The sequence below is a fragment of the Pipistrellus kuhlii genome, unplaced genomic scaffold (assembly GCF_014108245.1).
Source record: "Pipistrellus kuhlii isolate mPipKuh1 unplaced genomic scaffold, mPipKuh1.p scaffold_m20_p_14, whole genome shotgun sequence".
Taxonomy (NCBI): Eukaryota; Metazoa; Chordata; class Mammalia; order Chiroptera; family Vespertilionidae; genus Pipistrellus; species Pipistrellus kuhlii.
Window position 1 is genome coordinate 2058486 of NW_023425449.1, and position 68918 is coordinate 2127403.

Sequence of the window (68918 nt, forward strand, 5' to 3'; positions counted from 1 at the left end):
GAACCGCCGGGGGCCCCGGGCTGAAGTGGGAGCAGCTGGTTGATCCGGGGCCACTGACCGGCCCCATCTGACCCTCCCCCAGGCGCTGCCAGGAGAGTCGTCTGTGGCTGCAGCATCCCCTCGTTTCCCACCTGCCCAGCTGCTTTCCCGGGTGTGATCCTGTTCGATCCCTTCCATCCAGGACACGCCTCTGTGAATCCATCGGGAGCGGAGCGTTGGAGGGAGCATCTACCCTGTGGCAGGCATGAGGCGGAGGCAAAGCTTGAGCCACCCCGTCCACAAAGCTGTCACCCCCAAGGCAGAGCCACCAGGTACGTGACCACGCCCTCTGACAGGGCCAGGCGTGAGGAGGTCCCTGAGGGCGCTGGAGGCAGCGCTGGCATTCCGAGGATGACTGGGAGCGGAGGACGCCATGTGGTGGGGAGAGGCAGGGAGATGCGGCCGGCCGTGGCTGGAGCAGCAGCGGATGCCCCTGCCCCCTCCTCCCACACAGGAACGCATTCTTGGGATGCCAGCTGCAGGAGCACATCTCAGAGAGGGCAAAGCGCGCACAACGCTGCGAGGGAGGTCAGAGGCCCACCCAGCCCTCAGGAACCAAAACAGAAACCAAGGGCCATTAAACACCACTCGCTGAGGGCAGCACCCTGGGCCCAGCCCCAAGCCCCCAGGGTACGTGGCAGGGCTCCTTACAAAACGCTGGGACGCACATGCTTTTTGTTTTATTGTTTGGTCTCCCTCCCCTGGACTCCTGTTCTCTCCGCCCCTTTAAAATCCACCTCTCCTCCACCTCGGTCTCCTCTGAGCTTCCCACTAGCTCTCCTCTGAGCGTCTCTCCTTTTCTCCCCCAAGGCCCAGCCGTGGCCCCCAGCACCTCGTCTCCAGGACTGGGGGTCTCTGGCCCTGGAGAAGTCCGTCATGGGCATAGCTCACTTTATTTTTTTTATTTTAAAAATATATATTTTATTGATTTTTTACAGAGAGGAAGGGAGAGAGATAGAGAGTTAGAAACACGGATGAGAGAGAATCATCCATCAGCTGCCTCCTGCACACGCCCTCCTTGGGATGTGCCCTCAACCAAGGCACATGCCCTTGACCGGAATCAAACCTGGGACCTTTCAGTCCGCAGGCTGACGCTCTTTCCACTGAGCCAAACCGGTTTGGGCGGCATAGCTCACTTTAACTGAGCACTTACTACATGCGATGGGTCGTGTTAAGGGTCTGACACGTATGAATTCGCTTAATCATCACAGCCGCCTTCCGCGATGGTCAGCAGGCCCATGTCCGCAGAGGAGGAGAGTCCAGCAGAGCTGAAGAAGCTGAGGGATTCTGCAGCCAGCCTAGCCCATGGCGGTGAGTGACCGCAGTATTTGAACAAAGAAGTCTGTATAGCCGGAGGGGAAGGGGAGTTCTGTGGAAAAGGGGGAGGGTTTAAGAAGTAAAAATGGGCAGTTACCAAACAGTCATGGGGCTGTCAAGTACAGCACAGGGAATATGCATATACTAAAGTGGTAATATGCAAATTGGCCCTCACGCCCTCGCATCACAAGATGGCCGCCCCCATGTTGTCACGAGATTGGAGGGGATGCAGCCTGGGCTGAGGGACAAACGCCTCCCCCAGTACACGAATTTCATGCACCAGGCTGCTAGTCATCAATAATATTGTAATTATAGTGTCGTGGCTATTAGACTTATCAGGGGATCACTTTATAACTAATATAGATGTCTCTCTTCTACGATGTACACCTGAAACTAATATATTGAATGCCAACTGTAACTGAATAAATATAAATATAAAAAATTTTCAACTTCAAGAAAAACAGAAAGAAGCGCTCAGCTTGTCACCATTTAGTATGATGTTAGCTGTGAGTGTCTGTGTACGGCCTTTACCACGACTGGTTAGGTATGTCTCCTCTAACCCGACTTTTCCAAAGGTTCTTATCGTAACTGGATACTGGGCTCTATCAAATGCTTTTTCTTCATCTATTGACACGGCCACATGATTGTGATCCTTCATTGTGTTGCTGTGGAGTATGACACTTATTAGGAGCTGCTGAACCAACTTTGCGTCATGGAAATAAACTCCACTTGATCCTGGAAAAAGAAAGACACGGAGGCTGACCCAGCGCCCGGGCCCAAAGGCCTCCCCTGGCAGGCACCTCGGGGTGACCGACAGTCTCCGCGGGCTGTAGCAGAAGCCTGACCTCTCCGCCTGACCTCTCTGCTGCAGGAAGCTGGAAGAACCCACTGACCCCGAGGCCAAGCGGCACCTCTGTCCTCTAGCAGTTCTCAGAAAAGTTGCGAAAGAGGTGGAGTCCAGCGAGAGGACTGGACCTGCACAGCCAGAATGCTTTTAATGCCTCTTAAACCCGCGGCCGGCACTTAGCCTCCCACGCGGGCATCCGGCCCCTGGCAGCCGGCCCTCCAGCCAGCCTGCTGCGGCTTCCCCTCCTCCCTGCACCGGAGGGAGGGCACACTCTCCTCTCACTGCCCCACAGGGTCTGGCCCTGGCAGAGGCACCTTGGGGTCCCCTTGCCCTGGACCAGGCTGAAGGCCGACCCTGGGAGGAAGAGAGGCAGGCAGGGGTGTCACCATGGACCAGCTGGGGTGGCACTGGGCCTGCCCAGCGCCCCAGCCCTGCCTCGCTCCTCCCCTTCCCCTCTATCAGTCCCACTCGGTCCCCACTTCCTAGAGCGGGTCGGGGTGACTCTGCACAGCGGCCAGCAGGGGGACCGGCCCCTCCTGGCTACCCCGCACCCCACTGGGGCTCTCCAGGGCGCCGCGCTTCCTCCTGGCGGGCGCCCTGGGCTGACCCCGCGAGGCGCCCCCTCGGGGCCCCCGGACGCCCTGCCCGCGCCTGGCCACCCACCGGCGGCGACCGGAGCTGCACACCCTCCTGGTCCCCGCGCCGCCCGCAGCGCCTCCCGGGCCAGCCGGCCTCTCGGCCCCGCGGGCTGCGGTCCACGTGGCTGCGGAGCCCCAGATCGGCCGTGGGAGCCCCGGGGAGGGGAAGCCTAGCGGAGCGCGCGGAGGAGGCGGGGGCCGGGGAGGCGGCGCGGGCGGAGGAAGGGGAGGGCCCGCGGCCCTGGCGCCCGCCCCTCCCGCTCCGCCCTCCCCCTCCGCCCGGGGGAAGGTGTTCCCGGGGCCGCTCCCAGCCTCCCCCCGCCTCCGGGCCCGGCCTCCCTCCGCCGCGGAGCTCCACGATGCCAGGCAGTTTCGACACTTTGCAAAGACAAAGGCCGGAGGCAGGAGGCCGCGGAGGCCGCGGAGGGAGCGGAGGAGGAGGCGGAGAGCGCGGAGGGAGCGGCGATGTGAGCGGGCGCAGGGGCGCGTGTCCGGGACGCCCGCCCGCCGAAGCCCCCGCGCCCCGGCGCCGCGGGGATCCCCGCGCGTCCCCCGCCCGGTGAGTGCGTGCGCCCGGGGCCGCGGCCGCGGAGTTGGGGCTCCTCGGGCAGGTTCGCCCGGGGCTCTCCGGGGCGATCGCCCCCCGGGGACCGGAGTGGCGGGAGGGGCCTCGGAGGGTGGGACGGTGGGGCTGGGATCCACGACCCCAGGCGCCGGGAGAAGGCGCGCATAGGGCGACCCTGCCCGCGCCCCGGCGCCCCCGGGATCTTGGGGATCGGGTCTTGGGGGATCTCCAGCTTTCCCCGGGAGCGCCCGCGGCGGAGCTCGTGCCAGGTCCCGGGGAGAGCGGTCCCCGGGGCGGCCCCGTGACACCGCGGGGCGCCGGGCTGGAATCTCCCCGTTGCGGCTGCGGGGGGAGCGCCGGGCGGCCGGCGGGCGCGGGCGGGAGGACTCCCCGCCGGCCGGGGGCACCGGGCGCTTTGCAGGCGAGCTGGGCGGGCCGCGGGGGCCGGCGGCCGCGGGACGGTCTCGGGGTCCAGCCCCCGATCCGCTGCTGGTGGCTGGCGCAGCCCCGGGAGGCGGCCGGGCCCTCGCGGAGGGGGACTCGGGGGACCGGTGTTCTGGGGTTCGGTGGTGGAGAAGTTGGGGTCGGGGCCGGGCAGCTGGACGTGGCTTTTGGGGGGCAGTGAGGGCCTGGGGTGGGCGGCAGTGAGCTCGGCAGGGGTGGCGCTGGTGCAGCGGGAAACTCCGAGCCGCCCTCCTCGGCCCGTTAGGCGCCGCCGCGGCCGCGAAAAAACCGAAAGAACCAGACAAAAGTGAGCCACTTGTGCGAGTCTCCGGGGCGACCCGCAGCTCCTGGCAGCGCCCCCGGGGCGGGAGCCCTGACCCCGGGGCAGGCCGGTCGCCCGGATGGGGTTACTGTGAGATTCCGAACCGGGACGGTGGCGGTGGCGCAACTTTTGCCCAGCGGGGGTGCCTGTGAGCTTGACCTTGAGAGAGTAAACTCTGCCGCGGCCGCCAGACGGGGGGTGGGTGGGCGTTGAGGCTGCGCCGGGCTTGGCACCCGTGTCCCCCAGCCAGCGGGCCTCAGCCTACGGCCGCCCGGGGCCTGGTCTCCCGGAGGGGGGGGGGCGGGTCGTCTCGGTTCAGCTTCTTGTCCGGAGCCCTCGGGTCTCGCCTCCTTCCTGCTAGAGAGGCCCTGCCCGGAGCCACCACGCGGCAGGCAGGCTTGGGGGGGCGCTCTGGCCCGGGACATGTGCGCCCAGAAGCGCAGGAGTGGCGGCTGGGGCTGGGGGGTGGGGAGTCCCTGTCCCCTTGGCTCTGGGTGTCCAGCAGAGGGAGGCAGTGCTGACCCTGAGGGCAGTGGCCTCTTCGGAGGTCTGGGCATCTGACACCCCTCTGGCTGCCACCTCCGGGGACCCCCGGCCCTTCTGTCCCATCCTGGATTGTCTGCAGGCGCCGGAGGGCACCGGGCGTCTGACCGGACGGGGACCCGGTCTGGAGTTCTGGCCAGGAGCGGATTCAGAGGCGAGACGCCAACTGGGAGAGCACTTACTTAGGGAACCACAGAGGGGCAGTAATTTGGGAGGAAATAAATGGGCGGAGGATACAAGCTGCAGAGGCAAAGGAAGGGGCCTAGGCGTTTGGGATGGGAGTGGGGTGCGTGGTGGGGATGTGCCTGGGGGTGTGGGGGGATGGGAACTAACGGGGAGGGAACGGGCCCCAGAGGAGGGGATGACCTAGGAGCGGAGTCCTCCGTCCCGAGGGCCATAAGGATGGAGGTTTTAGGAGCCGTCCCAGGGGGCCGTGGTCCACACACCGCGGCTCCAGAGCCACAGGCGGCTCTTTGGCCCCTTGAGTGTGGCTCTTCCACCAAACACCACGGCCTGGGCGAGTCTGTGTCGAAGAAGTGGCGTTAGAAGAAGTTTAGGTTTAAAAAATGTGGCTCTCAGAAGGAATTTCAATCGTTGTGCTGTTGCTATTTGGCTCTGCTGACCACCGAATGAGCTTGCCGACCACTGGGATGGACTGCTCAGCGGTTTCCAGGTGTGCCCTTCAGGGTCTGGGTCCCGCTGGTGGACTGTGCGCCCCAGGGCAGGCTGCCTCTCCCCTGCAGCTGGTCCTGACGTCAGCCCCGGGGCCACTGGTCTGGCCGGGCTGCTTGTCTGGGCCTGGAGCTGAAATGCTAACATGGAGGCCTGGATGTTATCTCGGCATGGCCAGCAATAGGCTAGGGGGAAAGGTCACCCTGGGGGTCAGGTTTCATCCTACTGTCTTCGCCAGGCACCTGGGGTTGGGGGGCCGGGGTGCTTTCTGCCCTGGCCCATCCGCCCTGCTCTGCCCCTGTGTGTCTTTCCACCCACCGTACTTTCGGGCCGCTATGCCCATGGACTTGTGCCATGATACGTAGTAAGTGCAAAGGCTGTTCCCAAGGCCTCTAGGTTGGCAGGCGCTGGCAGGGGCCTGGGCACCCCTTTCTCTGCCCCATTTGAGCTGTCGGGCACACCTGAATTTACCTGGGCAAGCCCTTTTGGCTTCTCATGTGCCGTGAGCACCTACTGCATGTGGCTCTCAACCGCCCGTTCCTAGAAGCCGCTGGCAGAGCCTCCCGGTTGGTTTCCTTTCCCCGGAGCTGCAGGAGAGAGAGGCTCCGAAAGACAAGGTGCGCTGCCCCCTGATGGCCGCTGTGGGAACTGGCGCTTGGCGCTGAGGTGGGGAAGGGGTGCTAGCAGCAGGGTGCCTGAGGTCCTCCAGGGGCCTCCTGTCACCTTCTCTCCTGCCCCCCAACACCAGGCATGGCCCCACTATTTGCTGAAACCCGTGGTTGGCTAAAAAACGGATCCTGGTCCGCCATTCCATGCCCCAGACCTGGGTGTACAGTTCCAGGCTCACCTCGCCTCCCACTCTCTGTCTCTGACTTTGAGCTTGAGGCTTGTTAACATAAAACAACAACAAAAAACAAAACAAAACAACAACAACAACAACAAAAACACATTGAAACCTGTAAGGAATTTTAGTGAGCTTATTCGAGCCAAACTGTCGACATATGACCTCAACGGATTGAGATAATGCTCCGGAGAATGGCGGGTCACATCTGTGTTTATACATCGCCATCAGAGGAGGGACATCGGTGGGTCTCATTGGTGACGGATTAAGGAGGCCTGGAGTTGAGGGGGGCGGGGAAGAACATTAGTTTCGAATTGTTTGGCAGAATGAAGAGAGGACTTTGGGAAGGTTCATGTTTGGTGGATAAGGAAATACTTTCTCTGAATTTCCCCAGATGCCTGTAGGAAAACCCGGCCCAACTAGCCAGCATTGTACTAGATTTTGCTACATGGAAGGCAGGAAGGAGGGAAGGAAGGAAGGAAGGAAACCCATTTGGGTCCACACTGAAGGAGCAGGAAAGAAAGAAAGAAAGAAAAAAAGAAAGAAAGAAAAAAAGAAAGGAAGAAGGAAACCCATTTGGGTCCACACTGAAGGAGCAGCGGAACTGGCTAAAAACCCCCTTCATGTGTGTTTACTTAGCCAAGGGCTCTTGAGAAAAACCCGCCAGAAAAAACGGAACCAAAGCAGACCTGGCTGCTGCTCTCCTCTCCCGGCGGGTGGACCGGCTCCAAAGAGCCCGTCACGCTCAGAGCCTCAAACAGTGCCGCAGGAGAGACGGAACTCCATCTGATTCAGGGCATTTACCTTTCAGAAATGAAAGGCTCAGCGGCAAGAAAAGAAAAGGACACACACACACACACACACACACACCCCTCTTCTCTGGAAGGCTCCGCCGGAGCCCAGAATAAACGCCCTGACATGGCCGGGCCAGGCTGAGCAGACCTGCCGTCTCTCCCTCCTGCCGTGGACCCCGCAGCAAGGACTGCAGAGAACTCCCCGCGGTCGGCGAGCTGAGACTCCTCTGGAACGGGGCCCTCTGCGTTCCCGCAGCCCTGGCCACCGCAGCCTGCTCCTCCTCAGCCCTCAGGCCCGTTCGTTCCCAGCGACCTGGGAGCAGGCTCCTCCTGGTGGTGCAGGTGAAGGGACTCAGCCAAGGTCACCCCGCCTCTCCCTCCCCCCCGGATCCTCCGTGTGCCACCGCTCCTCCGCGGCTCCTTTTCCCGAGACTCCGAGCTCAGCCACGTGCCCACGGTCACCACACTGCGGAGTGGCAGAGCCACGCGATTCCTAACTGCGCCTTTTGTGCCCAAAGCCTGAGACCTCAGGCCCCACGCTGTGTAGCTCCCAGGATCATCCTGTGTCTAGACCTGGGGAGTGGGGGCGGGAGGGGGTGAGGGAGGAGCCTGAAGGGCGGGGCAGCCCCCCTCAGAATTGCAGATGTGAAACGGGGCACAGTGGGCGTCGCCCAGCCCAGCCCAGCCCAGGACGTGCGCCAACCCCTCCCATGGGCACAGCACACGGACCCAGGTCCTGGACCAGCCCTGTGGGGAGGAGGTCCTGCTTCCTCTGCACACACACTGTTTCCCGGGTGCTGTGCCAGCAGCTCATCCCCCGGGCCCCGAGTCCTCCCACCCCAGCCTTTCCCCCCACTCACCATGGGGACCCCGTTGGGTGGTTTATTTAACCCGCCATCCCCTGCTGGGTTGCCAGAAGCCCACGTCCTGCCTTGCGTGGCTGATGGCAAGTGCTGGTTTCTTGGCCTCCATGGAGTGGGGACAGCCCCAAGGTGCCCGGGGTTCAGGCGGGACTGGGAGTCTGCCAGGGGGTCGGAGGCAGCCCTGCACAGCAAGGTGGCCATGGGAGGTGAACACCGAGGGCGCCCCTGGGGCACCTGCACCAAGAAGGACCAGGGCGTCCCTTTCAATACTGAGCATCTTCCCGCCGAGAGGGAGATCGTTGTTGCTCTCGCCCGGGAAACGCTGTTCGTCCTCCCCCCGAGGGGAGTCGGTGAGTCAGGACCATCGCTGGGGAAACATCAGCTGCCACAGCGAGAACGCCTTTTCGGAGAGCATTCCGGGTGGGTCCAGGGCACCGTCTTCACGTTGGGCGTCAGGCGTGGGGCAGAGGAAGGGGAGTCACAGCCACAGGAGCGGTGAGGAGGCAGCGGTGGCATGCTCCCACCGCACAGAAAAGCCGAGTGCAGGCCACGCCTTGCTCAGTGGCGGGAAGAGCCGGCTCCGAGATGAGGCCTCCGGTCACTGTGCCGTCTCCGCCGACGGCGGGAGCAGAGGGCGAGGCCAGCACGCTCCGTGAGCTGCAGGACGTGATCCGTTATCCGCTGTGCGTGCGAGGACCGGCCTCCGGACGGGCAGGAGCGAGGGGCTGGCCCCTGGGCGGCTATGGATATGGGAACTCTTTGGATATGGGAAATCTTCCGCAGGCCCGGGACCCGCCCCTGGGACGGAGAAAGGCCGGTCTCCCACCCTGGGCCACGGCGTCATCCCTAAGCCGTCCCCGTTCCTGGAAGGGCGGGAGGGAGGCCTGTGAGAGTCGATTGGATAACAAACCGCCGAGGCTGCACACTCCGGAGAGCGGAGACAGGAAGGGACCGGGCGGCGCCCGTGTGTGCCGGGGGCTCGGTGGCGCCCGTGTCCGGCCTGCGCCACACCAGGGCCTCAGTGGTTCGCCCGTTGACTCACTCTGTAAAGGCAGTGGCGCTGCTGCTTCCTGCCGTGTGGCCTGGAGGGAGTGACTCGGCCTCTCTGTGCCTCCATTTCCTCGGAGCAAGTTCCGGTTGGTTTTTGTGGATTCTGGCATCTCTGTGTCCTTTCTTTTTTTCCTTTTTAATCTCTCCTGAGCCCTGGCTGGTGTGGCTCAGTGGATAGAGTGTCAGCCTGTGGACTGAAGGTCCCGGGTCCATTCAGGTCAGGGGCACGTGCCCGGGTTTTTGGGCTCCATCCCCAGTGCGGGGTGTGCGGGAGGCAGCCGATCCGTGGTTCTCTCTCATCCTTGGTGTTTTTATCTCTCTCCCTCTTCCTTCCTCTGTGAAACCAATAAAAATTAAATATTCAACCAATCAATCATCAATCAATCTCTGCTGAGTTTCTGCCCAGGAAATACCCCGAATGGGTCATTCTGGACCCATTTATTGACCTCCTAAAGGCTCTCGGGCGGCACGGTTAGAGGTGTTTGGACAGGAAAGTGCACCGAGGCTCATTGAAGTTGGCCTCTTGACTAAGGTCACCTGGGTTGGGAGAGGCCGAGTGGGGGAGCTGGGGCGCACCCCCTCCCTCCACGTCCCCACATGCCCCTCTGACACACCCACAGGCTGAGGCACACCCACAGGGCAAAGGTTTCGGGCTCCCCGAGGCTTTAACCGGACCTTGCCCGCCGCCCTCGCATTTCTTGCGCTTTGTTCTGAGCCAGAGGAGCGGCCGGAGAACAAAGCCTCTCCTGAGCCAAAGGGCCCGGTGTCAGGCGATCCACAGGACCGCCGGCCCGGTCACCGGCCCAGGTCACCGCCGGCCAGGACCGACTGCGGGACACCAGCCCCCTCTGGGCCAGGCTCTCCGTGGTTAGTAGAGGTTTCCCCCTCCCTCCCTCCCTCCCTCTCTCCCTCTCTCCCTCTCTCCCTCCCCTTCCTCTGTCTCCTTCCTTCCCTTCCCCCCTTCTTTCTTTCCTCTGATCTTTCTTTAAAAGCACAGTGATGCCTCCCTAACGAGAGGAGGTTGCGATTGCCTAGAAAACACACACATTTCACAATCCCCCCCCAATCCCAGAACGGAGCGGGTTCTGGGTGGACACGGAGCAAATTGCTGTCAGGCCCCCCTGAGGAGTTCGAACCAGCATTCCCTCCTCCCCTCTCCTCCTTCTTCCCTCCTTCCTCCTTCTTCCCTCCTTCCTCCTCCCTCCTCCCTCTTCCCTCCTTCCTCCTCCCTCCCCCCCTCTCCCCTCCTCCCTCCTTGGAGAGCCAGCCCAGCCTGGCCAGCAGGGAGGCCGGCCCGGCCCTGGGGCGCCTCCTGTCGGGGCTTGGGGCAGGGGCCCTCGGGGGCCAGAGCCAGAGCCAGAGGGAGAGCAGGGGATCCGATGAGCAGTGGGGCTGGGGCACAAGCCTGTCCATCCTCCCAGGTGGGAGTTGGAGCTCAGTGATGGGGGAGAGGGTGGGGACACCCCGGGCCCAGCTGGGGGCTGGACAGGACCTGCTTACAGCAGCTGACGGGGGGGAGAGCCGGTGCCGGGGATGCGTCCCCTGGAGGAGCCCGCAGACCCAGTCGCGGATGTGACAGAGGAAGGAGTGAGAGGAAAAGATCGAGGGGGGGGCCCTTCTCAGTGGGTCCTACGTGACCTGCGTTCTTTCAGGAATGAGGCGTGATCCCGGGTTTTTCCTGGGAGAGGGAAGAGACTGAGTGAGACCCACGTTTTAGGAAAACCCGCCGCCCGCCGTCCCATAGGCAGGGCCCGGGTGGGACCGGTGGGGCGTCAGGAGCGTTGGCTCCAGTGAAAGAACTGGTGGCCTCGGCTCCGTGTGGTGGGACGGATTGTATTTGGGGACCGAGAAGCTGGAGATTGGAAACCAGTTGGAGATGTCCGTCCTGGGCCCGGTGGGCACTGGGGAGCCACGGCTGGCCACAGGGAGCCCGGGCATGGAGGTCCCCTCCCGTCAGGAACCTGTGGGATTGAGGGGGCAGGACCACCTTCCGGAGCCCAGCCCGTCTGGGCGTTGACGAGAAAACCTGGGTTCGACATGGCCCCGGCTTTGCCGATGTCTAACTGTGTGGCCCGGGGCAAGTGACAGTATCTGTAGAGCCTCAGTCTCCACATCTGTGAAATGGGACTGCCACCTTCCAGGCCTGCTGTGAAGGGGGAATGAAGCCGTGCACCCGAAATGCCGAGCAGGGCGCTGGCCTCATTGTCTGAGCTGTTGTTAATGTCCGCGGTGGCTGTTGTTAATGATAATACCGCCCCTAGCCAGGCAGCCAGGCCCTAGCAGGATGCACACCAGAGAACAGCTGTGCGGCCTGACAAACACCCACTTCCTGCCCAGGCTCCGCCCGGCAGGCTGGCTTCCTCAGCCTGGGCCCCGAGGCCGGGGCACGGCCCCCCCCCCCGGGAGGGGGGGGGACACCATCGCAGCGGTTCCCCTCTCCTTTCGCCCTCGGCGCCAGCATTCCCTGCGGTGGGCGGCCCTGCCACACCAGGCTCTTCCATCTGCTTCTCACCCGCCCTGTCCCCTCTGGTCCCCGTCCCCTGGGCAGGCTGGTCGGCCTGGCAGTCTGGGTCTTGATCTCATTCTCCACCATCGTTGTGTCTGGACAGGAGCTGGGGCTCCGAGACCACCCACCTGCTCATGTCTCACCTCCCTCGGGGTCCAGGGAGGCCTGGTTCTTTGCTTGTGTTTCCTCCCCACCCAGGGGGCAGCTCGGGGGCAAGCCCAGGAGTGAACTGCTGTGTGTGTGTCTCTCTCTGTCCCCCCTCTCCCCCCGGGGCAGGCTGGCCCAAGGCGGGAGGGCTGGGGACATGCGGATGTTACCCCCGCTGACAGTGGAGCCCACCCCTCGGGCACCCCTCTGCCCTGTGACCTTGAGCGAGTTCCTTACTCTCTGCAAGCCTCCATTCAGGCTCCTGCAAAGGATGCAGATGCTGACACACCCCACAGGCCGCCGAGCCGGGCAGCTGGAGTTTTGAGTACAAACAGTTAGAAACCGCGTCTGCCACTACTCCGTGCCTCTGCTGCTAGTTTGGCCTGATGGTGATTATTGTATTAAGTGATCACGTGTCGCTTTTCTATTCACTTTGTACTCCGATCAGCCTCGCCGAGTATTCAAGCAGCTACGGCTTCTGTTTCACCAGCGCGCGGACGGACCCTCAGAGAGGCTGTCCCCACACGCACACAGCCAGACACGGCGGCCACGCAGTCAGGGAACTGCCCGCGGGCCCCGGAGGAGAGACGCCTGTGGTGTAAGGTGCAGCATGTTATTCAGCCGGCCCCGGGCACGATTATTCAGATGATCGTTCTGGCTCGGAGGGAGGGAAAGGCGGTGATTTATGAAGCAGCCTGGCGGGCGTGAGGGAGAGCTTTATTGCTAGACCGTGCTCCGTCCCGGGAATAAACGAGGTCGGGAAGGAACTCTCTCGTGAGAGGGACTGCGTTACATTGCAGGCAGCAGCGGGCGTGCATGGCACGAGGGGCCGGGCATGGGGGGGGGGCTCGGGCAGGGGCAGAGAAGGAGTGACTACAGATGTGGAACAGGAGACGGAGAGAGGACTGGTGTGTGTGTGTGTGTGTGTGTGTTTTACTGGAATTTGTCCTAATCTTCTGTGCACCAGCTGGACGGTTCCCTTCCTCTGAGTCTCCGGGTGGCAGAGTCACGGGGCCCTTCAGGGCTTCCCTGGAAGCGGGGTTATGTCTGATCCGTCTTCCTCGGAGGGCTGTGTGTGTAAACATGCTCCCTCGGTTGTGAAGAGTTTAGATCTGATTGGAAGTCCTGGTGCAAGGGTCGGGACATGGGGGAAATAAAAGCCGGGACGTGGCAGGGTGTGGCAGGACTTGGGCCCTTGAGATAAAGCAAAGGGCGGGGAGAGTCCTAAGTAGCTGAGGAGACTGCTCCTGGGACCGGCAGGGGAGGTGACCTTCCCTGTGAGCTGTGAGGGGAGCTGAGAGACTGAGGCCGGGATGGGGGCGCACTTGAGTGCACCCTATCTTTAAGAGTCCCAGCAAGTTTGCCAGTTGGGGTGATGCAATTGCCAACTCTGATACAAATATATGATAGTATTTGTACCGATTTCAGAGAGCCAGGGAGAGGGAAAGAGAGAGAGAAACACCAGTGAGGAGAGAGAATCACTGACGGGCTGCCTCCCGCACACCCCACACTGGAGATGGAGCCAGCAGCCCAGGCCTGTGCCCTGACCTGGAATCGAACCGTGACCTCCTGGATCACAGGCTGATGCACAAACCCTGAGCCATGCCGGCCGGGAGCAAGGACATTTCTAAAAGCCGGGATGACTAATGGCAGGATTGCTCCAGGTGTGTGTGTTGCTCCAAGATGAGTCTGAGGCTCTAACCAAAGGTCACAGGTGGCCCCGAGGGGCGCCAGGCTGTGGAGCCAGGTACCGGAGGCTCCGCCGGGAGGGGCGGGGCTCCGAGTGTGATGTAACTGACAGGTTTCCCGAGGCCTGATGTGGGTATCGGGGGCTTCCTCTTATGGTTATCAGCAGTGATCTGTTTTCGTTATTCGTGAGATGTGGCGCCTGGAGTACGCAGCCACAGGCTCCTGCTGGTGGGAAATCAGCCACAGCCTAGTGAGCTTCATTCATTCATTCATTCATTCATTCAATCAATCAGTCAGTCACTCACTCGCTCATTTGTCATTGTCTCCCCTACCCACGCGGGGTTTGGGGTGGGGAAATCCAGTGACAAGGAGAACACTGCTCCGCCCACACTCAGGCCAGTCTGTCCAGTAGGAGTAAGAGCTGAAAGGACTGAGGTGATGTCTGACACCTAGTAAGTTCCTGGTAAATGACAGAATGAAGGAATGGACAGGGGAGATAAGGAAATGAATAAAGGAAGTGACACATGCCCCAGGTGGCCAGGTCCTTAACCCCGCTTGGGGCGTGGAGCCTGGGGCGGGTCTCAGAGAAGTCCTCCGAGGGCTGGCATGTGGATTCTTTCGTTGCCTTGGGCCCCGACCCCGCAGAGGTGAGTCTCTGTGCCTGAGGGCCAGCGCAGTGCCGAGGGGCGGACCCAGGCCCCAGCCTTGTGCTCCTCGAGGAAAGTTTTACCTCATTCGGTTCCATTTAGCAGAGAGGTGGGCTCCCCTCTCAGTGCTGAACCTCTCCCAGAAGAGCCGAGGGGGCCCCCAAAAGCCAAGTCCACGGAGTCTGCGGCCTCTCAGTGGTTATGCATCGGCCTAGGAGCCAGGAGGTCACGGCTTGACGCACGGTCAGGGCACAGGCCCGGGCTGCGGGCTCCATCCCCAGTGTGGGGTGTGCGGGAGGCAGCCCGTCAGTGATTCTCTCTCCTCACTGGTGTTTCTATCTCTCTTTCCCTCTTCCTTGCTCTCTGAAATCAATATAAAAAATAATATATATGCAACACACACACGCACGCGCGCACACACACACACACACACACACACACAGTTGGCAATTGCATCACCCGAACTGGCAAACTTACAACCCTGGGACTTTCAAAGAACAGTCACGGACTCCCCCCACCGCCCGTGGCTGGAGGTGCGTGGCGTGGTGGGCTGTGGTGAGGGACACGCTCCAGCCCCCTGGGGACGGATGCTCTACAGGGACACGGGGGACCCGGGGACCGTGCGGGGCCAGGCCTCGCCCTGTGGGAGGGGTCAGCAGAGCTGTCCCCCGGGAGTGCCATGGATGCTGGAATCACAGACGGAGCAGCAGGCACAGGGCCAGGGCACGGGGTGAGCTATGAAGGGAGAGGAGGTCTGGGTGATGGTCGATGAGGAGCCTCTGGCTGCTGCTCGGAGCCGGGGCCGGAGCTGGGGCTGGCAGGGGAGGAGGCAGCAGTGGCGAGCCAGGTTAGCGAGCCCCCACCTTTATTCTTCTCTCAAACAGCAGAGGCAGAAAAGAGACCCCCTCCCCCAGCTCTCCTTCCCCGGACACGCAGCCCTGACTGCTCTGACCCCGCCTGCCGCCGCCTGTATCTTCTATATAAACACCCACCCCCACCACGGAGCCCGAAATAGAATCTGTTTATAGTGAGCACCAGTTGCCTTGAGAGGAATCTGGGCTCAGTCTGCAGCTAAGTCCTGTTGATGTTACTCCTGAAATAGCTCCGAGTCTCTCACTCCCCCGTGTGCCCGCAGCCCTGCCTGCATTCCGGTCCACATCAGCTCCTGACCACTGTCCACACGGGCTGACCTATCTAACATGCCAGCACCCTGCAGGCAACGTGGGGGTTGTATCAGCTAGCTTCCTCTGTGTACGTAACAAAGAGCCCCAGACCTTGGTGCCTTACACAACGAACCTTTGAGTCTGTGGGCTGACTGGGCATTTCTTCATTTCCTTCAGACCACCGTGGGGGCTCGGCTGGGGTGCCGGGGCCTCTGTCTGTGTAATTTTTTTTTTTTAAATATATTTTATTAATTTTTACAGAGAGGAAGAGAGAGGGACAGAGAGAAACATCGATGAGAGAAAATCATCGATCAGCTGCCTCTTGCACACCTCCTACTGGGGATGTGCCCGCAACCAAGGTACATGCCTTTGACCGGAATCAAACCCGGGACCTTTCAGTCCGCAGGCCGACGCTCTATCCACTGAGCCAAACCGGTGTTGGCTGTCTGTGTGATTTCTCACCCTCCCGGGGTGGGGGGCGGGGCTGGCTCAGCTGTGTTCATGTGGCAGAAGCGTGGTTCGTGCCCAGCAGCCAGACGGAGGACGTACGGAGCCCGAGCACTGTTTAAGCCTTTATTGGGGTGGCGTTCGTTACTGGCCCAGAGTCAGCGGGTGGAGAAATCAGCTCGGCCGCATGGGGAGTGCGTGGGAGGTGTGGTGAGCACGGCGGGGTCTCCGTGGCTGAGGTGAGGACTCGGGCCCGCAGGAGCAATGGGGTGCCCCGTTGGGGTGGCCCCGGACACCTGACTGCCTTGGTCGTGCTGGGCGGGTAGACTCGCCACAGCTGCCTGTTCGTCACTGGGCAGGATCAGTGTGACCGGGGCTGGTTTCCTGAGGGTCGGATGGGAGATCGTGGGGGGGCGGGGTCGTGAGGGGGGGGGGGCGTGCCCTGCACAAGTCTCGGGGTTTCCGGCCGCCATCAGAGCTCAGGTGGGAGTCCGTTGTATCCCAGAGTCCGGCTTCCAAAGCCGCTTCCTGCCTGGCCTCGGTCGTATCAGTGCTTTCACACTTTTCACATCTTTTTTTCTCCCTCTGACATTTTAAATGTATTTTTTATTGACTCCAGAGAGGAAGGGAGATAGAAGCATCCATGTTGAGAGAATCACTGATCGGCTGCCTCCTGCACGCCCCGCACTGGGAACGGAGCCCACAACACGGGCCTGTGCCCCGACCAGGAATCGAACCGTGACCTCCGGGTTCCTAGGTCGATGCTCAGCCACGGAGCCACACCAGCTGGGCCTTCTCACCTTCCGTTAGCTCCGTGGAGACTCTCTCCCAGCCTTTCCTCTTCGCCAGACAGCGTCTCCCCGCTGCTCCGATGGAGGAGCAGGTGGAACACTAACTCCTGTTCAGATTCCGCTTGGACCGAGTCGTGTTTTTTTCTCCAGTTCTCCCGCATGGCACTCCCAGCCCCGGGACCAGTGGCCCCCAGTCTACTTGCCTGTTTTCTTTTTGCTATTAGTTTCAGAGAGAGGAAGGGAGGACCATGGATCGGCTGCCTCCTGCACGCCCAGCACTGGGGAATGAGCCCATAACCTGGGCGTGTGCCCTGACCGGGCATTGAACCGTGGCCTCCTGGTTCATGAGTTCATGCTCAACCCCTGAGCCGGTCTGTTTCCTTCCCCGGGGCTGAGCCCTCGGAGGGCCTCAGTTATGATTCACGCCCCGTTCTGCCTCCAGCCCTGGGTCCGTGCATGGGACAGAGCAGGTGTTTACGGAAGCAGAGCCTGAGGCCTGAGGTGCTGGGCAGGCGGGGAGTGGGTGAAGGCCGTGGGCCCCCGGGGCGTCCGTGCTCACTTGCACTTTCTCTCTCTCTGTCCAGCGGGTCCCATCCTCAGACTCGGCATCTCTGACCTGGAAATGCCAGCAGGACTCGTCGGCATCGCCAGGGGCGCTGGTGGCCGGACGCTCTGAGCCTCGTGGCCAGGACCGTTGCGTTGGAGGACCGAGATGGACAGCCCCTCCACTGACTGAGGTACGTGTCCACACGAGAGACGGTGAGTCCCCAGAGAATGCTTTGAGCCAAGCTGAGGACTCTTGCCCAGAAGCAGAACCTCCCGGCTTGCTCGAAGGCTCGGGAAAGCGGCAGCTCTGGGCCTGCTCTCTGCGTTACAGTCGAAGGAGAAGATGGGTGTGGGTGACGCGGACTCCGCTGGGGACAGGTTAGGGAGGCGGGAGGAAGCAGAGGGGGGAGCTTCTGGGATTGGGCAAACAGTGAAATGATGGGCACATCCATCGTTTTCCCAGGGGGTGTGGGAGGCTGACAGTCAGCAGTGGCGTGGCAGCAGTAACAGTGAGGGGGCGTGTGGTCTCCAGAGAGCAGAGCCCGTGCTTTGAGGGGTCTGGAAAAGGGACATTTCTTTGTCTTGGCAAAGGCATGTGATCGGGTGTGTTATCCTACAGGCAAGAGGAATGACCCCAAACAGGCCCTGTTAAGGTGAAGATGGGCCTTTGGTAGGGCAAATACTGCTCCAGGCCTGTGGTCGGCAAACTGAGGCTCGAGAGCCACATGCGTCTCTTTGGCCCCTTGCGTGTGGCTCTTCCACCAAACACCACGGCCTGGGCGAGTCTGTCTTGAAGAAGTGGCGTTAGAAGGAGTTTACGTTTAAAACATGCGGCTCTCCGAAGCGATTTCAGTCCTTGTGCTGTTGGTATTTGGCTCTGTTGGCTCATGAGTTTGCCGGCCACGGCCCTAGGACATGCCTGCCCGCCGTACGCCACTTTTAGTGAGAAAGTTCACATTTCAGACCATCCTACACGGCTCCTGCAGCCTCTGAGTTTGCAAGGCCGCCGCGCAGGCCTCCCCGGAGCTTGTCAGGTGGGGAGGTGGGGTATGCGGCCTCTTTTCCTGCGTAAATGGCTCAGGAGCCGGTGGGGCAGGGACGTGGCCCCTTTGCTGGTCTCTTTGTAACGTGGCCTGTTCTCTGGGACAGTCCCCGAGGAGGGGATTCCCTTTGCGGGGGTCAGGGGTAGGGGGGAGGCGGGGGCGGGGGGAGTGCAGGCCTCTCCTTTTCCTAAAGGGAAGTGCGCTCATGAAAACTGGCGAGCTCTGTCCTGCCAGAGCTGGGGGGGGGGGGGGGGGGAGGCGCGGGGAGATAGACAGTTTAGGTGTGATGGCCCTGGGGGTGTTCCTGGGACTCAGGCCAGTGCTGAAAAGAGATAAACAGTGAGGGGGAAAGGGGTTGGAGGGGGGAGGTATGGGAGAGGGGGATTGCTGCTCAAAGGACAGATAGGATATCTGGCCCCCTGGGGTGTCTGGCCCCCTTGGGGTGTCTGGCCCCCCTGGGGTGTCTGGCCCCCTTGGGGTGTCTGGGCCCCCTGGGGCGTCTGGCCCCCTGGGGCGTCTGGCCCCCTCTGGGGTGTCTGGCCCCCTCTGGGGTGTCTGGCCCCCTGGGGTGTCTGGCCCCCTCTGGGGTGTCTGGCCTCCTCTGGGGCGTCTGGCCCCCTGGGGGGTCTGGGCCCCTCTGGGGTGTCTGGCCACCTCTGGGGTGTCTGGCCCCCTGGGGCGTCTGGGCCCCTGGGGTGTCTGGGCCCCTCTGGGGTGTCTGGCCCCCTCTGGGGTGTCTGGCCTCCTCTGGGGTGTCTGGGCCCCTCTGGGGTGTGTCTGGCCCCCTGGGGTGTCTGGGCCCCTCTGGGGTGTCTGGCCCCCCCTGGGGTGTCTGGCCCCCTCTGGGGTGTCTGGCCCCCTCTGGGGTGTCTGGGCCCCTCTGGGGTGTCTGGGCCCCTCTGGGGTGTCTGGCCCCCTCTGGGGCGTCTGGGCCCCTCTGGGGCGTCTGGGCCCCTCTGGGGTGTCTGGCCCCCTGGGGTGTCTGGCCCCCTGGGGCGTCTGGGCCCCTCTGGGGCGTCTGGGCCCCTCTGCCTGGTGACCAGGCCTGCCCTGGCTGTTTTGTCCCAAACATCCTGTGGGGCTAGAACACTCGCCCTAACGCCAGGGCGTTCCCTCCCCTCCCCTCCCCTCCCCGGTGCCTGCTATCTGCTCCGCCCCGAAGCAGACGGGCATTCCGTTGAGATAAGAGGAGGCTGACAGTCAGATAGAGGGGCCCCTGGGAGCCGGTGTAATGTCTGCAGCTTACAGCCTTTCTGAGAAGGGCTGCAGCCGGGAGCTGATCCTTCCCTGGAAGAGAGGAGACGGGGAGATGGCAGTTCAGGCTCTTCTTCCTTCTTTCCCACTAGCTCGCTCGCTCACCCACTCACTCACTCATTCATTCACTCACTCACTCACTCACCCACCCACTCACTCACTTACCCACTCATTCACTCACTCACTCACTCACTCACCCACCCACTCACTCACCCACTCATTCACTCACTCACTCACTCATTCATTCACTCACTCACTCACTCACTCACCCACCCACTCACTCACCCACTCATTCACTCACTCATTCACTCACTCACTCACTCATTCACTCACTCACTCATTCACTCACTCATTTATTCACTCACTCACTCATTCACTCACTCACTCACTCATTCACTCACTCATTCACTCACTCATTCATTCACTCACTCACTCACTCACTCACTCATTCACTCACTCATTCACTCACTCACTCATTCACTCACTCACTCATTCACTCACTCACTCATTCACTCACTCATTCACTCATTCATTCACTCACTCACTCACTCACCCACTCACTCAGCAAACACTCCCGGCCCCTGGCACCAGGCCACACACTGAGGTGACACAAGATGCTCATCACCCAGCGGGCGAGGCAGACAGGACGCACAGTGTATGCACAGATGCGGTGCTGGGTTCGGTGCGGGCTGTAACTGATGCCCACTTCGTTCTCGTGATACATTGGGGCCGGTCCCACCCACTAGGGGAGGTGGACCCTCCCCCTTTCTCCCCCCATTGTCGAGGGTTCTAGAGCGTGGGCCCGGAGTGAGCCAGCCTGGCGGGCACCGGTGGCTGTGTGCCTGGCGCCCCCGTCTGGGAGGAAGGAGGCGATCCCGGCACCCACCTGCTCCGGTCCGTCAGGACTGAATGAGACGATGACTCAGAGCGCTGGGCATGGTGCCTGGTGCATAGTAACTGCTCACTAAACATAGACGTGGCACCACCAGTGGTATTTATAGCTCAGCCGCACTCGGGTGGGACTGGGGTGGGCTGTGCGAGGGTGGGACTAGGGCGCCCCCCGCTGCTAGATCAGGGAATGTGTCTGCCTGCCGCAGTGGATTTCAACCTTTTACATCTCATGGCACACGTAGACTAATGACTAAAATTCTGCCCCCCCCCCCACATACAACTAGTTAATTAACTAATCTAAAATTTTATAAAAAGGAATTTAAAAAATTCTGCCACACGTAAAGACGTATTCTATTTTTGCCTATGTGACCAAGAAAAAAAAAAAAAAGTATGGTTTTGGTTTATTTGCACTGATGGCTATTGCTGTTGGCTGCAGTCATTTCTTTACTTGACAACCCAAGAGGAAAGCTCAGGGCCCCTGACTCAGTGGGCACCGTGTGGGAAGTCGCTGGCCTTCAGGGTCGGGGGGAGGTCACGGTTCTCGGGCGGCCGGACCCAGAGGCCTTGGCAGTGCCAGTGTCCCGGGCACGGGGGGCGGCCAGGGGCTGGAGATTTCCCAGGTGCCTCTGGAAGCCAAACGTAGAGACTGAGTCATCTTCAAGGCGCTGGTTCTTATCTGGTCGTGCCTGGCGGGTGGACAGCTGGTTTTGAGCAGCGACCTTGGCTCCCCAAGGGCGTCCAGCTGCGTCCGCCTTTCAGGGTTACGTCACCTGTGGCGGGGCCAGAGTCACATTCCATAGCAGGAGGAACCGGGCTAGCCGTGACCTGGGCCTCGCCAAGGTCCCCCCTCCCCACCTCCCACCCCCGAGTCCCTCATCTGCGAACCCAGAGTAATTTTAAGAGTCATTTTACAAGCCTGGACTCGGAAGGCAGATGGCCCAAGTTCAAGTCCCTCCTGGGCGAGCCGCCTAAGCTGTCTTCATCTGCGAAATGGACACAAGCACCAGCCTCATAGGATTAGCCTATTAATATACGTAGGGATGCAAGGACCCTGCTAGACAGGAACAGCCCCGACGGTGGGTGTTTTACCTGCAGCGTCCTGCTGGGGGCCCGCCACTCACCGGGGCCTGGCCCGGCCTGATGATGGACACAGCCTCCCCGCTCCGACGTTCCCCGCCGGGGTCCGCGTGGGGGCCGGACCAGCCCTGTGGTTCTTACTGAGATTGTAGCTGCACCTCAGAAATCACCCCCCCGCCCCCAACACACACACACACAAACCAAGGCTTATTCCTCACAGATCCTGGAGGGGTGCGGAGAACTTCCCGGGTGAAGAGAGAGAGAAGGGAGAGAGAGAGAGAGGCTGACACTCCGGGCTGGGGTTCTGCCCTTTTCGGGGTGGAGGTGGGGTGCCTGGTTCCCTTCCCTGGTGAATCTGAAACATACGAGGGACACGGGGCGGGCAAAGCGGACTCACTCTGACTTCGCTTGGCCAGGGCTGTCTGAGGGGACCGGGCTGGTGGCGGCCCGGCTGTGTCCAGCTGTGCAGCGGCAGTGTTCCCCCAGGCAGTGTTGTCGGGCGGCTGCCTGGCACTCAGAGGCTCGCACCCTCCCTGCCCGTCCCTGGTGCTCAGCACGGTGCCTGGCATTCACCCATCAGATTCCTGCAGGACATGCTACATCATGGGACACGCGTAGTTCCGTAGGACATGTTACATTCCACAAGACATGCTACATTCCATGGGACACGCTCAATTCCAGAGGACACGCTTATTTCCATGCGCTATGCTCAATTCCACAGGACACGCTCAATTTCATAGGACATGCTACATTCCACGAGTCATGCTGCATTCCCGGGGGCATGCTCAATCGCATGGGACACGCTTAATCCCACGGGCAGAGGCTGGGTCCCCTTGGCCATGGCAGCCTGTACTCCACCTGTGTGCTGGCTGCCTTGTCCTGTCAGGATGAGGACCCCCCACACGAGATGGCTTGCCCCAGAAGCCTTTGCTGCCTGGCCGCCCAGTGCTCCCTGGGGGCGCCCGGCCGCCCACGTGCCCTCGGCCTGCACGGTGCCCCCAGTACGAGCTTACAGGCTCCTTTCCGGGGACGGCTGTCTGAGCCCTAGTGCCCGTCCTGCTCTCCACCAGCATGTCCTGTGCTGCTCTTAGGATCTCAGCTCCCGGCCACCGCGCAGTGCCCCTGGAGGCTCTGCCTGGGGAGCTGCCAGTCTAGAGCCTGGCAGCGGACGTTGTTAGTGTTTTCCGGTGTGATCCTGTTCCCATGGAGTTCAGGGCCCGGCTCCACCCCTGGCACGGGGTGGGCAGCCAGGACGTGGGGGTGACTCAGGGAGCCTCTGAGCCTCGTGACCTGGGCAAGGCCCTGCCGCTTCCCTGCCAGCACCCCGGGCTGGGCTCGGGCGGGGTGGGCTCTCTGGGGTCCCCAGGCAGTAAACCCAACCCCCTCCTCCAGGGGCACCATTTCCGGGCACCGTCGGGATTCGAATCCGGCACCCGGACACCGGGGCCTCGGTTCGTGACCCAGTGCCCGGCGGACATGCGTCACATGGGACTCTGAGCTGGAGGGAATCGGGGAGGGTCACGCTCCTCCGCTCCACCCCTTCCCCCGCTGACAGTGTTGCCCAGAGAGACTAAGTCCTTTGTGCGGGATCACACAGCATTCGGAGGAGAGGAGGGGGGAAGCGGGGTGCTTCCGTTCCTAATCCGGGGCTTCCTCCCCAAGCCCTCACCCCCCTTTGGCTTGGGGTCTGGAGAAGGACAGGCAGGGTCCCAGCCCACCGGCTTGAAACAGCCTCCCTCTCGCTGACAGCAGCCCTTGGCCAGGAGGGGACAGTGTGTGGGTGGTTGTCCAGGGCCTGGCATTGGCCTGATCGGGGTCCAGGAGCCAGGACTCGGGTGCACTTGAGCGGGTCTCCCCTCTCCCGTCCTCGGCTTTCTCTCCGGGCCCCGGGGCTGCCGATGGTTCCGCTGACGTGTTCCGAGAACTGAGCCCAGCCCTCCCCTTGCCCTGCGCCGCCAGCCAGCGTGGGCTCTGTCCCCGCTTCCTCATTCACTCCCCCTCGCCCTGCCCGCTCTGCCCCGAGCCTGGGTGCACTCACCCCTCCTCTCCGCTGCCGGCTGCCTGTGCTTCCTCCTGGGCGGGCGGCCTCGCTCACATCCTGCGGGTGTTGCAAGCCCCGGAAACGTGCTGGGCTGCCTGCTGCACCCCGGCCCTGCAATCGCAGGCTTCCTGGAAGTCCCAGAGCGCTCTCTGTTTCTCTGCATGTGGTTGGTACCTCAGGAGCCCATGCGGGGGCCGTGCTGTCCGGGTGTAAAGGAAGGTGTGAGCTGGTTGAAGACTCTGCACATTAGTCTAAGCATGCCGGAACCTGCCGGCAACGAACAGTACCTGATTGAGGGGGTGAGGATGAGAAAAAAGAAAGACAAGAAAAGATGGGCTCGGGAGGACTGAGACTGAAGTCTGCAGTCCCGAGTTTATTTCTTAGCTCGTTTTTATACAGCAAAAGCGGGGAGGTACAAGGTACAGGTCAGCAGATAAATATCTGCTGACCTTTATAAGTGTTTACCCAGCACCACATCTTTGTTTCTGCACGTAAGCAGAGAATTGTTTCCTAATCTATAGGCAAGCAGCAGGTTAAACAGTATATGTTGTTCTTTACAAAGGTCAGTAGTATTTTTACGTTAACAAGCTGCTAAACGAGCTGACAGCACATTCTCATGAGAGCCATGACTTTCGTCCTACCAGAGCTGTGTCCACCAAGAGACCCCTGCTTTCAGGGCAGCTCCAAGGAAAAAGTCCCCTGTTTTCAGGGCAGCTCCCCACATAAGCAGTGTTTCCCAAAGTGTGGTACGCGTACCCCCAGGGGTACGGGAAGAGTTTGGTGGGGGTACCCGTTGCACCGGAGTTTGGTGGGGATATGCACTGCACCGTGCTTAGCTGCGCCTAATTCTACTGCTTTCTCATGAGTACGAGGGGCGCTCAGCGTTACGAAAATTATAGAAGGGGTACCCACATGCCGAAAGTTTGGGAAACACTGGTCTAAGGTGACCAGACATCCCGCTTTTGGCGGGACAGTTTCGATTTTTTAAAAAAAGGAACGCTGCTGCGGGACGCGGGGCAAATTGTTAAAAACCGGGACTGTCCCGCCAAACTCGGGACGTCTGGTCACCTTACATCAGTTGGGCCCTTGAAGGAGGCCTCCACGTGGACTTGGGGAGCTGTCCCTGCCCTTCGTCAGCGCTTTCCGTCCTCCCGGAGCCCCTGGGATGAGGACAGTCTGCCGGAGCCCAGGCCTTGGGCGAGGGTGTGGTGTCAGGAGACCCCAGAGCCGGGCGGGCGGTCCCGTCTGTAACGTGGGGGCGTGTCATCGGCTTGGCACAGGGGTGGGTGGTGCCTGCTGGTGCCAGCTCTGGCCTGGAGGATGCTGCCCAGGCCTGGGTCCCGGCTCGGCCACTCCTAGGCTGGGAGGGGGGGCCCGGGGCCGCGGTCTCCCCCTCTCTGTGCTTCGGGCTTTCCTCTGGGAAACGGGCTGGGAAGAAATCATTCAGTCCTCGGTAGGAACAAACAGCCCGGCTGGCGTGCCCAGTGGTTAGGCGCCCACCTGCTCGCTGGAGGCCTGTGGGTTCTCTTCCTGGTCCAGGGCATGTCCCTGGGTTGCAGGTTCGGTCCCTACCCGCTGTCGGGATGTGTGTGGCAGGCAGCCGATCCCTGAGTCTCTCTCCCTTCGATGTTTCTCTCTCTCCCTCCCTCCCACTCTCACTGAAAATCAATGGGAAATCCTTGGTAAGGACTAAAAACAAACAGACCAACAAAAATACCCCCAAAACAAGTGTGTGTTGAGGGTCATGAGCGACGCCGGGGAGAGGGGTCCCCGCCTCAGGGGGTCCCCTGTGCCTCTGACACGACACTTCCAGAAGCTTTACATACGCTTCCAACCCTCTGCACACGTCGCTTTGAGGGCCGTGCTGGTTTTGGTGCCAAAGAGCGCCGGAACCATGTGGCTCAGTGGATGGAGCGTCGGCCTGCGGACTGAAAGGTCCCAGGTTCGATTCCCGTCAAGGGCATGTACCTTGGTTGCGGGCATGTCCCAGTGGGGAGTGTGTGGGAGGCAGCTGATCGATGATTCTCTCTCATCGATGTTTCTAACTCTCTCTCTCCCTTCCTCTCTATAAAAGATCAATATAATAAATAAAAAAATAAAAAAAAAAGAGGAGGGGGGAGGCACAGAGAGGAGAGGAGGTCATGGCCCTTACAGAGGAGGGGGAGGGGGGGAGAAGGGGGAGACTTATTGGGGGGAGGGGCCAGCAACGATTGGGCAGTGCGGGACTCAGACTTGGTCACCGTGGCTTCGAGGCCACGAGCTGAACCACGGGGCCGGCCGTCTCTTGACGTGGAGGCCCAGCGGCGTGCGTGTGGCTGTTTGGACGTGACATGGGCTGTGGCGGAGGCGTGCCTCAGGGCGGGCCTGGGCTGCCTGGATTCTGGCGAGTGGAATGCCACATGGACCTCCCATCTGGGCCTCTGTGGTGTGTGAGGGACTGAGCCACCTCCCACCGGCCCCCAGGAGGCCTTGCAGCTTCCCTTTAGCCCACCCCCCGCTCATACCCCCCCTCAGGAGGCCCCCGCTGCTCGCTGGGCCCCTGCAGCAGGCGGGGAGCCCGGGGCTGGGTGGGGGCAGGACTCAGAGCCGTCTGCTTGGAATTAGGCGCGAACTCAGCTCAGTTGGCCAGAAACCAGCTCTGTTAAGCCAGAAAGCAGCTTGGAGACGGGCCGACGGATGTCTAAGCACAGCCGACTGTCCTCTGAGTGTTCGCCCTGGCCTCTCTGTCCAGCTCCCCTCCCAGCACCCCCCAGCGGGCCGGGGACAGAGCGGGAGGCCTCTCCCTGGGAGGAGGAGGAGGAGGAGGAGGAGGAGGAGGAGGAGGAGGACGAGGAGGAGGACGCCCACGAGGAGGAGGAGGAGGAGGAGGAGGTAGAGGAGGTAAAGGAGGAGGAGGAGGAGGAAGAGGAGGTAAAGGAGGAGGAGGAGAAGGAGGTAGAGGAGAAGGAGAAGGAGGAGGAGGTAGAGGAAGAGGAGGAGGAGGTAGAGGAGGAGGAGGAGGAAGAGGTGGAGGAGGAGGAGGAGGAGGAAGAGGTAGAGGAGGAGGAGGAGGAGGACGAGGAGGACGAGGAGGAGGAGGACGAGGACGAGGAGGAGGAGGACGAGGACGAGGAGGAGGAGGAGAGTGCATTGCAGTCACATCCCGGACCAGAGTAGGTGGTTCCTCCAGGAGAGTGAGGGGACCGCCAGCAGCCGTAACGGTCTCGCTCCTGAGCGAACGGGGGCCCGGGCTTGCCGAGCTCCCCCTGGGCCAGGGCGAGGGCTGGCTCCAGTTTACCGACGGGACCTGGGCTCCGGGGGGTGCCGAGCGAGACCTCCCCGTGTCACGCCCGAACAGCTACACACAGAACCTGGTTCTGTTTTATTTCCGACACTTCCTATCGAGGCCTCAGAAGACGCTCCAAGCGCCCGGATATCTCCCTTCCATTTCCCTGGAAGCTGGGCGAGCAGCAGGGCGGGGAGACAGAGCACCGGGCACAGGGGGCCGCTGGCCAGCGTGCCTCGTGGGGTGTGTGCGAAACGCGGGCCTGGCCGAGGTGGCCAGTGAGCTGGCCGGTCTGCAGAACCCGCGACACCCGGCGTCATGGGGCCTGGGACGTTGTGCCAGGCTGAAGGGTGTCGAGCGATGTCTCACCCTGTGTGCGTATTCTTTCCCTCTCTCTCTCTCTCTCTCTCTCTCTCTCTCTCTCTCTCTCTCTCTCTCCCTCTCTCTCTTTTATTAACATATTTTATTGATTTTTCTATAAAGAGGAAGAGAGAGGGATAGAGATTTAGAAACCTCGATGAGAGTTAGAATCATCCATCAGCTGCCTCCAGCACACCTCCTACTGGGGATGTGCCCGCATCCAAGGTGCATGCCCTTGACCGGAATCGAACCTGGGACCTTTCAGTCCACAGGCCGACGCTCTGTCCACTGAGCCAAACCGGTTTCGGCTCCTTTTTATTTTTATTTTTTTCCTCTTCTTTTTTTGCATTTCTCTGATTTCTAGTGAGGCCCCAGACCTCCGTGTGTCCCCCAGCCTCAGCCTGGCCCCTCGCCCACCCAGGGTTCACTCCTGCTCGCCTTCCTCTGCCCCCTCCCCCGCCCCCTCCCACTCCCTCCCAGCTGCCCAGCAGGCTCAGGTCTCCTTTGCAAACCCAGATGTGGAGCCGCACACCCCTGGGGTCCAGGCCTGCTCTAGCACCTCTGGCTGCTGCGCCCTCCACGAGGGGCCCTCGTCTTTCCGAGCCTGGAGCACCCCCCCCCCCCAGTACATCGGGGTGAAACGTGGGAGTTAGTGAGGTCCTTTCTGGGCATGCAGTAGGGCTCAGTGGGGGTGTCTGTCCGGAGGCAGGGCCCTGCCGTCTGCGCTGTCACCGCCTCTCTGCCTGACCGGCTGGCTGCCGCGGCCTGGGAGGCCGCCAGCGTGGCTCCAGGGAGGGGTGCAGCCGCCCTGCTTCTATTTTCGGCTCCCGCAGAGCCGGGCAGACAGCGGGAACTTGCACGGCGGGTGTCGGCCTCGCTGGAGGAGGGTCAATGTCAGACGATGCATTGGCCAAACCTGAAATTCTAGCGTCAGGAAATTGCCCAGGAGAGCGTGCTCCGGGCAGGGCCTCCCTAAGGTTTCTAAACGGGGCTTTGTTACACGGCGGGTGATTACAGAGGCCTCAGCCTCCGAGCTCGGCCTGCGGGGGGCACCGCGGAGGCTCTTCGCTTTCGCTGACCGGGGCTCGGGGCCCTGGCAGAGGCAGGCCTCTCCCCTCCGCGGGGCGGCCGGAGCAGCCCTGGAGGCTCAGCCTCAGGCTGGGGCCCTCTGCTGTCTACCCCGGGGGGTGGGGGGCAGGACAGCACCCAGTGGCATGTCATAGCCAGAGGAGATCTTTAGAGCACCCTGGGCAGGGTCCCACCGGGAGATGCCAGTGGATAAGGCAGTCTGGGTGAGGTCATAGGGAGCGGTGGGGCCTGGGGCACACTGGACAGCTGGCGAGCTTCTGACCGAAGGAAGTGACTGCTGAGCAGCCTCCACCGATGGGGAATGCGAGCCCAGGGTTGCTGGACCTTCCCTTCCTTTGAGAAGCGAAGCCAGAGTCCAGATTATTTTTTTTTGTGTGTGTGTGTGTGTGTGTGTGTGAGATTTTTCTGATTTTTAAAAGTTACAGCTGGCCGAAACCTGTTTGGCTCAGTGGCTAGAGCGTCTGCTTGTGGACTGAAAGGTCCCGGCTTCAATTCTGGTCAAGGGCGTGTACCTTGGTTGCGGGCACATCCCCAGTAGGCGGTGTGCAGGAGGCAGCTGATCGATGATTCTCTCTCTCATTGATGTTTCTAACTCTCTATCCCTCTCTCTTCCTCTCTGTAAAAAGTCAATTATATATACATTATACATTTACCATTCTAGGCTCCTTTAAGTAAACAATATAGGATTTATACACTGTTTCATGTGATCTGAACTCTAATTAAGGATTTCCTGGATCGTAGATACCTTTTATAAACTAACAACAGACTTGGAGAAGTGTTTTATACATGTTCTATGCGAGTTCTCATCTATTTACTGTTATTTTCCCAGAATTACTGATGTTTTCTCATAGTTTCTAACATTAGGCCTTCTGGTCCAAGTATAAGCATTGGGAACATGGACAAACAACTACCTAAACACTGTTATGAACCTGTTATATATATATATATATATATATATATATATATATAAAAGTCACAGCTGACGGAACGTTCCGTCCACGGCTGTGTGCTGCAGACGAAACATCCCAGGAGGCAGCCGTTGGTCCTGATTCGGTGCCGCTCTGGACAGGTTAGCACACGGAGGCTCGGACCTTGGGGACCTGGCGAAAGTCCCCACGAGGGAGGGGACAGCTCCCAGGGAAACAGAGAAATCACGGCCCGGGTCAGGCTGGGGCTTTGGGGCCCTCCTCTCTGGGGCTGTCCTGGACTGGAATGAACCGGGTAGGCCGACGCTCTACCCACTGAGCAACACGGCCGGGGTGGGAGCCACCTTCTCACCCACGCTCGTGCCCCTCCTTTCTGGAGGAGGAGACGGAGGCCCCAAACGCTCTCAGCATCCGTCTCCCGCTGCCCAGTGAGGACGTGTCAGCACCCAGGACGGCTGGGCGCCCCTCCGAAAGCCCCTGTCACGGCAGGTGCCCCCACGCTCCCCGCAGCCCAGGGTGCGTGGACGGGAGACGGGGTGCAGGGCCGTGACGTCGCTGCTCGCCCACAGCTGACGGGCCCCTTCCCCGGAGGCCCCGAGAAGCATGTGGGGGCAGAGCTGTGTTCTGGGGGCCACCCATGGGTTTCTCCGGAGGCGTATCCTCTGGCACCGAAAGGGGGCGTCGGCCGGGGAGCTCCCCTGCCCACAGGGGTGCAGCTGCTTCCCTAGGGGCCGAGCCAGCCCCGGGGGATGTGGCTAGAGGGGGCCTGGAGAGCAGCCTCGCCCTCTGCCCACCTATTGGGTGGCACGCTCTGTCCTGGTGTCACCTCGCTGACCTCACCCCGTAACGCGATCCAGTGACTCGGCGGCGTTCAGGCTCCTGTGGCTGCCGGCAGCTGAGTGCCCGCTCCTGCCGCCGGGCCCGTGGTTCCCCGCCCCCGTGCCCTGGCCCGCGCCCGGCCCGGCTGTCCTCGCCCGGCTGTCCTCGCCCGGCTGTCCTCGCCCGGCTGTCCTCGCCCGGCTGGCTCCCTGCCGCCCGCTGCCCTGCGGAACATCACTGCTCTGTGTGACGGGACGTGTGAGCTTCGAGGAGAGAGGGACTTGGCCTTGGTCCGCGGTGTGGCACCAGCATCCGGTTAGGAGCCTTGGCTAAAGGGCCGATGGCTTCTGGCTGCGCGTGCGGAGGCCCCCAGAGGCTGTGGAAGGGCCTCTTGTCCGCATACACGTTCTCTGGGCGCCTCCCCGCGCCCCGCACAGGCCCCGCCCCGACACACGGTCCCCTGGGGCCTGACCCCGGGTGGCCTCCTCAGGCCGGCAGGAAGCTGAGCTGCAGCGGGGTGAGCCGGGCCCGGGGCGGGAGGGGCCTCGGGGTTAAAACACACCCCTCCCGCCCACCCAGGGCAGGAAGTGGTCCGAGAGGCCTCGTGCTCCAGCGCTGTCATGAACGGCGCGGCACTCGAACCCGGCGCTCGGTCCCTGGGCTCCCAGGTGCAGGTGCCTGCTGTCGCCTCCCGGCGGAGGGCGGAGGGCGGAGGGCGGAGGGCGAGGGCGAGGGTGTCTGTGAGCCTGAGCCATGCACGCTGCAGGCTGCTCTCCCCCGTGAGGCCTGCCCGCCTTCTCCCTGCGGTACCTCTGAGCTTTTTATTTTTTCCTTCTGTTTTTCAGATGCAGAAGCTGAGGCTCAGAGAGGTTAAGGAACGCCCCCGAGGTCACACAGCTGGTAAGTGGCGGAGCTGGGATTTGAACCCAGCTCTCTCCGGCTCCAGAGCCAATTGCCTCGCTGTGTCTGCCTGAAACTGTGTGGAAACGACCGTCCCCCTGTCTCCCCCCCGCCCACGTGTGGGCCCCGTGACGTGGTGTTTGTGGGTGTCTCCCTGCGCCTCCCCCGCAGTGGCTCTCGGGCCCTGGGAAGTCCTGTTTGAGCCACGCGGCCGGGCTGTGCTCGGGGAATGGGGTCCACTGGATCCTTAGAAAGTCCTGGTGACCAGGGCCCTCTGGCTGCGCTCAGAGTCACCTGGGACCGGGCCGGACCGGTGAGAATGGCGCCCAGCCGCCATGACGGGGTGTGGGCGGCAGCTCCAGGCTGGTCCGAGGAGGGCGGCTCTTTGTGGTTGAGAAAGCGGGGGAGGTAGGAAGGGGAGCAGGACGGGCGGTGGAGGCGGGGTCCAGCGCCGGGGGGGGGGGGGGGGGGGGGGGGGGGGCCATGTGTCGCTGTCCCTGCCGCCCACGGCCCCTCGCCCGTCACCGTCACCGGGAGGGCCGCGGGCCCGTCTTGAGACCCGCTTTTCTCTCTGGGAAATTTCTTAGAAGCCGTTTCTGAGAAGCCTTCGAGGGGGAGCGGGCCCCGTGGCGGGTGGCGGGTGGATGTGAATGAACGGCCTGCTGGTCTCTGCAGACTTCGGGGGGCCCTCGTGGGCGGGAGGCTCGGAGTGGGCGTGGCGTTCCGGGGCCGCCCGCGGGGGCTGTGGGAAGAAGGGGTCTGGTGAGGGGGGAGCCCCACAGCGGGGCTCGGGGTCCCCAGCTCTGCCTCGCCCGGAAAAGCTCGGCCTCGGTGGCTGGCTTCTCCGGGAGGGTTCCAGAGCAGGGAAACCCGCTGCCGAATGGCAGCTGTCCCCCAGAAACGTGGCGAGCAGGTCTGGCTTTGCCAGGCCACGCGGTGTGGACTGCGCTGGCCCCTGCCCTTCCCCAGGCCTCGGTTTGCCCATCCGCACAGCGGGCTGAGAGCAGGTACAGCTGCGGCCGCCAGCCCCTGCTGATGCTCCTGCAGACCATGCAGCTTAGGAGGCAGAGCCCCTGCAGAAGGGAGGTGGGAGGCGGGAGGTGTGACATTTGAGAAAAACAACCCCGTCCGTCCTGGTGTCCCGGTCAGGACCCACACAGAGCCTCCCGCACCCCCGGGTTCGAGAACGAGCCGGCAGGCGTTTCAGCGTCCCGGGGAGGGCTCTCGGGGCTCCAGGCTGCCTGGGAACCGGACTGGGAGGGCGGGAGGGCCCCCCCTCCTGCGCTGGGGGCCCCACATCCTGCCCGGCCCCGGGGGAGCCAGCGGCAGGCGCACCCCTGCTCGCTGCCTCCTGGGTGGCGGCGCAGATGCGCGGTGCGGTTTGCAGTATTTTTAGTTTGTTGTTTTTGCAGAAGCCACGGGAAGTGTGTCACAGGCGTCCACGCCGCTCAGCTCAGTGGGGGCGCGCAGGGGTCAGGCGGGGCAGGGTGGAGCACCCTCCCAACACAGGCTCCGAGGGCAGAGGGTGGGGCCGGCCCCCGGGCAGGGCTGGTGTGAGATGTTGCTGGAATCGTCCCATTTCCCACATGAGGACCCTGAGGCCCGGCTCGGACCCAGGCCCCCACCTTCCACTGTGCACAGCCCAGCGGGAGCCTCCGCCCTGTGCTGGGAGCACCGGGCTCTCCGCCTTCAGTGCACACGGAGGCTCACAGTTCGTGTGGGTAACAGGAGAACAATAATGATAATAATAATAATGATGATGATGATGCAAGAATAACTGTTTTTGCATGCTCCCAGCTGTACACCTCCTGCTCCTGCCCCCTCTGTTGGTATCCGTGCCTGTCTGCCCCCAGGCGGGGCGTGCTGGGGGTGAGGTGGATGGGCTTTGGGAGTTAAGATCCCAGGTTCTAGTCTTGGTGCCACTGGAGATGCCTTGGCCACCTCGGCAGGTCCATCTCCTCCCGAGCCTGGGTTTCCCCCAGGGCCAAAGGCCCTCCTGCGTCCCTCTGTGACACCGAGATGCCCGGCCCTGTGCCTCCCTGCGGCCCCGCCCTCCCCCCTCTCCCTGACCTGGGACCCGTGGCTGCGGGCCAGGAGCCTCTCTCTCCGCGGGGCCCAGAAGGCGTCGGTACGTCTTCCATGAGCGGAACCTCATTCCGCTGGAAAAGGAACAGCCGGAGAGCAGGTTCGCCTGGTTCCGGGCCAGAGAGCGCCTGGAAGTTTCCCAGGAGGAGCGCTCACGGGGCTCCTGCCTGCCTGCCCGCCTCCTCCCCACAGCACAGGCGGCCGCTCTTCCGCCAGCACCGCCCGGTCGCCCACCTGTCCGTGTGCCCAGGAAGCAGCCCCTGGGAGGGGCCGGGCTGTGGGCACAGCGCCAGGGATGCCGAACTGAAGCAGACAGACACCGTCTGTGCCCTCTGTGGCGGGGAGCGCCCCGTCCGGCCGCCTTGCCCTCCATTTGGCCGAATTCCAGAGAGTTCTTGCCGATCGCCCTCCAGCCATAAAAACGCAAATGTCGAGACACTCTCACCTCCCTCTGTTTTCTGTTCTCCCCGAGGCCCGCCCCCAAAGCACTGGGTTAATATGTTCTGTGTTTACTAACCAGCGCTAATGGCTCTGTTAAAATCAAATCAGGTTTCCCTCCTGCCCAGGTCACAGGACAGGTCGGAGTCCCCTATGAATTCTGGGAAGTGGGAGGGGGGCGGGGGAAGCTCCGGGGACGGGAGGCTCACCCGGTGGAACAGGAAGGTCACTCCATCAGCGAGGACCTTGTATCGATGTGACTTCCTTCTGTCCGGGGACACACGACAGAAAAGGGGTTCCGCCTGGATTCACGTTTTTCTCCCTTGAGAAGCCTGATGGGCAGTGGTTCTGGGCGTTGGCAGGAGACGGGACTCCCGGGTCAGGGACCGGGGACGTGGTCACTCAGGCGCAGCCGCAGCATGAGCTCCAGGTGTGTGCCGGCTCCCCCTCCACCCAGCGCCCTCCAGGACCAGCCACAGGTCCCGGCCGACGCCGGCACACGGGATGGGTTGCAGCACAGACCAGGGACCCCGCGCTGGGCGAGTCCACCGTGTGCAGCGAATCGAAAGCACCGAGCCTCCTGTGCCTGCCAACGACGGAGGTGGGAGGCGGCTGAGGGGGGTCTATGGTTGTCATGGTTTCTGCACCCCCACACCGGGGCCATCCCCCCTTCCTGTCCCCCCGGGGCAGCTGTCGGCCTGGGCGCGCCAGCACGGGCCTCCCCGGATTCCTCCGCATTTCACGCTCCGGGTGCTGCCGGCGTCTGAGTGCGGCGCCCTCGGGCCTCCCAGAGGCGGTCGGAGGATTTAAATTCCTGTGTGCGGCTCCGAGCATGAGCAGGCCCCGGCTCCGTGCCATAGGACCCCGATCCCCGCTCATCGTGTCTCCGAGGGGCGCTCCTCCCGGCGCCTGGCCCAGACCGCGGGACTTCTTGCTGCAAACATGATGCTGAACAGGGACCCCGATGAAGAGCAGTCGGGGTGCAGCCGAGAGCGGGAATGGATGGGACACCTGGGGGGTGAGCTGCAGGGACCTTTCTTTCTGCAGCTCCTCCCGCAGGAGCCAGCGGGAGGCGTGCGTGAGGGAAGGATTTGCACCCCGAGACAGGCCCTCCCAGGCTGCCGGCAGGTGTGGGGACACTGCGGCCCCCAAAGGAGACGAGCTCCCACTCCAGGGGTGTCTGTGCACCCCTGCCGGTCCAGCCTTCGTGCCATCACCTCTGCTGCTCACGGACTCTCTGTGGCTCCCCGTTGCCTTCACCCCCACGTGCCCATTGCTGCAGACGTTCGTGACCTGCCCCCGCCCTCCGCAGCCGCTCTGCAGGGCGCCTTCCTCGTCTTGGCTGTGCCAGGCGCCCCCATCACCTGCACCGCCGCCCGGTTCACCCCATTCTCTCTGCTCTCTCCATCACCGGCAAAGGCCCGGCTCCACGGCGCCCCCGCTGGGCCTTCTCTCCCTGCAGTTGCCACCGCTGTATCTCCAGGGCCCTTGGTGCTCCGTCTGGAGCTGGTCCCTGGGGAACAGGGAGTGACCCCTGTGAACTGCCCCCTCTCCCGGCTCCCTCCCCCCGGTGGCTTCTCTGTGACGCTGTGGCTTCTCTCCGATGCTGTTTTCCGGAGGGTCCCGTGTGGCTGCAGCTGCGGCTGGTCCTTCCCAAGCCGGGAGGACGGAGGTAGAGCCCGTCCGTCCATCCGGGTCTGAGCGGCAGGAGCACAGAGACCCGCTCGGGGGTGACTCAGTGGGGCTCGGGGTGACTCAGCGGGTGGGGCTCAGCAGGGCCACACACAAACCCCGTCTGCACGTGGGGATGGTTCCCGTCCCTCTCCCGCCCCTCAGCGGCCAGGCTCAGGGCAGGCAGGAGCCCCAGGGGACACGCCTCGCTGGGCCCCGCCTGGGCTGGCGCTCCGGCTCCTGGCAGCTCTCTGGCTGCCCGGGGCCTCGGAGGCCGCCTCTGGAAGGTGGAGATACAACCCAACTCCGGACGGCGATTGTCCTGAGCCCAGGCGGGGTGACCCAGAACAATGGCTGGCAGAGGGAAAGCCTTGTGAGCGGCGTCTGTCCTTCCTGGTAACAGACGCTGAGCTGAAGCCCGCTCTGCTCGGCCGCCTCGGAGGCAGGGACGGCGATTAGCCTCCATTGTCCGGATGAGGGACGGGACATCCCGGAGGTCACGGCCTCTCAGTTTCCCTGCAGGCCCCGCCCTGGCTGTCTCCCCTCCCCTCTCCCCCGTCCCCAGCTCTGCCTGCCCCTGCTTTTCCCAGTTCCCTCTCAGCCCACGTCCCGCCTGCTCCTTCCCGGGGAGGGCCAGACACCAGACACCAGACACCGGCCACCGCAGCTCCTCCTTCTGGAGTCCGGGGCCGGCTCTCCCCTCAGCTCCCACCCCCCTCTCGCTGTGCGTCCTTGGCAAAATAGCTCCCTCTTTCTGAGCTCAGCCTCCACCTCCCTCAATCAAGGGGGCAGAAAGGGTGGGGCGGGGTGTTCGTTGTCACTCAGAACGGAAAGACAGAAACCGCTAGGGGTTCGGTGAGGAAACCCCACATTCAGGGGCACCTGTGACGGGCCAGGCCGCTCGGTGCTCCCCCTGCCGGACCGGGTCGGACGGAAACCAGCCCTTCTCAGCTCAGCGCGGGGAAATCGGGGCCCGCTTCCGGAGGAAGAAGCGGAGGCCGGTCTTGGGCGGGGTCACCAGGCGGGGAGTCGGACACCGCAGGTAAAGGCCGCGGTCAGGACGGCCAGCTAGGCCAGCCGACACCCAGGACCGGAGCACCCCCCCGCGCGGAGAGACGGGGAGGAACTCGGCGTGCTGCACCTCGTTTTTCTCTGGAGGCGTCTGCCAGGGCGTAAGGTGCTTGGACCCCGAGCCCGAGGGCCGAGCCAAAAACAGCCGCCGCGAGGCTCCGGGACCAGACGGAGCTGTTGGCCTCTCCGCCCAGGGCGGCAGGGAGATAAGGAACTGGAGGTTACAGCGGGCACAGAAGCCAGGCTCCGAGAAGGCTGTGCCCCATCGGTGGGCACAACCCCGAAATGCCCGGCCATCCCAGGGGACTGAGGAGCCGGCCCCATCACCCTGCCCACCAAGGGGACCCAGGGCACGTGCCCCTGCCCTCCCTGCCCACCAGGCGGAAACAGCTTCCTCCCGGAACGAGGACCGCCGCAGCCAGGGCCTCTGCGCGTTTGCCCTACACCGTGTCCGCACCTGCCACGCATGTACCACACATGTACCACGCATGTACCAGGCCAAGGCCGGAACCACACGGCCAAAGGGCGAAAACAGACGGCAGAAGCAGACCCGCACGTTACCCCGATGTCGCAGGCACAGACGCCAGCTGTAAAATGCCCGCGGCCATTGCTGCAGGGAGATGGATGACAGGATGGGGAATTTCACCGGAAACCACCACGCAGACAGAAAGTGCTCCGGTGGAAATGCCAGAACCGGGAACTACAAGAACCGGCAGGGATGGGGTAGGTGACTCCAGCACACCGGACACGGCAGAGAGAGGAGGCCCACGGCAGGATCCACCTGAAGAGGCTGGGCAGACAACGGGTTTCCGGCCCAAAAAGAAACGTCCAGAAAACGGGGACAACGAGAGCAGGTCTTGGTGGAGTGGGAGGACTCTCTGTGGCCGCATAGAGACCCGGGAGGAGGCGGAGGCGTGGCTCTGCGCGCGGGCTTGGCCTCCGCTTCCCTGTGTGACCGTGAACAAGCTGCCTGCGGGCTCTGGGTCTCCGTTTCCCATTTCAGGGAGATGGGCCTGAGCGGATGTGAGGATGACAGGGCGGGCAGCGGTGACTGCCCGGCATTCGAAGTGCTCACGTCACCGCCCGTCGGCAGCGTTGGCTCAGTCATCTCACCGGCGCCTGTAGTGCAGGGGGCTCCACGCAGAGCTGGGAGGGTGGCCCGGCCTCATGACAGAGGCTGCCCAGTCCAGCAGGCGGCTGCTCCGCATTCAAAAGCCCACACTGTCCATTCCGTGGGTTTTCCAAGTATCTGAAACAATTCTCTTAAAAATAAAATAAAAACATACACACACACACACACACACACTCACACACACACACACACTCACACACACTCACACACACTCACACACACTCACACACACACACTCACACACACTCACACACACTCACACACACTCACACACACACACACACACTCACACACACACACACACACTCACACACACTCACACACACACACTCACACACACACACACTCACACACACACACACACTCACACACACTCACACACTCACACACACACACTCACACACACACACACTCACACACACACACACTCACACACACTCACACACACTCACACACACACACACACACTGAGTGGCCACATTATGATGATCTCTGAATGCAGGCCCGGTGCATGAATTCAGGTATGGGTGCGTCTGGCCAGCCTGGCCAGGGGTAGGGGACAGGGTGGATGGCCGGCCTGCCTGCTGGTCCAGCTCCTGGTTGAGGGGACAATTTGCATATTAGCTTGTTATTATATAGGATATACACTGAGTGGCCAGATTATTATGTGTTCAGAGACCATCATCATCTGGCCACTCCGTGTGTGTATATGTATTTATTGATTTCAGAAAGAGGGAGGGGGAGGGAGAGAGAGAAACACCAATGATGAGAGAGGATCATGGATCCACTGTTTCCTGCACGCCTCCCACCAGGGATGGAGCCCTGTCCGGGAATCGAACCGTGACCTCCTGGTTCCAGGGTGGACGTTCAGCCACGGAGCCATGCCTGTTGCACAGGTCATTCGTGGCAGGCCATTGCCGCCCTCTATCGCCATTGATCCACTGCTGCAGACAGGACAGGGAGAGCGTGTGTCCTCCCCCCCTCCCCCTTTGCTTGCTGAGATGAGGCACACTTGGCAGCAGAGATCTTGGCCCGTGAGTCTTGACCCAGGTTCCGTGCCAGGGCTGGCGCTCCCTGTGTGTGCCGGGCTGCCCCACCTAACAGAGAACAGGGAAGTCATGCTCGCCTCCTTCCTTTTCCGAGCCGGGGCGGGGCGGGTGTGTTCCTGCTTTTCCACCATAATTCTTTATAGGGCCATTGAAAGCCTCATTGTTACCAGCTCCCGCGCCTCTGCCGGGGGTGGGAGCCCATGGGCACCCCGGCCGGGAGGTGGTGCCACTGGGTTGTGCCCGATGGAGAGGGGAGGGTGTCCCCGTGTCCCTCTAAGTCGCCCCCTCCCTTCCTCTCCCCCCCATTCTGCAGCTCAGCCTCACTCACCCTCCGGCCCCTTCCACCCCAGTGCCTACTGCGGGCATCTGGATCCCACAGGCAGCCAGGAGATGGTGGGTGACCGGCCCATCTTCCCATCCCAGGCCCATCCCTCCGTGTGGCTCACAGGCATCTGTGTACGTGAATTCGTCTCGGGCCTGGTGTTGGGACACAGGGCCCCGCCCATCACCACAGCCAACACAGGGAGACCCTGTCCCTCCCTGCTCAGCTCAGACCCTGCAGTGGGCTCCGTCCCGCAGAGACAGCCTGGTCTCGGGAACGGCTTCCCTCCCGCAAATACGTACCTGCTCCCCCTCCTCTTTACCGCCCCCCACTGGCCAGGCCCACCAGCCTCCTTCCTCCCACGGCGCTGGGCCTCCCAGGTGCCCCGGGAGCTCCCACCTTAGAGTCATCTCTGCTGGATCTCGGCCTCCTAGCCCCCCGCGGGGCCCAGCACCTATGCTGTGAGTGGCTGCGTGATTGACAGCCCCGAGAGTGGGCAGCATCTCTCTTCTCGGCCCCTTTTCGGGTTCAAGGGATGGCCCAGAGAGGTCCGGTCGCTTCTTCCAGCCACACAGCACACCGGCGGTGCAGCCCGGTGGGGCCGGGCATCCTCGGATGTAGTCCGCACTTTCTGGCTCAGAGAAACCTGTGAGGTGCCAGCGCTGGCCTTTCCCTCATCCACGCCTGCCTGCCTTGTTGCCACGGGTGTGCCAGGGGTCGGGCCCACGGAGCGTGAGGCTGAGTCTCTGTCTTCTCGGAGCCCGCCGGGAGGGGGGAGGCAGATGCGGAAACAGAGCAGGCCCCCGGGAGCCGAGGCGCTGCGGACGCCAGGAGTGGGCAGGCCTCTCCCCCCCGGAGTCGGCGCCAGCTCAGGCCTGAAGAATGAGCGGGACCCGAGGAGGGTGGGTGGCTGTTCTGGACAGCGGGGCCAGCGGGGCCAGCGGGGCCAGGAGCCCGGAGGCAGGAGCAAGTGTGATCTGAGGCGCCGTTGTGTTGCTTCAAGTTGCACATAATCTGCTTTACACCATAAAGGAGACTTATTGTCTCACGTGCCTGAAAGGTCAGCGCGTGGGGGGAGTGGGCTGCAGGTGCGGCTCCGCCAGGGACTCAGTGCCCCCTGCTGGTCCTGCCTGGCCGCCCGCCCTGCGCGGATCCCCCACAATGGCCAGCGGGACCCCGACTTCCTCGTGCCAGCCCCAGGCAGACTGGAGCAAAGGCGCCTGCCTTCCCTGCCTGTGAAAGTCGGGAGTTTACCAAGTCCTATGGTAAGAGGGGTGGGGGCGCCCCCTGCTGGCCAGGGGAAAGCAGCGTGAGCCGCTCTTGGAAGGTTAATCTGGCTCAGGTGGACAAGCTGCTGTGTGTTTTTTTGTTTGTTTTTAAATATATCTTTATTGATTTCAGAGAGGAAGGGCTTGGGAGAGAATAGAATCATCAGCGATGAGAGAGAATCACTGATCGGCTGCCTCCTGCACGCCCTCCACTGCGGTCCGAGCCCGCAACCCCGGGCAGGTGCCCTGACAGGGAATTGAACCTGGGACCCTTCAGGCCCCAGGCTGATGCTCTGTCCACTGAGCCACACCAGCCAGGGTGTCATAACAGGTACTAGAACCTCATCCTGTGTTGCTTCCTCCTCCTCTGTGCAGATGACAGACAGCCCTCGGTGCCTTCGCCACGCCCACCGCCCGTGGCCACGACCCTGGTGGCCGCGGGGTCAGACTGAGCTCTGACGGCATCAGCACACACGGCGCACACAGACAGCCATCCCGGACGGACGGACGGACGGACGGAGGACGGCGGCAAGGCGGCTCCTGGCCCCGCACCGTGACCCTGCCTCCCAGGCCCTCCCCCGGCGGGACTGGCGCGTCCCAGAGCCACTGCCCCTCCGCCCCTCTGGCTGGGAAAGGCGATCTCGGGTCTCACGTCGGATTATCGCTCTCCGGGGAGAGACAGGACTGGCTGGTCGGGGATTGCGGATGCGGCGGGCTCCTTTATCTTCTGCAAGAGACAGACTCGCTGCCAGAAGAGGCATCCCGCCCCCCGAGTGACCCCTTGGCCTCCGAGGGTCACAGGGTGATGTCCGGTGCCCGAGGGTGACTGGTGACCATCCGCCGGGCGGAAGTGAAGTTGACCCTAGCCAGCCTCAAGGGCCCCCCCGCCCCCCGCCCCCCGCCCTCCTTGGACACCCACGCCTCGCCTTGTCCAGGATTTTCCTTCCACGTCCCTCCCAAGCGGGGCGTGACCTCCTGCAGCTCCTCGCCGGGGAGCCCCGTGGGGGAAGCAGCAGCCATGGTGACCCTGAGGAGGCGGACCCTCAAGGTGCTCACCCTCCTCGTCCTCTTCGCCTTCCTCACCTCCTTCCTCCTGAGCTACTCGCACACGGTGGCCACCACGGCCTGGCTGCCCCGGCAGCTGGTCCTGGAGCTCTCCGACAGCTTCCGGCGGCTGGTGGCCTTCCCGCGCCGGCCCTGCACCTGCGCCCGCTGCGTCGGCCAGCGGCGGGTCTCCGCCTGGTTCGACCAGAGGTTCAACCAGTCCATGCAGCCGCTGCTGACCGCGCAGAACGCGTTCCTGTACGAAGACACCTACCCGTGGTGGCTGGTGAGTGCGCCGGCCGAGGGGGGGGAGGGGGTGGGGAGTGGGGGCCCCTGGCACCTGAGTACACGCCTGGGGCCCTGCCAGGTGCTCTGCAGGAGTTGCAATGTTGGCCATTCATTCATTCACTCACTCATGCAAAAACGATTGCCCTGGCCGGTTTGGCTCAGTGGATAGAGCGTCGGCGTGTGGACTGAAGGGTCCCGGGTTTGAGTCCGGTCAAGGGAGCGTGGCTGGGTTGCAGGCTCGGATTCCTCGGTCTTGGCAGAGAGGCCACCAATCAATGTGTCTCTCTCACATCGATGTTCCTCTCTGTCTCTCCCCCTTCTCTCCACTCTCTCTAAAAAGCATGGGAAAATCCTCAGGTGGGGATTAACGCACACACACGCACGCACACGCACGCACACCACCTGCTTGTTGAGGATGTGCTATGTATATAGACGAGAACGGAGGGTTCTGTGTAGACACTGGTCCTGGACACCTGGAAGTGTTGGGGCGCACAGGGGCCCCTCCCGGGGGGATCTCGGAGGGAGTCCTGCAGGCGAGCTTGGCTGCGGCCACTCCCCCAGGGGTTTCAGGGAGTAAGCCCACGGCGGCAGCGGCAGCCCTGTGCCCGGGAGCCGGTCAGACAGCAGGATGTGGGCCCCACCCCGCCCTGCCCGGCCGGGCCAGGACGAGCACAGTCGCCAGGTCCCGGGTTCCCTCTGATGGTGAGGAACTAATACTCCTCCTCAGGGCCATGTATCCGTGCACAGCTCAGAGGCATTGCATGCATCCCGTGTCACGTGACCATCACCCCTCCTGCACCCAGCATTTTCCCAGCATCCCCCCGACACTCTGCCTAACCCCCTTCATTGGCCGCAGCCCCCTACACCCTGGCAACCCGTTCCCCTCTCTGCCCATGAGTTTCACTCCTCGGACCCTCACGTAGTGAGAGGGACCGCGGTGTTTGTCCTCTGTCTCGGCATCTTTTCGGGGTCCATTTGCTCCTGCTGCAGGTGTGTCCGCATGTCCTCCTCCTGTGGCTGAGTGATATTTCATTGTACGCGTGCTCTGCCTTTTTTATTTTATTTTATTTTATTTTATTTTATTTTATTTTATTTATTTTATTTTATTTTTAAAGTGTGTTTTTATTGGTTTCAGAGAGGAAGGGAAAGGGAGAGAGGGGGAGAGAGAGAGAAACATCAATGATAGAGAATCATCGATGGGCTGCCTTCTGCACGCCCCGCACTGGGGATCCAGCCTGCAACCCTGGGCAAGGAGTCGAACCATGACCTCCTGGTTCATCAGCTGACACCCAACCACTGAGCCACATGGCCGGGCTGCGTGCTCTACCTTTCCAAATCTATCGTCTGTCACGGGACATGGGCAGAGCCCCGGCCCCCGCCCCGCCCCCCGTCCCGCGTCCCCCCGGAGGCCGTGCGGCCGCCCGCCCACCGCCCACCTTTCTCTGTCCTCGGCCGCAGAGGCTGCAGGGGGAGAAGCAGCCCCAGGACCTGAACGCCACCTTCAGGGAGCTGTTCGAGGTGGTGCCGGGCGGCGTGGACCCGCTGCTGGAGAAGAAGGCCGTGGGCTGCCGGCGCTGCGCCGTCGTGGGCAACTCCGGCAACCTGCGGGCGTCCTGGTACGGCCCGCACATCGACAGCCACGACTTCGTGCTGAGGTGAGCCCCTGGGCACAGACCTTCGGGGCCTCGGTGTCCCCATCCGCCCTGCCGGGTGGAGACACACACACGGCCCTCTCTGGACGCAGCGGGCGCAGCTTGGCACCGAGAGCCCTGGAGGGACGGCCAGGCTCACTCCCAGACTCCTCTGGTCTGTACCATCCATCCCGTTCTGCGACCTGCATGCTGCTCCAGTGAAATCTGTTTTCCTGTCGCCATGCGGGCAGGGGTTCCAGGAAGATGCTCCAGGCCTCTCTGGGCTCCTTGTCACCTCCGGTCCCCATGCAGCCCGGAGCGGGAAACAGCAGCAGCGAGGGGGTGGGGGAAGGGGCTGGTGAGCGCCAGGTGCCTTCTAGAAGCTTCCGTCCCCGTGATCTCTGGGTTTACGTCCTTAAGACCCGTGGTCGGCACACCGCGGCTCGCGAGCCACATGCGGCTCTTTGGCCCCTTGAGGGCGGCTCTTCCACAAAACACCTGGGCGAGAGTCTATGTTGAAGACGTGGCGTTAGAAGAAGTTTAGGTTTAAAAAAATTGGGCTCTCCAAAGAAATTTCAGTCGTTGTCCTGTTGGCATTGGGCTCTGCTGGCTGATGAGTTTGCCGACCAGAGCTTTAGACCCCTCAGCTGGCCTCCCGGAGCCTCCGCGTACGCCTGGTTCAGTGGGGCCGTCCGTGGTAAGGGCACAGTCAGGTTCAGGGTCAGGCAGACCCGAGTCCGGGCTGCCGGGTGGCTCTGTGTCCACCCTCTGTGCTCAGATTTCTTCGGCCGTGAAATACCCGCTGGCCAGGCCGTCGCTGCGGTTTCCCCAGCTGGCCCCTCCGCCGCGGAGGGCCCCGGGCTCAGACTCCTGCACTGGAGCTCCTAAAAGGAAGAGCCCGCAGGTCCCGGAGCCGCCTGGCATGCTCGCTGTGCCCCCTGCACAGACGAGGCGGCCGCGGAGTTAGCGCCGGCCCTGGTCTCAGCGGCCCTGGGACCTGGGGCCATGTGAGCCAGGCGTGTGCGTCTCCCCCTCTCCCCCAGGATGAACAAGGCCCCCACCGCCGGGTTCGAGGCTGACGTGGGGAGCAAGACGACCCACCACTTCGTGTACCCCGAGAGCTTCCGGGAGCTGGCGGACAACGTCAGCATGGTGCTGGTCCCCTTCAAGACGCTGGACCTGCAGTGGGTGGTCAGCGCCACCACCACGGGCACCATCTCCCAGTAGGTCCCCCGGGGCGCTGGGCGGAGGGCGGAGGGTGGAGGAGGGCCAGGCAGCTCCCCTTTGCCCTGCGGCGTCTCCTGGCCGCCCACCGTGCTGTTCCCTGCTGTTCCCTGCCATACGTGCGGCCCTCCCCGTGCTTCCTCCCGGGATCCACCCGCTGCCCAGCCCACAGGCCACGTCCGCCTCCCCCCTCCCTGGCCCCGCACCGCCCATCCCTCTGACACCCCGGACTTCCGCCTGTTCCTCCCCTTGACCCCCAAGCAGGCCACACGCTGTGCTGCCCCGAAACCCGGCAACTCCCGGGGACAGGGCCGCTGGGAAGGGCTCGGTGCATCTTAGCTCCAGCCCCTCCCTCTGTGCTCCTCCGGACAGCCGACTGCCCCACTAAGCGGCGCTGGTGGGCGGGCGCAGGTGGAGGATGGGTGCCGAGCGTGTCGGCTGGGGAATGGGTCGTCCTTCGTGAGCACACGTCTTCCCGACCACACACGCGGGCATGTGGCGTCTAACCACATGGTCACAGTTGTGGGGTTCATGCCCTCGTCCCGGCAGGGAGGGCGTGAGGCTTGGCCATAGCGTGCTGGAGGCGGGCCTCTGCCCGAGCCAGGCTCGCCCCCGGTCCCCCTTCCCAAGTCCCTGCTGCTCCGGAGAGAAGTGCTCCCATGTCCAGGGGCCGAGCCCGTGGGAGGCCCGTGTGGACGGTGCAGGATGGGGAGGGGGAATGGCGGGTGCTGTGCTCCCAGGAGAAAGGAGGGCGGGCGGGAGAGAGGCAGGCGCTGGGGCAGGGAATCCCACCGGGTCTTGCGTGCCGGAGCATAAGCTGTGCAGGAGTCAGAGCCAGAGTGAGCCCCCAAGATGCAGGCCTGACCCTCCGATGAAAGGCAGGCAGTGTGGCCCCTTCAGCCAGCAACCCTGACATGGGGGTGGGGGTGGATGCCCTGGCCTCCCTGGCTCTCTAGGCTGTGTGTGTGTGTGGCTGTGTGTGTGTGTGTGTGTGTGTGTGTGTGTGGTGGGGGGGGGGGGGGGGCGGAGGGAGTGGACTTGGAGCAGGTCCCCTTAACCTTTCTGGGAGAAGGCCCATACATAGCAGAAGGCCCTGGAATGAGCCAAGATCGCCCTCTGGTGTCTGTAATGGGCCACTGCATGGCTGTGGCAGGGGCCAGTGGCTGGTGCGGGTGGGGGGCAGGCTGTGTTGTGGTGGGGGGCTGTGGGGGGGCTGTGGAGGGGCTGTGGGGGGCTGTGGCTGGGGGAGGGGAGGCTGTGCTGTGGCAGGGGTCTGTGGCAGGGCAGTTGTCTGCCTACTCAGCCTGGCCCTGCTTCCCTCTCAGTCCCCCCTCCCCAGCTGCCCGCAGCAGCCCAGCCCTCCCACGCTGACCCTCTGCTCTTGCCCCCCAGCACCTACATCCCTGTCCCTGCGAAGATCAAAGTGAAGAAGGAGCAGGTGAGTGGCGCTCCGCTCCCCCTGAGATGCTCTGCCCGGTGGGACGTGGTGGGGAGGGTGCCCTCCCCGCTACCAGCATCTGGCCTCATAGCTACTGGTCAGACGGTCTCTTAGCTTTTTATATATATATAGAGAGATATTTTTATGGATTTCAGAGAGTGAGGGAGAGGGAGAGGGAGAGGGAGAGGGAGAGGGAGAGGGAGAGGGAGAGGGAGAGGGGGAGAGGGAGAGAGAGAGAAATAACAGTGATGAGAGAGAATCACTGGTCGGCTGCCTCCTGCGCACCCCATACTGGTGGTCGAGCCCAGAGCCCAGGCAAGTGCCCTGACGGAATTGAACCTGACCTCCTGGTTCATAGGTTGACACTCAACCACTGCACCATGCCAGCCAGACCTGCATGCTCTTATTTAAATGAGTAGATTGGGGTCAGAGAGGTCAGGCAACGAGCCCGGGACCCACAGCTGGTTTGGGGTCACACAGAACTGGGGTCCTCAGGGAGGCAGTGGCAAACCACTAGGCTGCAGGCGGAAGGGGTCACCCGCGGCGAGCACAGGGTCCCCTCCAGAGCTCTTGGGGTGCGGGGAGGGGTTGCATTAGGCTTCCTGCACATGCCTGCCCTCTGCTGCCGGCAAGTCCCCTCAAAGCTGCCATGAGTAGCGGCACCAAGGCATTGCCTGGTACCAGGACGCCCCCACTCGGCCACCGCTGGCTGTGTGGCCCTGAGCGCATTGCTAAGGCTCCCAGAGCCTCAGTTTCCTCCTCTGCAGCAGAAGGGGGAAGCTAGCACAGGGGGTCCTTTTAGGGACGGGGGACCCTTTGGGCCCAGACCAGGTGGGTGGTGGTTTGTGCATGAGTTTTCCTGCAGCCGCATCCTCTCGCTCAGCCCGGCCTCGTGTGGCTGAGACATCCCTGCTCAGCGAGCCTTCTCCCTCTCCCCTCTCCCCGCCCCAGGGTTTCCCTGCCTCCCTGGCCCCGAGTTCTTTCCCAGCATCTTCTGGCGCTTCACAGCGAGGCTCCTGTCTGCCTTTCCCGCTAGCATGCAGCCCTCCGGGTGCTGGGGCCTTGTTCCCGTCATGTGTGTCCCCGTGGCCACAGCGTGTGGCCCTGGGAGGCGGTGTGTCTGTCCCCGGCCGTCTGTCTGAGGGAGGGCTGTGTGCTCCCCGCAGATCCTCGTCTACCACCCGGCCTTCATCAAGTACGTCTTCGACAGCTGGCTGCAGGGCCACGGCCGCTACCCGTCCACCGGCATCCTCTCCGTCATCTTCTCCCTGCACGTCTGCGACGAGGTACGCCCTCCCCCGGGCCCCGCCGGCCCAGCCGGGCACCAGGGCCCCTCCGTCGCTGTTCCCGAGAGGCCATGCGAGCGTCTGTGGTCCGGCTGACCTTGACCCTGACCCCAACCCCTGTGAGAGCATCTGTGGTCCGGCTGACCTTGACCCTGACCCCAGCCCCTATGAGAGCATCTGTGCTGGGGCTGACCTTGACCCTGACCCCAGCCCCTATGAGAACATCTGGGGTCCGGCTGACCTTGACACTGACCCCAGCCCCTATGAGAGCATCTGGGGTCCGGCTGACCTTGACCCTGACCCCAGCCCCTATGAGAGCATCTGTGCTGGGGCTGACCTTGACCCTGACCCCAGCCCCTATGAGAACATCTGTGGTCCAGCTGACCTTGATCCTGACCCCAGCCCCTATGAGAGCATCTGTGCTGGGGCTGACCTTGACCCTGACCCCAGCCCCTGTGAGAGCATCTGGGGTCCGGCTGACCTTGACCCTGACCCCAGCCCCTATGAGAGCATCTGTGCTGGGGCTGACCTTGACTCCAGCCGCTGGGGTCTGGCAGGCCTCTCTCAGGTGCTTTAAGGAGGAGCAGTGGTTTCCAAGCACCTTCCCAGGAGCACATTCTGCTCATTCTGTGTGAGCTCCCTAGGCTCCCAGGACCAATGGGGGGAAGCGCCAATTTGGGGGGCAAAACAAAGGAGCTGTTGGCATGGGAGACCTGGGTGAGGCTGCGGCTCCCACCTCAGAGCTAGAGCCCAGCTCTCAGGCCACCCTGCCCACTCCCGCCAGCATCTCTGAGCCTGAGAGCCAGGCACCCAGGGCTCCCACTGCCCCTGCAGATGGACTGCCGGGAGCTTGGGAAGTGTGTTCCCTTCCTGGGCCTCCTTCGACAGCCACCAGGGGGCGCCGGATTTCCGCCGGTGATGTAGGCCAGGGGTGGGGAATGTCCGGCCCCGAGGCCATATGAGGCCCAAGAAATCATGGAGTCTGACCCTGCCAAGGCATTAGTGGCGAGTTAATGAGATGTTTGACCAAACAGAGCGGGCTAATTAAAAAAATATATATATTTTATTGATTTTTTACAGAGAGGAAGGGATAGAGAGTCAGAAACGTTGATGAGAGAGAAACAGATCAGCTGCCTCCTGCACACCCCCCACTGGGGATGTGCCTGTAACCAAGCTACATGCCCTTGACCGGAATCGAACCTGGGACCTTTCAGTCCAAAGGGCAACGCTCTATCCGGTTTCGGCCGGGCTAATTTTTAAGTTGATGCTTTTGTATGGCCCACAAATGACGACGTTATAAGCATCCAAAGGCCCTTGGCAGGGCAAAGGTTCCCACCCTGGTCAGTCCCGGCTGTTCCCTGCCTCCGGGCCAGAGGAGCAGGAGGAGGACTCGGCAAACCGGCCACGTAACAATGGCCCCGACCGCTGGCCAGGCCGGGGGCCCGGCAGATGGAGCTCAGCCTGAGGGACGAAAGGACCCTGGCCTCCCCGTGGATGCCACTCTTGGCCCCATTTTCCAGATGAGGAGAGTGAGGCCCAGAGAAGGGATGCAGCATGGGCAGGGTCCTCCAGGGGGGTGGCAGGGCTGGGGTGCTCCTTTTCCCCGGCACCCTGGTCCTTGGAGAGGAGGTGGGACTGCCCCAGAGGCGAGAACTCGCCCCGTGCAGTCCCCTCCCAGGAGCCTTCCGACACGAACTTGAACTTGACTTTTACTCATCCCCACACCCCGGGGAGTCCCGGGAGGCTAGAGAGGGGTCTGTGCTCCCCGGAAAGGGGTGTGCAGGTGTGGGGTGCCTGCCGGCTTCCTCTCCTGCCGGCTCTGCCCACCGCCCGGCCGCCCGCCTGACCTCTGCTTGGCCCTGCCCTCTGCTTGGCCCGCAGGTGGACCTGTACGGCTTCGGGGCAGACAGCAGGGGGAACTGGCACCATTACTGGGAGAACAACCCGTCGGCGGGCGCCTTCCGCAAGACCGGGGTGCACGACGGGGACTTTGAGTCCAACGTGACCAGCGCCCTGGCGTCCATCCACAAAGTCCGGATCTTCAAGGGGAGATGACGCGGCGAAGGGGCGCGGGCGACGGCCACACCAGCGCAGCCTCTCACGGCGGCCCCCCGCTCCTCGCTGCCGCCGGGGCTGTCCCTTCCGCCCCGGGGGCTCCCGGGGCCAGCCTCTCGCACCCCGACATTGGACAGCATCTGCTCGGCCATGTCACGGGGCCGCAGGGCAAGTCTGAGAGCCGGCGGGGCGGCCCTCAGGGCTCTCCCCGCGCCCGGAAAAGGCGGAGACGCGGGGGAAGTCCATCCTCCGGCTTCGGCTGCGGAAGACGGGGTGGGGGTCGGGGGGCAGAGACTGAAGGCCCCCCTGTTTTAAAAGAAAGGACATTTCCCAGGCAGGACGGGCAGAGACTCCTTTGCTGGGGCGCCCAGGGCTGACGCCCACACTATGATTCTCGCCGGATGTCTCCCAGCGGGGGCGCCTCCGGACAGCCACGCACTGGGGGCCAGGCGACACCCCACGCCCTTTGTTTCCCGAACTCGTCCTGGTGGCAGGAGAGGCCCCCCGAAGGCCTTCAGGCTCGGGCAGGCGTGACTGAGTCCAGCAGAGATGCCTCCTTCTCCCCGAGACGCTGTTCTCGAGAGGAACACCCGGGGGTGACAGCGATGGCCCAGGGCAGGGCCGGCCACGCCGTGTGCCTTCCTGCCGCCCCCGGGAGAGAGGCACCGGCTGGCTGGCTGACCGAGGCCGGCACAGCCAGGAAAGGAGACCCTCAGCGCCCCTCGCTCTCAGCTGGGGGCTCCCCAGGTTCCTGAGCCGCCCTGAGGTGGGGCAGAGCTCAGGTGTCCCCCCCTCTCGGACACTCTCTGACGTTCACAGACTGTCAGGCTCTGTGCCCGTAACCGGCCAGGCCCCCGCCCGGAGCGGGTCCCACCAGCCAGCGTCTCCCCCCAGGGCCACGCTCGGGCCCAGGTCCTGCTGTCCACCTGTGTGAGGTCCCGGGGCGAGGCGTGGCGGGGCCGGGCATCCTGGGGGCCATCGGAGGAGCAGTCATACCTCATTCGCGCTCTGCCCTCCTCGTTGCCCTCCTGATTATTTATTGGTTCGTGGTTGCATCCAGCCGGCCTTGTGTGCACTTTTGGCTCTCGCTGGCCTGGGTTCCAGCTCCCTTTCTCCTGCTCCACTGGCAGCTGCGTGGTGGGCGGCTTCCAGCAAGCTCGGGGCGGGGGGGCGGGGGGGGGGTTCGGGTGCCAGGGGTTTGGGGCTCGCTGGTGGGCACATCCTGGGGTATCAGGTCGGTCGGTGGGTGTGATGTCCTGTGCCGCCTCCTCTCCCAGCCCGGCTTCCTTGCGAATGTGGGTTCAGCCTCCGGCTGGGCCCCTCCCAGCCCAAGGGGCCGGGCGAGACGTGAGGTCCAGGCCTAGGAGGACTGGAACCGTCGGCTCCATCACTGACGTGCCATCAGGAAAGCCGTTCTTCCCGTAGACAGCATTTCCCCAAAGGCCCGCTGCTCCCAATGGCAATGGCGGGGCACGCCAGGGGCCTGCTCTCCTGGCCTCGGTTTCTTCCTCTGCACACGGGGAGGGAGGGATTGTGGGCGCTCAGGGGCCAGGGGTGGTGTCGAGCACCTTGTAAGAAAGAGTCCATGGAAGCCATAGTTTCTGTTGAGTCCATCAGGGGACTTACAGCCCCCCGAGATGCGGGATCCAGGCAGCCGTGAGAGACCCTGCACACCGGTTCCAGCTTTAACATCCGCCCGAACGTCACCCTCTCCCGGTGGTGCAGGCTCGGAATCCCTGTGAGGCCGAACCCTCCCGGGCTGGAGGTCATGGCCACCCTCGATGGGAGCCAGGAAGACCTCAGCCAGTGTCTGGCGGCCCATCAGTCCCAGGGACAGGCCTCCAGGAAGATGGTCACTGGACGGAGCAGTGGACGGCGCCCCCGCTCTCACCTCCTGCGAGCTGAGGACGTCTGGGTGTCACAGAACAGCTACAGGCTGAGGCTGGGATTGAACCCCCCGATGGGCCTAGGCCAGCGGGACCCCCACGGTGAGTGAGTGGCTGAGAACCAGACCCGTGTTTCTCACGAGGCGTATGGGGGTGCTGTGGGCAGGAGGACGAGGATCAGCCACCAGGGGCAGTGCTGGGGTGTCCACCACACACAGGGCTGCTCGGAGAGGAGGCGGCCCAGGCAGGGAAGAGGGCCCCTGCCCACAGCAAACCACGGAGCCTGAGGCTGAGGAGGCCGTGGCAGGTGAGGGCAGAGAGAGCTCAGGGATACCCCAGCCTCAGGTCCCCCAGGCCTCGGCACAGGAGCCGCCTGCAGCCACACTGACCCCTGCAGACACACGGCCCCAGGCCCCGCGCTCCGGTCAGGAACCCGCCTGTGGGCACACCGGATGCCCGTCACGCCGTTACGGCATGCCAAAGCCAAAGTTTCCCGGCACTTTCTCCCCTCCCTTTGTTTTGGCAATCTCCTTGGGTTGGCGGTTGGTGTTTTAAATTTTGCGTTTTCTCCCCCTGCCCCCAACACCCAGCCTGGTTCCTGCATTTCACAGCCCAGCACTGGCCTGGGTGCGATTTGCGTGGAGTGAGCGAGCCTGGGCTGTGTCTTATTTATTGTCGGACATTCGCAGTGGCCGGAATCGAAGTGAATTAAAGAGCTATTTTACCGTTCACGGTGTGTGGTTTCTCTGGGAGGGCCGGCCCTCACGCTGCCTGCCCTTCCCCGTTTCCTCTCCGGAGGCATTTCCGTCCAGGATGGAGAGGGACCGGGGATTCCCCCAGCCTCTCTGAGCCTCCGCAGTCTCATCTGGGGAATGGGGCCCCAGCGCCAGCTGTCTGAAGGGGGAGGGGGGGAGAGGCAAGAAGAAAAGCACGTCCCAGGCGGGAGCTGGTTGCTGGGGGACAGCTCGGAGCTGCAGACGAGTCCTGTGGATGTCAGGACAGAGGACGCTCACAGAAGCCGCTCAGAGCTGGGAAGCTGTGGGCACAGGTGTCTGAATGAGTGGCCTTCAGGATGGGGTTGTTCCAGGTGACGAAGAGAAGGCGGAGGGAGGGATGAGGGAGGGCAGGTGCTATGTGTGAGCGCCACGTGTCACTGAAGTCCCAGGATAAGGGCACACGGTGGTTGCAAGCACCCTGGCTCAGCGAGAGGGAGAGGGAGGTCGGCTGCACGGTGCTGGGACCTGGAGAGAAGCCGGAGTGCTAGGGGCCAATAGCGTGGGCAGCCGGGACCATGGCGGGGAGGAGCGTGAAGGTGGGAACCCCAGGGGGCGCCCAGAGAGACGAGGTCCTCGCCCAGACATCGCCTCTGGGGGCTGGACAAAAGCGCCATGGGTGAACCTGCCCCAGGTGCCTCTCAGCCATGGGGGGAAGGAGGGGCGTCCGCCTGTTTGCAGGGCCAGCAGCCCCTGTGACGCCACCGCCTGGCACAGGTCCTGGCACCCAGGTGACCCTAAGCAAAGGGTCGTGGTTGCTATCAGCCCGTTGGGAACAGCCTCGCTGGAGCCTTCTTCTGGAAGGAAGGCTCATGAAGAACGCTTAGCTGGGGGTGTTGAGCCCCCCGAAGGCACCTTCGCATCCATGGGCGCCCAGGTTTTCAACGTCCGTCAGGGGGCCCCACGGGTTCCGAGACCTCCTGCCACTCGTGTTTAGCAGCGGTGGGGCTGGGAGGTATGGTAGGTGGATTTGTGGGTTGCCAGAAGATTCCCGCCCTTTCTGAGCCCCCCCCCCCCCAGGAGAGAGCGCGGCCAGAACCACAGCACCCAAGGGATCCAGCTGGCATCTGGGCCTGGAGCTTCCCCGTGAAGGGAGTGGCGGGTTCGCTGCCTGGTGGGATTGTGTGGGAACGAACATACGTGGCGTCCACATGCGTTTCATTGGACACACGTGTGCCCGGGGCCCCTGGGGCCTCTGCCGGCAGGTGGCCGCCAGCTGATGGAGGGGCAGGTGCCGGTGGCGGCTCCGTGCCGGGAGGAGACGGTCTGTAACGGCCGCGCTCCCCCGCCACGCCGTCCATCGGACTGAGCGTTTCGCCTCCCTTAGGCTCACGGAGCCCTGCGGCAGTTCCGGGAGAGGAGAGCCTGATGAGGAAACTGCGCCTCGGGGTGAACTGACTCAGGGAGCAAGCTGCCCAGTGCAGGGGCGCCGGGTCAGGGTTCACGACCTCTGTTCCCCTCAAGACCCGGGGCCCTGGCTTCCCGGCGGCGTTGCTCCCGCCCAAGCCCTTGGGCGATGCCCTCCCACGGGCTGGTGGGCTGTTCCTCATGGAAGAGCCCAGAGCTGCCCAAACCTTCCTGCTGACCTTGGCCTAGAGCAGTGTTTCCCAAACTTTTGACATAGGTGCACCCCTTCTATAATTTTCGTAACGCTGAGCGCCCCTCGTACTCACGAGAACGGAGAATTAGGCGCAGCTAAGCACGGTGCAGTGTGTATCCCCACCAAACTCCGGTGCAACGCGTACCCCCACCAGACTCTTCCTGGACCCCTGGGGGTGCGCGTACCACACTTTGGGAAACACTGGCCTAGAGCACAGACCATGCCTCCTACCAATGGTGGCCACCAGGGGGCGCCGTGCACACACCCTCGGCCAGTTTATGGGGACCCCGGGGTTTATGGGGACCCAGCAGGCCTTTGCAAAACCACGTGAGACACCCCCGACCCCACGCAGAGGCCAGAACTGAACTGGGCTTGGCCTTCGGTGTTACAGAGTCCAACACCCTCCAGATACAGCAATAGCTGCCCCCGGGCCTGGGAAACTGAGTCAAGGGAGCAAGTCTGACCCCAGTGGGCAAAGGCGAGAACCTGGAGTGAGTGGGACTGGCCGGCTGAGGTGTCCAGGGGCCGTGAGCTGAGCAGCAGGACCGGCCTGACCGTGGAGTGGCCCCGGCTTCCCCCTCCCACCGCACAGACATCCCGCCGAGGCCCCGGAGCCAGACCCCACGGGCCCACCGAGCACGGCCCCACGAGAACCCCCGTGCCTGCAACACCCGCAGGCACGGGAAGCAGCCGGCGGCGGGAGCGGCGGGCGCAGGCCGCTGCCACAGGTTTCAGAGCCAGGGGCGGGGGTGGTTGCACTGCGCTGTGGAAAGCTGACCTGCCACGCAGCGGCACCCTGAGCACGGCCCATGATGTGGGGTGTGAACTTTACCTAAATCTAAAAATGGTTAACATTTTTAATAAATATTTTTATTGATATTTTTAATATAAATTTTTATATTGATCTCAGGGAGGAAGGGATAGAGAGAGAGAGAGAGAGAGAGAGAGAGAGATGAAACATCAATGATGAGAGAGAATCATGGATCCACTGCCTCCTGCACGCCCCACCCTGGGCAGGTGCCTTGACCGGGAACCGAACTGTTCACAGGTCGACGCTCAACCTCGGAGCCACGCGGCCGGGCTGCAAATGTTTTAAAATAAATAAAGCAGTTATAAATGCAAGAGGTTTCCCGTGGTGGAGTGAGCCTGTGAGGGGGGCTGAGTGTGCGCTGTGGGTGTGGAAACGAGCCTCTGAGAGTCCTGGGCAGAGGCCCCGGGGTCCCGGGAGCAGGAGGAAGGGAGACCGGCTTCCTCCATGGCTGCGCTGGGGAGGGACGAGGGGCCGTCTGGGCCTGGCCTGGGGGTCCGACAGGCTGGGAACCCCCTGCAGCCTGGATGGTGGGTTACCTGGCCCCCAGCAGCCAGGCCTGGGGGCAGAAAGGGATAGAGAGAGAGAGAGAGAGAGAGAGAGAGAGAGAGAGAGAGAGAGAGGCGGGGGAGGGAGGATCAGGACCAGGGACAATGAGAGAGCAGCGCTGAGCCCTTCCTTTGTCCGCTGGCCTGCGGGATTTCATTTGAGTTTTCTAAAGAAACCGGAGCCCCTAGAATTGTTCCAAAAATAGAGCCCAGATTGCAGTGCGTCCTGGAAACCGGACTTCCTGTTCCAGGATGGCGCGTCCCCCCAGGGGCTGACCTTTCCGGTAAAGGAGGGACATTCAGGCGCGGCCCCTCGGCATTGTCTGGTGGGCAGCAGGAGCCCGAGCCTGACGCACGGAGGCAGAGAGGCAGGGCCTCAGGGAAAGCAGAGCCCTGGTGGTCTGAGTCCAATTCTTCCCGGAGGGAGCGGGAGGGGGTGCCCCTGGGAGGCCAAGCCCAGCTCCTCCCTGACCTGCAGCTCTCCTGAGCCCCTGGCGGGACGGTGGCCTCCTTCTCCTGTCGGGCACCAGCTGGCAGGACCAGGGCAGGACCAGGGCGGGAGCAGCCGGCTGGGCAGCTGGGAAGTCATGGTCGCCTGCTCAGCCTCGGCTGGGGGATCCGTCACCCCTCCCTCCTCACACCCCACCCTCGGTCTTGCCATGCTTCCAGTGCCTCCAGCATGGCGATCTGCACCTCTGCTCCCCTGCCCGCCTCGCTCCCCTGTGTCCTCTGTGCCCAGCACAGCGCCTGGCAGAGGCAGCGTTGCATGCTGGGAAGAAAGCACTGATGGACGTATGCCTTCAGACACTGGAGGGTCGGGCTGTGTTTGCCCACGTGTGTGGGCCCAGATCAAGCTGGGCCCCTTCCAGCCCAACACTGAGGAGCTGATGTTGCCTGTGCTCCTGACTTCTGTCCTCCTGCCCACCTCCCACGGGGCCAACGTGCCTTCCCCTGAGGTCACAAGGGCCTGGCCCCGCCGCCTACGTCCTGGTGGCTTCGGGCTAATTTCTTCACGTCTCCGAGCCTCGATGTCCTCAACTGTGAAATGTGGACAAGAACAGCTTCTCCCTCGGAGTTTAGTACAGGGTTAAAGGACGCAATGAAAATGAATCACTCAGCACCAGGCCTAAGCACTGGTTAAAGACGTTTAGTATCTTTTTGATAAATAGGATCCTATTTCTAATGTCTTGCTCTGCCCCTGTTCCCTGTTCTGCCTCCTGCAAACTACATTTCCCAGGGTCCCTTTGCCCACGGCTTCTGTCTGGGCTCAGCCAACGGGAGACGCTGGTGGAGGAAAGTGGGCAGGAGGAAGGAAGAAGCCCTGGTGTTCCTCCCCCTTGTTCAGGAAGCATCCCTGCAGGGCCTGCGCCCTCTCCCTGGTCCCAGCCTGAGCCAGGCAGTCCCTGCCAGGGTGCCAGCTCCATGGGGCAGTGCCAGCTCCTGGACGCTGGTAGCAGCCCTTCCCCATCGTCCTCCAACCCGGGGAAGACATGCTTCCCGCTGCTGTTGCTACCCCCTAGGTGCATGGGGATTACCAGAATCCTTATAATGAAAGGCTAATCTGCAAAGAGACCAAATGGCCAAACAACTGGTTGCTGTGACATGCGCTGACCACCAGAGGGTGTGAGAGGAACATGGTGGACGTCAGCAGCAGGTGGCAGAGTGAGGAACGTGGCGGGTGTCGGCCGTGCCGAGATGGTGGAGCAGGTGAGCGGGGGTGCCAGACCAAGGCAGGGCGCTGGTCACTGTCATCAGGGCGACCCTCTGGTGGCTACTGAAAATTCTTTGCTCCATGTGCTGTGGTCCCACTGGGCACTCACACCTGCTGCCAGTGTTGCCCCACTCCCACCTGCTGCTGGCGACAGAGCTGCTGTTCACACCTGCTGCTGGTTCCTGATGCCACCCGATTGATCAGCATCATCAGCAGGTGTGAGCAGCAGCTGGTGGTCCTAATTGCCCCTCAGGGCTTCTCCACCTCCCCCTACTCCTGAGGGGCAATCTGGGCCAGCAGCCGCTGCTCACACCCACTGCCAGTGCTGGCTCCAATTGCTCCATGTCATCAGTGGGTGCAATCAGGGCTGGCGCTATCAGCACATGGAAGCAGATGGGACCAGGAGGCCATGGCAGGAGGGGCTGGGAGGGGGCTTGAGGATGGGCCAAGACCCGCCCCTGTGCCCACCACAGCCTCGAGGCCCACAGTTCCTTTCAAGGTGCCCAAATTCATGCACTGGGCCCCTAGGCATATATATATGCCTAAGTGGTGACCAGTAGCTATGAGGCACACTGGCCATCAGGGGGCAGATGCTCAGTGCACAGGCATGGAAACATGGAACAGACTGATGAATCTCAGAGGGAAAGGGGGAGGGGGAAGGGCAGGAAGAGATTAACCAAAGACCTTATATGCACAGTAGAGGCCCGGTGCATGGATTCGTGCACTGGTGCGGTCCCTCAGCCTGGCCTGCAGGGATTGTGCCAAAACTGGCAGTCTGATATCCCTCAAGGGGTCCCAGTTTGCAAGAGGGTGCAGGCCAGGCTGAGGGACCCCTCCTCCCATCCCCCCTTTTAGTGCACAAATAAAAATACTGGGAGCTGAGTTAAATTTGCATTCCAGATAGATGGCAAATCGTTTTTTAGTACAAATAGTCCCAAACATTGCATGGTGCGTGCATACACACACACACACACACACACACACACACACACACACGCACACACACGCTTGTTTATCTGAATACAAACATGACGGGCTGTCCCATATTTGACCCGGCAACCCTACAGGTAAGTCTTCTCCACACTTCTGATGCCATTGCTCCCAACTCTCCATATTCAGTGTCCTCTGTTCCACTTCCTGGTCGGGCGGGGTCTTTTGTTGCTGGCTCCTGCCTGATCCAGATGCTGGGTCCCCCATGAGCCTGTTTCTGGAATCCTAAAGTGACTCCTGCACCCGCCCTTCCACCTCCCGGCTCCTCGGGAGTTCAAAGGAGAAACATGGAATTCAAAACAAACATTCCCGGAGCATCTGTTTGTGCCAAGCACTCAGCATGCTGGCAGCGACCGAGCACGTTGCTATCTTCATTGCTGGCATCGAACGCCCCTCAGAGAGAAGCTTTGTTTAGGAAAACACCTAAGGAGCCTGGGTGGGGAGCAATCTGAGACCAGAGGGCAGAGGCCAGGACCACCCAAGCCCTGGCAGGACTTCCAGGCTTAAGAAAGCCAGGGGAGGGGGTCTCTCTTGCCGCTGGGAGAGCAGGGATGGGACAGTCCCGCTGCTGCATCCCTGGCAGCATGGCACCCGCAGACCCAGCGCTGTGAGGCCACAGCTCTGATCCTCTGGCCTTTCCTGCAGGTCTGGAATCTGGACAGAACTCATCAGGGGGTCCTGTGTTCGCTCCAGGCTGTCAGGGTCTCGGCCTCCGAGGGATGAGCCATCTCCACAGCAGGTGGCTGATGCCACCTCTGCGAGGAGAGAGGGGGCTGGTAACCAGGGCGTCCCTCATGGCCTCTCTGTGTGGTCTGGGCCAGTGGTGGGCAAATTCATTAGCCTGCAGAGCCAAATACCAACAGTTCAACGGTTGAAATTTCTTCGGAGAGCCAAATGTTCTAAACTTAAACTTCTTCTAAAGCCACTCCTTTAAAATAGACTCAGCCCTGGCATTTGGGGCCATTTGTCACAGCGGCCATGGGGAGCTCATACAGCCATCCACCAAGACGGTGCCACGGGAGTTGAAAGAGGCCGGGACTTCTTGTTAGCTGTCAGCTGCTTCTCGTGGGGGTCCTGTGCCTCCCCTTGTTCATGGAAACGTAAAAGCCAAGGAGCCCCAAGGGCTGGACTTGGGGATGCCAGAGTGTGTGCCCGTGTCCCTGACTCCGAGTCCTGGCGCATGAGGGCCAGGGTGTCAGAAGCCAGTTCCAGCATGTCATAATTGCAAGCATTTCATCAAAAGGTTGAAGGAACTCGGGGACTCAAGGAGGGCTGAGTCACATACGTTATCACCTGTTGGAATGGCTAAAGGTATTTCCCCAAACCTGAAAGGGATGCATTAAATTGATTGTTTGGTGCCTGACAGCTCAGGGCATCTTAATCTACAGGTTATTGCCTCCTACTGGCCAAACACCTGAACAGCCACAGGCTATTCCCCAATTTCCCCAATCTGACAATGCTTCTGTACTAAACCCTACCCTTTGAAGCCCTACCCTTTGAAGTGTCTCCACCTTGGCTTCGGACAATTTGTGTTAATAAAAAGCAAGGGATCCTGAGACAAGGACCACTTAGCTCCTTTAGCTAAAGCTTTCCTGACCCCCGATGCCTTTCAAAATTATCTTTCATCTTTGGACTCTTACTAAATATACCCACCGCCTTCTCCGGATTGCTGACCTCTTCTAGATGCCAGATCAAGACCCACCGGCATTAAATGTTGCCCAATGTCTGGCACCAGGGCAGACATGGCAGCTGAGGCCCTGGGTCCAGGGGGAGAAGGGACAGCCAAGCCCCTCAATGGCTGGGCTGAGGGCAGTGGGAGGAGCATCATTGCCCCACAGCCGGCCTCAGCAGGACTCAGGGAAGTACCGTCCCTGAAAAACATCCCAAAATGAGCTTTTAAGAAGCACCAGGGCTTGGTGACGAGGCCAAGGGGCCCTGACAGCTCGGCCAGAAAACTAGCTGGCCTTTGGTCCCTGCTCCTGGCTGAGGTGTTGGCTCCCCCACCCCCGGGGCTGGGAGCAGCTGGCGGCCTGGACAGCAGGGTGGTTAATCAGTAAGGCTGTTGTTTGTCCGGCTCGGCCTTCTGGTGACTTAGCACCCCGAAGCCTGTTTATGAGGGCTTGCCGTATCAGCATTTAATAAAGTAATGAGTAACCGGGTTGGAGGCCTCCAGACCTGCCTTTTGTCAACACAGCTGATCTCATGGGCACTTTGGGTGGGGGGTGAGGGGTGCAGACCCCTCGTGGTGGAGAACTTGTGGCCTTCGGTGGGGGTGGGGTGGAGGTGGGAGCTGAGCCCCGAGCCAGCTGATCTTGGGTTCAGGACCCAGTTTTCACCCAGCCTCTCGGAGCTTCGTGTCCGCTCTGCAAAGGAAACTGAGCTTAGGAAACAAAGACCCCCCCAAGGGGACGACTAGCCCAAGGGGACAGCCAGGGATCCAAACAGGTCTTCAGAACCGTGTCTGGGCCCAGAACTGACCTTCGACCTCATGCAAACCGGTCCTCGCCTGTCAGGCTCCCTCCCACGTCCTCCAGGCTCCAGGGCCAAAGGGAGAGGAGACCCTGTTCTCTGCGCTGGGCACCAAGGACCAGGTCCTTCCAGAGCAGGTGAGGAACGTGCGGGGGCCCGAGCTCAGCCACAGGCAACATGGGTGAGAGAGAGAAAACCCAGTACCCACTCCCCCAAGCTGTGGGGGGCCTCCATGAGGTTCTCCCCAGAGGACGATGGTGGGGGGCACAGGAAGCCCAAGGCACCGAGACAGGAAGTGACACCCCATTGGAGCTGGGGCCCCCAAGAACAAAGAAAGGGCTGGTCTCTCGTGGATGCTGCGGAGCCCCCTATAGGTGTGTGTCTTCTTTAATTCCCGCCTGTGCCTCGCTCGGGGCGGCTGCTGCTCAGAAAGATGGATTCCCTGTTAATCTCCATTGCAGCACTGAGCTCACTGTGTTTTATTGCAGACATTTATTTATTCTTCTGACACATCGTATTGGGTGCCTCCTGTCTGCCGGGACGGGGATTCCATAGAGAGCAAAGGTTTTCTAGAAAGGAAGGAATTGGCCCTGGCTGGTGTTGCTCAGTGGATAGAGTGTCGGCCTGCGGACTGGAGGGTTCCAGGTTTGGTTCTGGTCAAGGGCACATGTCTGGGTTGCACATGTCCCCCACTGGGGATCCACATGGCTGGATCCCCAGTGGGGGACATGCAGCAGTCAGCCAATCAATGATTCTCTCTCATCATTGATGTTTCTCTCTCTCTTTCCCTCTCCCTTCCTCTCTGAAATCAATAAAGATGTATATTTAAACAAACAAAAAAGAAAAGAAAGGAAGAAAGGAAGGAAGAAATTGTCTCGGCCATCACAAGCTTCTATGGAGACGCCCAGCAAATCTTATACAAACAGCTCTTGGACTCCTCCCCACTAAACCTCGCGCCTCTGAAGACCCCACCGAGTCTGGCCTCTTCGGCAAGTGGTGTGCAGACTGTTAAACCTGAAAGCCACGTGTCAGCTTTGCAGGAATCTCTCCATCTGGTCAAAGGCTTGGTGGTTTCAAATCGGTGATGGTAGGAGTATGTACACCACAGAAATCGGCAGAGACCACAAATCGGGGCTTTTTTCTTCCTTTTCTTTATAATATATCTTTATTGACTGCAGAGAGGAAGGGAGAGGGAAAGAGAGAGAGAAAAACATCAATGATGAGAGAGACTCATCGATCGGCTGCCTCCTGCACGGCCCACGCTGGGGAGCAAGCCCCCACCCTGGGCATGTGCCCTGACTGGGAATCGAACCGAGACCTCCTGATTCCTGGGTCAACGCCCAACCGCTGAGTCACGCCAGCTGGGCGGCGTTTGTCTCTTCAGCAGAATTCCCGCACAGCCTCTTCCCCTCTGCACCGGGGGCTCCCTCACAATGAGAACTCGGTAAATACTCAAACAGATGAACACCCACCATCCATTTCGGTGGAAGAGGTGTGCATTGCGCCCATTTTACAGATGAGGAAACGGAGCTGTTAGAGCTTTACTAATTTGCTGGAGGTCGTACAGCGTGTAGGCGGTGACGCTGGGACTCAGACGCGGCTCTCTGGGCTCTACACTCTGCTCTCAACCTCCTGTCTACACGAAAGAGAACCGCCTACACTGCGGGCAGGAGGAGGGGAGGCGAGGGGAGGGACGGTTGGTGAGGTCGGGTCTGGGTTTCCGAAAGTCAGGGCCAGGCCCCCGAAGAGCGGAGGCGGGAAATGCTCTCGCCTGTTGTTGATCCGTTTCCGTTTCCAAAAATATATAAGCGTCCCCCCGGGAGGCCTGGAGTCCCTCCCAGGTGGGCACGTCTAAAGCCCATTTGAGGTGAGGCCAGCGGAAGCGCCCGGGGCCGATGGCTTCAATGTGTGCAGCTGCTGGCGGAGATCGGCTGCTTTTTATGGGAAAAGGAGGTTCGCTGGGGCTCTGAGTGGCTGGGCGGGCGCCACGTGGGCCCTGCATTACGTCGAGAGCCTCTTGGGGGCGCAGTCTCCAGGCCTCCATCTGCCTCGGGAGCCCCCAGAGCGGGCACCTGACAGGTCTTGCGAATGAACTGTGTGTCTCTGATGGTGTGGGTTCAACAAATGACCTACACCTGTTCTCATTTTAAAGCGACCTAATGGTAGCACACTGTTATTTTGAAGCGCACCGGTAACCGTGAGAACAAGGAGAAAAGCTACCGCCCAGCTTATATAACCGTGTTTATCATTCTGGTGGATTCTTTTGAAACCGTGTGTGCGTGTGTGTGTCCTTACTAAACCGTATAGTATATATACTAACTAGTACACACATGTCTTGTTATTTTTTACATAACCCTTTATCAGGACAATTTCTCATGCTGGTAGAGACCTATCAACATTTTTATCTCCTTGTCAACTTTTTAAAAAAATATATATTTTGTTGATTTTTTTTTACAGAGAGATGGATAGAAAGTTAGAAACATTGATCAACTGCCTCCCACTACCGGGGATGTGCCCACAACCAAGATACATGCCCTTGACTGGAATCGAACCTGGGACCCTTGAGTCTGCAGGCCGACGCTCTATCCACTGAGCCAAACCAGTTAGGGCCTCCTTATCAACTTAGCATACTGTCAGGGGAACCACCAACATTTATTTATTTAATGGATCCTCTCATTTTTGACAAGTTAGTTTTTTATTTCTTACAGGTGACACTGAGCTCGTGATGTTTGTACATGAATCATTGTGTTCAGAGAGAATGAGGGAGAGGGCGATAGAAACGCCGATGAGACCGGGGATGGAGCCCGCATGTGGCCTGACCTGGAACTGCACCATGACCACCTGGCTCCTGGGCCGGTGCTCACTGAGCCACACTGGCTGGGCCTGGTTTCCCTTTTGACCGTGAGTCCCTAGAAGTGGGAGGAATGGGTGGGTCAGGAGATAAGGGGTTGTAAAGTGGCGCACCACGCTCACTGACTTTAAGAAAACGTGTTCTAGGCCCTTCACACGCAATGCACGTTAGCATGTCTGACCTCACAGATCTGACGCGTCGCCCGCATGTGTTTCTCTGATGGCCTGTGGTGGGCGGGGGGAGTGCCCATCTATTTATCCATGAACGGGTCCCGTTGCCTCTGGCCCCACCTGGTGCTGGTGGGAGCCCAGGGCAGAGCTCTCAGCACGGACTCTGGGGAGGCGGTTGGCACTGCCCCGATGGCCCCTCCGGTGCCCGGGCCCACGTGCCCCCCTCTCTCCACCCAGTGCCACCTGCGGTCCTGAAGGCTGTTAAGACCAGAGCCAGGCCTCCCCCTGGCACAGGACAGTGAGGGTTCCAGGAGGACTGGCACAGCCTGGAGATTTCTGGGAAAAGCCACAGCCCACCTGGCCGGTGCCCGAGGCCGTCTTGGCACCCTGCTGCCTCCCTTCCCCATGGGAGGCAGGGCTGGGGGACCTGGGGAAGAGGGGGGCAGCCTGGCTCTCGGCTCACTCGGCTCCCAGCTGAGGGGAGGGGAAGAGAGACCGGAGGGAGAGGAGGAGGAAGAGCCTCCTGTCCCCTGGGGCTAGATGAGAAAGGAGCTAGGATCCTTCCAGATCCTCCCTCAGAGAAGTCAGCCCACAGGTCTACGAATCCTAGACACTGCTTTAAGCTCTTCCAGCCAAATGGAGTTAGGTTGTCCCCCGTGCTTCCGGAGGCATGCTCTGCACCCTCAGACCGCCAGAAACGGGCCCAGAGAGGCTAAGCGATGGCCCAGGGGCGCCCAGCGAGGAGGTGGGAGAATGGCCTGCGAGCTGTCCGAGCTCTCCCACTCTGTCTGTGCCTGTGTGGGCCTGGCAGCCTCAAAGGGGAGGTGGGAGGAGGGGCGAGGCCTAAATGTCCCGAGGTGGGTGGGATAATGGCCTGTCCGCGAGTTCTCCCTCCCTCTCTCTCTCTCTCTCTCTCTCTCTCTCTCTCTCTCTCAGCTGCAGGCAGTTCAGGGTGGGGTTGGGGGAGGGGTGGAAGGTGTGAGCACCTCTGATTTTTGTCTCTGATCCTCCTGCCCTCCTCTCCTCAGGACCCTGGTGAGCACCTGGGCCGTTTTAAGACCCTGAACGTCACCGTTAGTCACACCTACCACGTCCCTTTGGCCGCAGACACACAGCAGGCCCAGCCGTGGCTCCCAGGGTGAGGAACACGGACATCTCTAAGGGGTGGGGGCGGGGCTTAGTCAGCAGATGGCTGGGCCCGTTTCTGGAACAAGTGACCCCGTCTGTTTTCCATCCTGGGTCCCTCTGCCGGAGATCCGCAGCCAACGGGCCTGGCTCTGGCCACTTGCCCCAGCCCGGCCAGGAGAGGGTCCCCCGCTGGCGAGGCCCCGCGGCCGCCCACAGAGAGGAGACATGAGTCCGGAATGGAAATCCGGACGCTCCTGGCCAATGCAGGGGACACGGGTGCCGGCCGGCCAAGCCCAGTCCGCTCGGTGCGGGCCGGAGAGGAAGAGGAGGAGGCACGGGGAGGAGGCGGCTGTGGTCAGCGGAAAAGGCACCAGCAGGTCCCTCCTTGCTCAGGGGACGGGCCGGTGGCCCAGAAAGCCTCCTTCGGCCCCAGATGGCCAGCCAGCAAGGGCGTGGCTGAGCGATCACACGGAGAAGCAAGAGAAGTTTCTGGATTGCCACAGAGACAGAGCCAGGGTCCAGACCTGTTGCGAGAAGGCAGACAACATGGCCGAGGGTGAGGAGGGGCTGCCCAGAGTCGCAGCGCCATCGCTGTGCCCTCGGCCCGGGCACCGTCCCTACACAGGCGGCCGGGGCCTCCTCATTCCACCCGTGGGAACTGCCGGAGGAGGGGACGAGGCTCCGAGAGACGGGGCTCTCTCGCCCCCGGCACCCCTGCGCAGCCCGCCGAGCAGACCCCACTTCCACCCACTCTGCGATCCTCACAGTAACTGCCCGATCGGAGTCAGGCAGCTCCGGCTTTTCCCTCTCGGCTGTGTTTTCCATGAAATCCAAGGCTGGGTGGGTAAGAAAAGGAATCCGAGCGCGCTCAGGCCTGGACCTCTTCCCAGAGCCCAGGGGAGGGAACCAGACTGTGCAGACACACCCTCTGGGCCAGAGAGTTTTCTCCCCAGCGCGCCCCTCGGCTCTGTTCCCAAGGGGTGGAGGGAGGGCAGGGGAGGGATTCACTCCTGTGCGCCCCGAGCTGGGCACACAGGAGGCACAGAGCCCAGAGTGGCCCAGCTGCCTGCCTGAGGTCACACAGCGGAGGAGGCAGGACCAGGATGCAAAGTAGGTTCTGCGGGATCACAGGGCCCTCCTGCAGCAGCTCAGAACAAGTGCCCTGGGGGTCAAGGGCCAAGAGCCACATCCAGCTCCCCAGGGGCTGGGGAAATGCCCACATGGCATCCCAGACCCAAAGAAGCCTCCCTTGGCCTCCCCCAGCCTCCGCTCCTCTCCTCTCCCCTGGCTTCCCCTCCCCTGGCCTCACCCGGCCTCCCCTCCTCTCTTCTCCCCTGACCTCCCCTCCCCTGGTTTCCCCTTGCTTCCCCTCCTTTCCCATCTCTTCCACTCTCCTCCCCATATAAGTATACAACTGTATACTGAACTAGTGCTCTAAGCTTACCTATATGTTCCCAAAAATTCTAGTTTAGCACTTCTTAGTTGGGATTCAGGAATCTGTAGTTTAACAACTCCACCAGGTGATTCACATCATGAGAGAAGTTTGGGAAACACTGCCTTGCTGGATTGAGGTAGAGTCCTAAACCCACATCAGGTGCTTGTGTAAGAGGGAGGGAGAGGAGAGCTAAGGCGCAGAGGAGAGCTGAGAGGAAGAGGAGAGCTGAGGTGCAGAGGAGAGCTGAGAGGGAGAGGAGAGCTGAGTGGGAGAGGAGAGCTGAGAGTGAAAGGAGAGCTGAGAGGGAGAGGAGAGCTGAGAGGGAGAGGAGAGCTGAGGTGCAGAGGAGAGCTGAGAGGGAGAGGAGAGCTGAGTGGGAGAGGAGAGCTGAGTGGGAGAGGAGAGCTGAGAGGGAGAGGAGAGCTGAGAGGGAGAGGAGAGCTGAGTGGGAGAGGAGAGCTGAGAGGGAGAGGAGAGCTGAGAGGGAGAGGAGAGCTGAGTGGGAGAGGAGAGCTGAGTGGGAGAGGAGAGCTGAGAGGGAGAGGAGAGCTGAGAGGGAGAGGAGAGCTGAGAGGAAGAGGAGAGCTGAGGTGCAGAGGAGAGCTGAGGTGCAGAGGAGAGCTGAGAGGGAGAGGAGAGCTGAGAGGGAGAGGAGAGCTGAGTGGGAGAGGAGAGCTGAGAGGGAGAGGAGAGCTGAGAGGGAGAGGAGAGCTGAGAGGGAGAGGAGAGCTGAGGCACGAAGGAGAGGCCCAGGGAGACGAGGCAGAGGCTGGGGTGGTACGTGAGCCGGCCCAGGACCCCGGGGGGTGCAGGCCATCACCAGAGGCTGGGAGAGGCGGGACGAACTGTCCCTCAAAGTCCCCGGGGAACAGCCTGCTCACAGCTGGAAGGGGCCCCCTGAGCTGGGAGCATTGCTGCTGCTTTAAGCCTGGGTCCTGGGATCTGCCAGGGCAGACACAGGGAGTGACTACAGGCCTCTTATCAGAGCAGCGTTTTTGAAAACCTGCAATTATATACCTTGGGTGATAAAGGAAACCAAAGGTAAGAAAACTCCTGCCCTGCACCCCACCCTGCAGGCCCCCTCATTATCCCACTTCCCTGCTGTAGACCTGAGGTCCCTGAGGGAGTGTGTGAGTGTGTGAGTGTGTGAGTGTGTGTGTGTGTGTGTGTGTGTGTGTGTGTGAGAGAGAGAGAGATACGTATGGTGTATGGGTAACATTGGTGCATTGTATGTGGTGTGTGTGTGGAACCAAGACGATCCAGGCTCAGAGCTGAGCCTTTGGGGTATAGAGATGGCCACCCTACTCCCCAGTGTTCAGGAGCCTTCGGTGCATTGCAGGTGAAGATGATTCCTGAGATTAGGGTTATCCCTTAATTCTGCTGCTGAGCCCATGCACTGGGCTTTTGATTCCACTCATTGCATTTTTCAGTTCTAACATTTCCATTGTGTATTTCTTTATATCTTCTATTAGATGCCCGGTGCATGAATCCATGCAGGGGTGGGGTCCGGCCAGCCCACCCCAATCTGGGCTGATCGGGCCAAGCCGGCCAAAAGGAGGAGAGGTGGGAGGCTGGCTGGCCACCCCTGTCCCTGAACAGATGTGGGAGCCAATCAGGGGACAGAGCTGGCTGGTGGAGGGAGCTGCAGGCAGTTGGCAGGCCAGCCCTGCTCCCTGGTCAAACTCCTGGTCAAGGAGACAATTTGCATATTAGCCTTTTATTTTATTAGGATTTTTTTTTTCTGAGACTTCCTACTTCTTTGATGAGGCTTTCTATGTTGTTATTTGTTTCAATCATGTTTATAATTACTCCCTGAAGCCATTTTTTTTTTTTGACTGCCAATCTAAAACCCTTTTCATGTAATTCTAACACTTCTGTCATCATGGTGTTGCTATCAATTGGTGACCTACTTTCAATCCCTTTACACTTCCTGGTTCCTGGTGTGACCTTGAAACCCAGCCATTTCTGTATTATGTCATGGGGACTCTGGGTCTCATTTAAACCTACTTTTTTCTACTGTCACCCCCGTGAGGGATGGGTGCTGCCTTGTCTGCCAGACGAAGGTGGAAGTTCACGTTTACTCTCTGACCTCTAAGGCGGAGATACTGGGGAGCGCCTTGCTGATAGGAAAGAGGGAAGTAGGTGCAATTCCTGTCCCAGCTGTGGCCTTGACACTGGAGCAGACAGGGTCAGTCACTTGCTCAATCACACAGCCACGGTGTCGGTACCATGAGCAGGGCTGGCCCTGGCCTCTGAGTAACTCCAAAGAGCGAGCTGACCCATTTTCCTCTGGCCTCTCGGTAGAAGCGGTGGTTGGGCCTTAGTCATCACCGAGGCCTGGTGGCCTGGGAGGGGCCTGGTCCACTGCCGGTGCTCAGCACACGTGACAAATGGAACTTCTGGTCACCAGACGTGCTCGCGGGGCACAGGAGGAAGTGAAAACTCAGGCAACACAGGGAGTCTTCTGCAGGGCCAGGCCTGAGTGTCCATGCATCTGCCTGCTTCCCTGCCTGAACATTGGGGCGGATAGGACCTGTAGGTTCCAATAAGATAAATGCATAAGACCCTGTAGCACCGTTCCTTGGGGGCCGAAGGTCATCATGTGTCTCTTCTCATCGCTGCTCGTTCGAAGTGCTGTGGAGTCTGGAGGGGAAGGGGCGATTCCTCACCATGGAGAGGCTCAGAGAGCCTGGGAGGAGACGGGGTCACACCGGGGGACAGGCTCTGGGGACCTCACCAGACCCTCCTCTGTCCGATTCCAAACTCAGGTCAACAAGAGCCCAGAGGGCCTGCAGCCCCAGAGGCAGAGCCTCGGGAGGGGGCAGTGGGCTCCCCTCCTGACGAGGAAGAGGAGGGGCTGGGAGGGTGGCTGGGCCTGAGCTCCCAGGCCCGGGCTGTTGTATCCGGAGCCGGGTGGGTGCTGGGGGCTCAGGGTCGCCCAGCAGGGAGCCCTGCACTCTGAGTGGCCTCCTTGGGTAGGATTCCAAGGGCCTGGGCACCTTCTCCGTGAGGCCCGGGCTCAGGTCAGGAGAAATGACTTCTGCGGAAGGGGAGGGATGAGGAAGGTCGTACACCTGGTGACAGAAGCTTCCTCAAACACATCGGAGGACAGTTTGCCCTCCAGTGGCTCCCCAGGCACTCGGACCGAACCCAGCGTCACCCATGGCCGTTATCCCACAGCCAGCGACGCTCTGGAGCCCCAGGGTCGCTGCCTCTCCCGCCTCAGCAATGCTCTGCCCGTCACTCCCGGGGCCCACCCTCTGGGCCCTTCCTTTCCCCCTCCGAGCGGATCAGCTCCTTCCCACGAGAAGCCCTTCCTGTGGAGTTTTCCCTCTGCCTGCAGGGCTCTCCGTCCTGGCTTCCCAGGTCAAGTCCACGTGCTTAGATGCCACCTGCAGTGCGGTGCCAACCCCAGCATCCTGCTCCTGCCCTGCTCCAGGCTCCCTCTCAGCGCCCTGTTGGTCCCCCTGATCACCGTGGATTTTGTGGCTGGGTTTTTCCTCTTCTTGCTCTTTGTCTTTGGGGTCTGGGTCCCAGTTCCCTGAAAGTGGAGATGCCACATGTTGTGTTCCGGAGCGTACCCCTGCTGCCCGGCATGGTGCCAGGCCCCCAGGCGTGCCCACAGGCATTTCTGGAACAAGTGAAGGAACCATACGTTCCCCAGAGGTCAGAGAGCCGAAGAGAACTTGCTAGAAGGGGACCTAGAGTAGGTAAAAAATATAAGGAAGTATGAGGAGACCCGGGACGAAATTGGGAATGTAATCCACGTGCAGGAACTATTTCTTAAATGTTAGGAAGGGCCTGCTGTGTGCCCACCGTGTGCCAGGGAAGGGCAATTAGCTCACCAGCCGGGCCTTCTCGTTGGCCAGGACGTGCCCACAGTGGGCCACATGTTTTGAGTATTGACCCGGATACCCGTCTCGTTATGCAATTCAACGAGACAAAGTCCTCGATCTGTAGTCAGGGGAAGAGCAATCGACGTGTCCATGAATTGCCACTTATCAGGGAGGT

At 61.7% G+C, this 68918-nt stretch overlaps 1 protein-coding gene across 1 annotated transcript; it reads left to right on the forward strand.

The window, feature by feature from the left end:
* Positions 1–3112: 3112 nt before the first annotated feature.
* ST3GAL1 (ST3 beta-galactoside alpha-2,3-sialyltransferase 1) lies at positions 3113–51153 on the forward strand. Its single transcript, XM_036437527.2, has 9 exons — positions 3113–3400; positions 16910–17062; positions 30482–30536; positions 39948–40902; positions 42363–42559; positions 43579–43758; positions 45152–45197; positions 46364–46483; positions 48365–51153. The coding sequence occupies exons 4-9, from the start codon at positions 40591–40593 to the stop codon at positions 48536–48538; spliced, it is 1029 nt and encodes a 342-aa protein (XP_036293420.1). The 5' UTR covers positions 3113–3400; positions 16910–17062; positions 30482–30536; positions 39948–40590; the 3' UTR covers positions 48539–51153.
* Positions 51154–68918: the final 17765 nt, after the last annotated feature.

Bases quoted from the DNA above. Each gene is read 5' to 3' on its own strand.
- ST3GAL1 (XM_036437527.2), top strand. From the start codon at position 40,591: ATGGTGACCCTGAGGAGGCGGACCCTCAAGGTGCTCACCCTCCTCGTC. The intron at 40,903-42,362 runs GTGAGTGCGCCG...CCTCGGCCGCAG, and splicing joins ACACCTACCCGTGGTGGCTG to AGGCTGCAGGGGGAGAAGCA. The intron at 45,198-46,363 runs GTGAGTGGCGCT...TGCTCCCCGCAG, and splicing joins TCAAAGTGAAGAAGGAGCAG to ATCCTCGTCTACCACCCGGC.